Here is a 72,089-nt window from a genome sequence, read left to right as displayed (position 1 = left end):
GAGCAAGGGAATAGTGTCCTGGACTAAAGGAGGCAGATTAAAAGATGCAGGTGGGTATACAGACACAAGATTGTTTAGTTTGCATATCAAAGGTATGCTTGTGCTCCCAAGCAGGCTGTTTGCTATCTCTAAGAATTAACTACCCCTTAGAGGGACAGTCCCTCATTGAATCTGCAAGGTCCCAAGATGTCAAAATATCATGAAATATAAAAAATGAAAAACATGATTAATACACGTCTTAGGTTGGTTTGCTTACTTTCCCATAGTATATCAGATACATTCCTGACGTGATCTTTTTTTTTTATCAATTCTGTTAATCCCTATATTTATTTTACTCATTTGTACTCTTCTCATCCACCAAGACTGAGCTCAAAAGTCCTCTCTCTTTCAAAGTCTTCCCTAATAATTCCGTATTTAATCAATCATACATTCCTTTGCAATGCCACTTGTTGTCCTATGTTGTTTTTTTAACTTTTAATGGGTATAAGCTAAATCTCTTCAACTAGATTGTCAATTTCTTGAGATCAGCAACCTCATTTTGTACCATTTAATATTGTTTATATCCTCCAGAGCGTCTACCTTTAGTCTCTGCATATAAACCTGCAGCCATCACACAGGAATGAGCCTCTAGCATCCTTGCTCTGCCCTGTTACATACTAGCTTGCCAGCATCTCATCTCCTCGGCTCCTGACTTCTTGTCCGGTCTCCCTTCTATGGTCCTTACCTTTGGACCAGATGAATGTCTATTATTGCTCCTTTGGTCTCCCTTGCCTCTACTTCTCAGCTAGGTCTGCACTTGTTTCTCAGATCACATTTGCTTCTGGTCATTCTGGCTCTACATCTCCTCGACTTTGAGTTTTAGTGTGAAACAGACACAAGGCCTTGTGAAGATGTGTGTGGAACTATGGCTTTAAGCCTTCGAGTCACATTGTTTCCAGTGATTTGAAATCTTTTATACATAATTTGTGTCAACAAAACAATCAACATTTTAAAGAGACTCTTTTGTATTCTCTCCTGGTTTTTTAAGAACTTTAAGACAATTTGTGAAAAGCATCTAAACACTTTTTCATTGTCTTGTATGTCATGTAAATCTTGGCTTAAAGTAACTGGAAAGCCATCCCAACCTTCTTTGATTTAGCTAAATGAGTCCTATTTGAAAGATTATTATGAAACAAATATTAACACCTTATAAATGTCATATAACCAAGAACAATGTAAACCACAAGATCATGGCAGAGTATTTAAGAACTGTATTTTCCTTTTTTTTAGCTTTGACTCACTATCACAGCTTTATTTGTACTATCACAGCTTTATTTGTATTAGACCAGATGTAGTCAATAAACAAAAAAATTGATAGGTATTTGGAGACTAGCTAAAGAAAGAGATGTATTTTTCATGTCTTTGTTTAAAACTCCAGATCTCTTCATGGATACAAAGAGCATGAATATTTTATTTTCTAGAGGGAGTAAGAATAGAGAACACATGTATTGGGTGTAGAAATACTAAAAATCATTCATTAGTTACACTTAGGGTTTCATTTTGCCATTTCTGTAATATCTGCTACTCCTGGATTCTGCTAGTGTGCTAATGAATTTGGAAAGCAAAGATTATTTCATTTTAAGTGGAATGTGGAAGATGTTAACCTTAGACTAAAGGTTAGTCCTAAAATCGTAATTTGGTAGTGAATTAAGACTCCAATACAGGGTATTTAGAAGAATACAGCAATTTATTTGATTTCATTTGATATTTGTTTTCAGCATCTAAGAATTGACTCTTAGACTATGGGGATATTATGCAGAATATTTTCTATTTTCTACTAACAACTCATTTGGATATATCATCTATAATTTGATCTTAATCTTCTTTGAAACCACTTAATTTTGAGGACTTTACTAGACAGAATTTTTTTTAAAAAGTGTCTCAAGTTTATTGTCCACCGTATAACATTTAATTGTCAAGTTATGCTCATTATCTTAAATGTACCTCTTACAAACTACAAAGAAATCTCCCCCACTGATAATGCATTTAGTTAAGAAGTACATTATCATTTTATCAATTCCTTTCAAGGTTTTACAAGCTATTTCTTTTTAAAATGAAGATAATCATGATTTTTACTAAATTTTTATATGCAAATGAAATAATGCATGATAGTGTTTTTAAAAAGAGTGCTACATATGTGTGAGCTACAGCTTATAAACTGATATTCTTTCTTAGCATCTACCTTTCTTAAGTTATAGGCTCAATCATTTGGCTGATTTTTAGATAGTAGGTCTCAATATAGTTTATCACTCTGATGATGACTTTCTGTATTTTTTCATGAGTAATTATAGCCTTCTTGAGGTACCATGTAACTATAACCATAAAAAATATTTCCATTGCTTTTAGAGTATGATTTTATAGAAAAGTAAGTTAATATTTTCTGCATTATTTCTGAATGTCTTCTCTATTTAAAAAAATCTTAAATTCTTTAAAGTGTGGAGAATGATCCACCTCAATATTTGCTTGTCCTGTATTTCAACAATGTCATTTCTATTCATGGTACTTCTACTTTAGTATACAATCATGTTTAAATTTATTTATTCTTCAACTTATTGAATAAAGCAATTTAACCTGGTATGGTGATCAATAGAATAGATATATAGTAAAATATCTCCCTCCCTCCTTAACAAACTACTTGTAATTTTTGCCCCTGATCTTTTCCTATAGTGACTGAACTGTTACCTCTAGTAGGGAGACCAACAGTAAGCTTGGATGTGCCCTCCTTTATTATATTGACTCTATGATAATTCTAACTCTTCTCTTATATTTTCTTTTTTTAAAAATTGGACCCATCATCTTTACAGATTTCCCTTTTTAATTCTAGTCAAATTACTTCAGCTACTGAAGTCATTAATAATCTACATTGTTTACAATATACTAGTTCATTCTCACATTTACACATTTTCTTTGAAGTTCCCTGAATTCTCCAAGTGAGAGCTTACTGAGCCAGGGCTGGGTTAATGTGTGAAGGTAACAGAATTTGATGTCCAAGAAGATATGAAACATAGACCTGACAGCAAAGATGGAAAAAGCCTGGCGGAGAGTCAAATTGGTATAAATGTTGAATTTGTTTTTTTGCTAACCAAAGCAGCAGTTAGAAGAGGCACAACAGAGAGGAGGATGCTAGGAATGAGGCGCAGTCTGGGAATCAGAGACACTGAATGGAACAAGTACATTAATAAGAGAAAGCAGGAGGGAGACACTTAGAAAGACTCCTCATGGGGCTTGAGGATAGCCTTGGGCTTCCAATAAGGCACCTGAAGCCCTGACTATGGGAATTGGAGTGGTTCAGGACATGGACACTGTTCAGGTGCATCTGTTCAACCAACAGTTGTTTGCTCATCCACTGAGCCAGGTGCAGGCAACACAGGAATACTGTCATAATTTCAAACAAAACTTAAAGTTTTTTTTAGGATATCTTGTCTTCATGTTTACTCTGAGACCTATAAAATATCTTATTAAAAATGTGAATACACTTGTGGGAAATATGGTGAATCCCTACAACAAATGTGGTTTCTTGTTCTTTATATAACTCTTTGAAATGTTTCTTAAGTTGATACGTGCCCTTAACTAGAAAAAAAAGATAAACTTCTGCTAAAGTAAGAATACAGTAAGACATTTGGGAAAAACCAACCTGAGCTGTATGGATGCTAAGTTAGAAGGCTTGTATTAATTATACCCAAGAAGAGGATCTTAGAATTTTTAAGTTAGTTTCCTAAAGGTATTCGTTCATGTTCAGTATCCTCAAGAAATTATTGGAAACCAAAAGTGGAAAAATAATACTACCTGATATAAAACCACATTACATCTCTACTTGAAATGTTTCCCTTCAAGTAAGACTGCACTGACTATAAAAGGATCAAAAAAGGGAATGCAAACTGGACAAGAAGTAAAGATAGTTATTTTTTAATTTTTTATTTAATTTTTATTTATTTATTTTTATTTTTTGTTTTTATTTATTTTTTTGATTTTTAAAAGTTTATTGGGGTAACATTGGTTAATTCAATTATATAATTTTCAGGTGTACATTATAATTTGACATCTATAGACAGTAATTTTTTAAAAAAATAAATCTTCTGAAGTTTAGAAAAAAATTTTAACAGATAAGATCTTAGGAGGATATAATATAAATATTGAATAAATTCTAAATAATCAAATTAGACTGTACCCTTTAGAGCTAAATAAGGTAAATTTTAGAATAACTAAAAATGACTACTTGATAGCATATGTAAATCTGGTTATGTATTGCCTTAAAGTGATGTTTTAAAACTCAAATGCGTATTCAGATTTTACCTGTCTTTAGTGCCCTGCCCAGATAACTGATCCTCTGACCGTACTTTTGCAGAGATTCATGGAGTTCCGATCATTGTGGACATAATAAACATTGTTGATGACCAACACACATGAAATTAATCTCAAATACTATCTCTACATTAAAACTAAAAAGGAGACAATTTGTTAAATTCTCATAATAAAGATTAAGTGAATTTTAATTTTAAAAATAGCACATCTTGGTTTATTGACATTCATTGGCAAAATGAATTAGTCAACAAATACTTTTTCTTAAACTCTTAATGTAGGATATATAAAAATGTGCTATATTATAATCATGACTTTCTAAGATAGATAGAAAGGACAATGTTTTTAACTTGGCCAAATGAGGTCCCTGAAATTTGTTTCAAAAGTTTGCCTCTGTAAAACTGGACCACCTCTTACACTATATGCAAGAATAAACTCAAAATGAACTAAAGACTTAAATGTAAGACCCCAAACCATAAAAATCCTAGAAGAAAACATAGGCAGTAAACTCTCTGACGTTGCTTAGTAATTTTTTTTCTGATATATCTCCTTGGGCAAGGGAAACGAAAGGAAAAAATAAACACATGGGACTACATCAAACTAAAAAGGTTTGCCCAGAAAAGGAAATCATCAACAAAAGGGAAAGACAACATACTGAATGGGAGAAGATATTCGCATATAATACATCTGATAAGGGGTTGATATCCAAAATTTATAAAGAACTCATACAACTCAACATCAAAAAACAAACAATCCAATTAAAAAATGGGCAGAAGACCGGAAAAGGTATTTCTCCAAAGAGGAAATACAGATGGCCAATAGACAAATGAAAAGATGCTCAAGGTCACTAATCGTCAGAGAAATGCAAATTAAAGCCACAATGTCATATCACTTCATACCTGCCAGAATGGCTATCATCAATAAATCAAAAAACAAATGTTGGCGAGGATGTGGAGAAAAGGGAACCTTCATATACTGTTGGTGGCATTGCAAATTGGTAGGGCCACTATGGAAAACAGTTTAGGGGTTTCTCAAAAAATTAAAAATAGAACTACCAGGGTGGCTCCATAGTGTAGTGGTTAGCACGTCTGCTTTACATGCAGAAGGTCCTGTGTTTGTGACCCAGGTGGAGCCATGGACCATACTCTGGGTGTGCCAGGCCTGCGAGTGCACCGGAGGTGCCAGGCCCCGGTGCATGCCGCTAACATGTGGGAGGAGATGCCGCGCCTTCAGAAATCCAGTTCTTAAGGAAAAATGGCAACATCTGTAGGTTGGGGGTGGAAGTGTGTGTGTGGGGGGAATTAAAGAAGGGGGAAAAAAATAAAATAAAAAATAAAAATAGAACTACTTTCAGACCCAGCAATTACACTTCTTGCTATTTATCCCAAGGAAACTAAAATAGTAATTTGTAAAGATTTATGCTCTCCTATGTTCACTGCAGCGTTATTTACAATAGCCTAGATACAAAGCAACCTAAGTGTCCATCGACAGACGATTGGATAAAGAAGTTATGGTACATATATATAATGTAATACTACTCGGCCGTAAAAAAAAAACTTTACCATTTGTAATGACATGGATGAACTCAGAGGGTACTATGCTGAATGAAATAAGTCAGACAGAGAAGACAAATGTCATATGATTTCACTTATATGCGGAATCTAAGGAACAAAGGAAGCAAACAAACAAAATGAAAACAGACTCACAGATACAGAGAACAAACCAGTGATCGCTGGGAGGGGAAGGGAATTGGGGAGCTGGGTGAAAAAGGTGAAGGGATTAAGAAGTACAATCTGGTAGTTACAAAACAGTCACTGGGATGTGGAGCACAGCATAAGGAATATAGTCAATAATATTGTAATGGCTATGTATAATGCCAGATGAGTACTAGAGTAATTGGAGGAATCACTTCATAAATTATATAAATGTCTAATCATTGTGCTGTATATCTGAAACTAATATAGAATTTAAAAAAGTTCGCCTCTATGTTTCAGGGAAGGCCTGTCCAATTGATTCCAGGAGTGAAACAATGTCGCCACCTACTGTAAGGAGCGTGGTAATGATGATGATAAAGGGAAAGATGAATAATTCTAGTTTTAAATAAATTATAAAAATTAAGCTAATTTTTAGCATAATTACATAATACCACTTTTCATTTGTATTGGTAGTAAATAAAGTTACTAAATAGAATCAGCCAATTCTGCTTGGAGTCCTGTGAAACTAGACCTCTGTGGCCATGGGCTTTTAAAATAACCTTCATCTCAGTATTTTTCTTTAAAACACATACGTGTGCACACACAAAACTTCCTGAATTTGTACATCTTTTTTCTTCTCCAAATCTCCTAATATTGACCTTTCAATGTTATTAGCACTTATGTTTACCCTTTACTCTCCGTTATCTTTTTCAAAAGCTGATTTCCAAAATGATTTTTTTTCTAGACTATCCAGTTTCTTGTTTCATTTTGCTAAGGATTCAATCTATCCAATTTGTCAGAGTTTAGTTCAAGACAAGATTTCTCAATGACAATCAGCATTCCCAACACCAAATCTGTTAGGCTAACTACCCTCAGCTAGGCAACTAAAATATTTTAAATGAGTATATATCAAAATACCATTGGTCTATATTCAGCCAGAACTTAGTATTTCCCCTTCTTCCTAATCATCCAGTAAGCAAATATTTTCTTAAATTACTCCCCCAATCTGAATATGACTCATTTGAGGTCAGCTATTACATCATTTTCATGACCCTCATCATCAACCCTAGCCCCCACCACTAATATTCGGCAAATAGCAGGCACCCAATGTTTCCCAAATGAAATGTGAAAAGTGTAATGTATCTGAACAATGCTTTCATTCATTGTGTAGGAGTGGGGAAGATAAAGTAACACAAAAGCAGAAAAGAAAGAAAGGTAATAGGTATTTTATTTGTTATTTGGTCACTTTGTTATTTTTAGCCAACATCTGGAGAATGGTGATGGAGATTGGAAGGCAAGAGGAATGAATCAGAGAGGTAAGGGACAAGTAATCAAACAAAAATAGGGATGTTCGGGGTGACTTAGTTTGCACTGCAATAACCAAGATAGGATTGAGACCAACTGAGGAATGTTTCTGGTAAAGAGAGGTGTAGAGTTGGATCTTAAATTTCCAGAAGTAAAAATAAAAAGAGGTAAAAGATAAAGATAGGTGGAAAAAGAAAGCATGCATGTTTGGAAAGTGAAATATCATAAAGGCACAAGTAATACAAACAAGACACTTCTATTTCTCCTTCAGCTGACTTTTATAATGTTATCTAGTACTGCTCTAATTTGCTAGCCGCTAACCACATGTGGCTATTTAAATTTAATTAAAATAAAATTAAAAATTCAGTTCTTCAGTTTTACTAGCCACATTTCAAGTGATCAATAGCCACAGGTGGCTAGTGACTACTGTATTGAACAGTGCAAATATAAAACGCATCTGTCATCACGAGTTCTTTTGTAAGTGCTGTAAGCGCTACTAAGCACTTACTATATGAAAAGCTCTCATGATCCCGTTTAATCTTCATAATGAACTTATGAAGTATATACTTACAGACAAGAAAACTGAGGTTCCAAGAACTTAAGTGTTTTCCAGAGGTCATATAGTCAGTGGCAGGGCTGTGATTTGGAATTTCATATGACATCAAAACCAATGCTTTAAGCCATGGAAAATAAGGTTACTGGGTAGGGAAAAATGAGTTATTTTCTAGAGGCAGTGACATTGCAAATTGAACTTTTGGGGGGCAGGCAAAAGCCAATAGGTTCTTGAGTAAGGCAACAAAACCATAAAGGTGGTGTTTCAGAATCATTAAGTTAGTTTTAAGTGTAGGGCTAGACTAGCCCATACCATGTCTTTAGAAGAAAAAGATTCCTTCTCTGGGACAGACGCAGCCTTATAAACTCATGAGTCAGTCAACAGAGCACGAAGTAGGTCCAAGCCCTTTTTATCTCCTACACTGAGTACTCCTTCTCAAAGGAAAGAATTGGAAGTCGGAGAAGAAATGAGTCTGGGATATAATGGAGATAATGCCAAGGGGAAGGGAGGAGGACTGAACAGCAAAAAGACTTTGAAGGAAGAAGTGAAAAAATTAGGTTTAAAAAAATTAGAAAAATAGGAGCAGAGTTAGAGGTCATTCTCAGGTTTCTAGTACATTGGTCCAAAATATGGTACCTGCGATAGAAAAGAGAGAGAGCCAACTTCCGGTTTCTGGTCCAGCATCTAAGGAGCTTAGAAGTTGTTACACCCATTCACACAAGAAATGAAAAGCTGAACTGCAAATTAACAACTCTTCTAAGATCCATCAAAGAACTGAGGTCACAGGGCAAACAGTGGCCCATAAAATTAAAAAGACCGAGAAGCAGACATTGAAAATCACAACTTACTGGAGCAGGAATCCTCACAAGAACCAGTGCTGGGGTAGGAAAACCTAAACAGTAATTGATGAATTACTGGAGGCTCAGTGAAGACAAACCTGAGAGTTAAAAACTTCAGGGGTACCCAGTAATAGGGAGGCCCCCACATCTTTGTAAGCTTAATCCTCAGGAGCCCTATCCGGTTCCTCACAGTGAAGATCAAAGAAATCCTCTTGTGCTTCTGGCAGGGAGGGGGTGGGGGAAAGTAGCCATTTTGAAATGAGCCCAGAGCATCTGTTCTTAATGAGGCCTGATCTCAAGAGAAATTACTTTACCAGAGCCTAACCAACTAGGGTTGTGCCTGAGCCTTACTAACCTGGGGAAAGGAAAATACCCAACTCTAGCCCCCTCTAGCCTTCCTGTCTCACCTAAGAGGGGAAGGGGTAAATCTGGGAAACACTTGTGGAGGATGACAAATTTTGAGAACTACTTCTGTAGCATTGCAATTATTAACACCATGATAAATTGGCGTTGGGTACAGGTAGAAAGGCATGGACTAGTATTGATAGTTCTAGTATTTGAGAGAGATAAAGACAATTGTAAGGATTGTGGAATCAGTTAGTTCTTGTTAATTACTATTAATGTACTGCAGGAAAGAAATGAAAATATCAGATTAGCCAACTATTTACTCAAGGTACATCATGAAAGTTAGAAATCTTCTATGGCAGCCTTTAAAAAGACCTTCAGAATCAGGGTTCTTTCGATTCTAAGACTGGGACAGAGAATATACAAGATGAGAGTGGAGCATCTTGTAGTAACGGAAAGTAAAGAAATGTTCAAAAAAAGGGCGCGGGGATAGGGACACATCAAAGGGACACAGAACTCAACCAAAAGAGCTGACTTTTGGTCCCAGTGGCCCAAACTGAAACAATTTGAACATAAACAAACAACAAATGTATAAAAGTATAAAATAAATATGCACGAATTCATACTGATATAAATAAACAATTTAATAAATATGTAAATAGGAGAGATGGGACAAATTTTCCTTGTAGAAGAATTCCAATAATATATTTAGATATCCCCTACCCCATAGAAGGTGAAGCTTAATTCTCTCTCTTCTCCTTGAGGGTAGGCTAGACTCGATGACCTGCCTTATACGAATAGAGTAGGAAAAGGGAAAAATATTAACTTTAAAGTGGAGGAACTTGCTACATTTGCCAAGTGCTGAAAGTTACCCTCATCAGATATAATGTGGATATCATGTACCCTGCCATGATGTGATGAGTACACTTCACCTCTGGTATTCTTTCCAAAATCCCATAACCCCATCTAAGCATGAAAAAACCATCAGACAAACTTAGATTCAGGAACAGTCTACGGGAAATCTGCTCAGTACTCCTCAAGATGTCAAGGTCATGAAAAACAAGGAAAGACTAAGAAGCTGACACAAATCAGAGGAGATTAGGGAGACATGACAACTAAATGAAATATGGTACCCTGGTATGCAGAAAAGATTCAACATAGCAGGCCTGAGGCTGCTATCTTTGTAAAAGCCTTGCAAGTTTGGCCCTTGACTGGCATCTGGGAATCTAGATTTTAAGAGTTCTCACAATTCCCCAATAAGAATGGCTCATGGTACCTAAGCTGTATAAGGTATGTAGTTTATGCTAAACACCTGTTTCTTTCTGAGAGTCTGCAAATTTGGGTGCATGTTAGGTAGAGGTGCCTGTATGACCAGCACCCAATAAAAAACCTTAGACATTGAATCTGCAATAAGCTTACCTGGTAGATATTTCACACGTGTTGTCACAACTCATTGCTGGAGGAATTAAGCACGTCCTATGTGACTCCACTGAGAGAACTCTTGGAAGCATGCGCCTCCAGATTTCACCCCATGTGCCATTTCCCTTTGCTGATTTTTTTTTGTTTCCTTTCATATAATAAATCATAGTCATGAGGATGACTATATGCTGAATTCTGATTCCTAGTAAATCATTGAATCTGAGAGTGGTCTTGAGGATTCCCGACACACCTAGATTGGTTCCTGGAAAAAAAGAGAACATTAATATAAACATTGGTAAAATTAAAATAAAGTCTTGAGTTTAGTTAATAATATTGAATTTATGTTTGTTTCTTAGTTTAGACAAATGTACCATGGAAATGCAAGATGTTAACAATGGGAGAAACAGGGCGAGGGGTAAATAAGAACTCTATATACTATCTTTGTAACTTTTTTGTAAATCTAAATTCCAAAATAAAACATTAAAAAAAAAAACACTCAAACCAAATGCTTTAGAAATTCATGAAAAATAACATAACTTATTCTAAGAGAAATTATCCAAAGTGAAAGACAAAGAGAAAAATGAAGGGGGGTGGGGAGGAACACACTTTATTTACTGTAGCCAGAGGGAGATTGTGGTTTTAAACAAAAATTAGACTCAGGACCTGACTGTGAGAAGCAGAATTTAATATAAGGTTGAATTCATAACCCATAATATGTCTCCTATACTAAACTCGGGGCCCTGAAAAGGAAAGAATGAGTCCCTGAGACTTAGGATGGGGATATCTGGGTGGATCCTCTCGAGAGCTCTGAGTTGATAGATTGATCTCAATCCTCTTGCTCTTGCTAGAGGATAGCGACCTCCCCTTGCCTGAAGACCATGCAGAAGTCTCACTGGAGGAAGATGCCTTCCCAGGTGCTTCTTTCTCAAGATTTGCCACAACCACCTTCAATATTTTCAGACCAATAACTAGGGTCGTTTCATCATGGCCTGACTAGGGAAGCACTGTCCCTGTTTTGGAATAAAAAGGATTGTTCACCAAATATGTACAGGCGGAATTGAAAGAACAATTCTTGGAGTATGTTTGGGGAAAGTGGTCTGAGGTAAGTATATCATAGATTTGTTGAATGTAAACCCAAAATAACCAAGAAAATCCCAAAGAAACTGAATTTAACTAAATTTGAGATTATTTTCTGTTATCAGGTAGACAGAAGCTCAGAAGAGGTTGTATTACAGAAAAATGAAAAATTTGCATTTCTTTGCACACTAGAATTTGTGGGCTGCCACTGACATATCTTTTAATTTTTAAAATCTCATTAGGTGAAGTAACAATGAGCAATCCTTGTATCTTGTTTCTAACACACGATTTGGTTCTTACTATTAAAAATTTTGTTAATGGGAAGAACTCACCAAGAGACTGAGCACACACACAGAAAGCAAAATACCTATAGATTCTTGAGTGTTTGCCATTAAAGATGAGGAGGAGCTAAAGGAGTCTCTTTAAAATGTAAGTGATTTCCAAAGGCTAATCCTCAACTCTTTGCTCTAATCTCAATACAAGCTCTTATTGCTCTTATCTCAATACAAGCTCCTTACACGATATCTTTTCTTATGGCTTTCAAGTGCGATAGCCTCCTAAACTGTTCTGCCTGGATCAGATTGATATCCGGAAACCCTTTTTAGCAAACTGTTCTGCTGCTCGAAATCTTTAAACGATTAGTGTCTTATATGCTAAAATTTTTTTTAAAAACTTAGCTTGCTCTTAGGGCTCTTGCCATTGTTTCCTCTTATCTCTAGCTGGCCTTGTTTTCCATTCCAACGCTAAGCTTTAAGCCTAGACAAATCCATCTTGAAAGTCTCCAAACATATTTTGAACATCCCAGGTTCAATGTTTTCTTTTTTTTGAAAACCAGCTCCTTTCATCTGCAAATGTTTGTCTTATTTGTGCACCTATCATTCTAGCATAAAATGAAACCATTTTCCTGAATTATTCATCGTGTAAGGACTCTCTCTTCTATGTAGCATGTCTACCAGTGGCTGTAAAATGTTTTTGTTTGGCCCACTGTTAGTTGAAGTAATTCTTAACATTTAAAAATCATTTTAAAATTGGAAGCTCTAGTAGGGCCCACACTTCGATAAATGGCTAAAGTTTACTAGTAGCTATAATCCTTAGAGACACACCCTCCAGTTAGGCTACATTTGAAAAGTATTTTTTTGAGCACCTACTACTTGCTGGACACAGTTTTGGGTGCTGGGGCTACAGCAGTGAACGAAACTGATCATGAAATCTATATTTGAAAGAGGACAGAAAACATAATAAGTACGTTATACATTAGGAAGTAATAAATGCTATGGAAAAATAAAGCAGGGCTATGAGGGATAGGGAGTGTGTGGGTAGGTAGTGTCCTTGCCCTTTTACATTCAGATACTTGGCTGGATCCAATGGAATTCGAGTTGTGACTCCTGGCTATACAGTAGTCCGCCCTTATTTGTGGTTTCACTTTCTGTGGTTTCAATAATACTGGGTTAATCATGGTCCAAAAATATTAAATAGAAAATTCCAGAAATAAACAACTCATAAGTTTTAAATTCCTAGCCATTCTGAGTCAAGTCACCCTGCTCCAAGAAGCTGAAATTTGAATTATCCCTTTCTCCAGCACACCCAATCTGTATGAACTAACTTCCACTCCGACTCCTCTGCCCGGTTAGGCACTTTGTAGCCCTGGGTTATTAGACAGACTTGTGCTACCACAGTGCTTGTGTTCAAGTGACCCTTATTTTACTTAATGGCCCAAATCAATTCACTTAACTTTTATTTCAGTATATTATAATAATTGTTCAATTTTATTATTCTCTTACTATTCTAAGTTAAACTTTATCATAGGTGTGTATATAGTTAAAAACATAAATACTAGCCAAGGTTTCAGGTATTGGGGGGCAGTCTTAGAACACATCCCCCCCCTGGGATAAGGATAAGGGGTGTGTGTGTCATGAATATGCTATACGCTGCCCCTATAAAACTGTCAGCGACATCAAGGCAGGAAGTGTGTCTAATTCCTCTTCCCGCTCCGAGAGTCCAGCAGTGTTTTCAGGTCCACCACAGGATAGGAAGCAAAGTTACTCCCCATAGAGCCAAAGTTACTGTGGTTATTTTTGTGGTGTTTAGGCACCAGGGGCAATGCAACACCATAAGCGCTCAAGAAAAGAGCTAAACCCTCTACACACTCTCAAAGCCACCTCTGGGCGGAGGTTCCATCTGTATCCAGGGCAACAGAACTGTGACGTGACCACAGTCGCGGATCCACGGCCACCTCAAAGGACCAGCCTGCAGATTAGAAACCAATTAAATGAGCAAAAACTTAGCCGCCTGCACCGGCAGCCCCATGCAGAAATCCCAGAAGACCAAGGCCCTTCAATGCTACCACCGGCCTTGTTTCCGGGGTTCTGGCGTCGCCCAGTTCTGGGCGCGACAACTTCCGGCCCGGAAGGTCCCCGTTCCGACTTGCTGGGGTCCTATCGATGGAAAGGTGGCAGCGGCAGTCGCCTGACCCATAGGGGTCCTGGGACCAGGGCTGCCGCCTCCTCCCCACGAACAGCGGCGACAGGGGCGCTGACAGGATGCCTACGGCTGGTAGGACCTCAGCCTTGGAGGTGAATCGCCCGCGGAGCGCGGGGGCGGAGCGCGAGCCCGGAGCTGGCCCGTCAGGCAGGAATCGGGCAAGTGCGGTGGCGGAAGTGCCAGGACGCGGTCGGAGCCGAGCCGTCTAGGAAGCCGCGGCCGCGGGTCACCAAACCCAGAGCAGCCGCCCATCCTCAGCCAGACCGCAGCGACTAGGGCTCGGGCGTCGGTAAGATGCCTCTGTTCACCGCCAACCCCTTCGAGCAAGACGTGGGTAAGTGCTGGTTCCCGGGCCCAAGTTGCTGTTCGTCGTGCTAGAAAGTGGGCGGTGGCGACTCCGGGGACTGGAAAGCCGAAGAGAGAGAAAGGGGGCGGCGCCGCTGCCTCTCCAGCGGGTGGGTAACCTAGGCTCATCGCTAGCGGCCTGGAGAATGCTCCCTGCCCACCTGAGGTTGAGGACTCCGAAAGAAAGCCATTCCACTCGCTAAGCGCAGGAATGGGGTAGAAGAACCTGGGGCTTGCTGGAGACTGGACTAATTAAGCAATTGCGGGGTTGATGATACAAACTTCCTGCTCCCTCTGGAGCTGGTTAAGCACCCCTTACCCCTTTGGTAAATGTAGCGGTAGAGACCCTGCTGTCTAGGGCAGCCCAACACTAGAGACCTTGACTTGCCTCATTCAATAGGAGGAACCTATTTCACTGTTATCCAAGCCCTGATAGCAGAGCTTCAGGTTGGAAGTTTTACTCTCTATCCGCGAATGGTGCAAGTGCTACAAGATGTTCTGGCTTAGAGTGTAAAAAGGAAAACCCTAAGATCTCAAAACAGTTCAGAACAATTAATATTTTATTTGTTGGGGTTGTAAGGGCGCCAGTGTCTCAGACTATGGAGTGGGAAAAACGTGGATAGGATGAGAGAACTTAGTTTGGGCATTTGAATAACAGTAAACCTAAATGACTAAGTACATATTTTTGTAGTAGTAGTTAACAGAACCCTAGACAGAGTTTTAGGACTTAGTGGAATGAAAAAATGAATGGCTGAAAATTACCAGAGTCACACACGGTACGCATATCATAGTAGTGAGCCATCTGTTTCATAGTTACAATATTCTAATTATGAGAAGATTCTAGAAAGTGCCCTATTTTGACATGTGATCCCAAAAGCATGTTTAAAAGTTAAATATGATATGATACCTTCTATTCCTAGAGAGCTAAAAATTTTTATAATTATATCTTGACCCTAGATAGCCTTCAAATATGTATTGTCATAATTTTATTCAACTTTTTTCCTTGATAGTTTAACACAGGTGACTGTCATAAATCTAGGAAGCTTCACATTGAGGCCCACAGCCTCTGTTTTTGGAATACCTTATAGTGTCTTGTTTTGTGGCAATGAGACCTGTACTTTTTATTGCTAGTATGAAGACTTTAATTTTGTCTTAGTGAAATAAAACAGGGCAACATAGAATAAGACATTATTTCCAAACTTAAAAAACTATGGAACTCTTTCTTCAAGGGAAAGGTTTTCCCAGAAGCCCATTGTTTTCTCATTGAAAACTTCTAGAAGTAGGCGGAGTTGCTCTGCCTGTTTTGCCTTTCTAGATTTTCAGTGACTCCTGAGGTCCCTGCTTGATTTAGTGGATCACAATTTGGTATCACTGTAGTAAAAGACAAAAAATATTACTGTGTGTAGGTTACTTCATGGCCATTGCCATTCACCAAAGCTTCAAGTACTTATTTAATTCAAGTATGAGTGAAGTCAGTATTCAAAAGGCAGTTTAATGGTAAAAGAGCAAGTTTGATTGAAGCCTATCTGTAAAGTTTTTTAGACAAGTGAATGGAATTAATAGAAAAAGGAGAATGAAATACTAAGGAGTTCAAATTGGCCTTAAACCTTTACCATAGAAGAAAAATTATATATTGCATTTTTCAGAACTCAAAGCTCCTTTTAATTTGAAATAGTCAAGTAATGCAAGCAAGTCATTTAACTTGAGATGTCTGCAGTAATGTTCCTTTGCCGTGTCATTGTCTTTTTCACCTACTCTCTTTGCCGCAGTCAGATTTTTACCGTTGTTTCTTTTTTGTCACACCTTGGTTCACCTCTCATTCAACAAACATGCATTGAATGTGTCTCAGACATTGCGTTAAGTTGTGGGGACCCAAAATTTTAATAAGTATACTAAATTCCTGCCCTTAAGGAACTCATTCTAATGGAGGATACATACACATATAAAAAGATGGTTGTCCTATAGTGAGATAAATATAGTACTAGAAATACACGAGATGTTTTATATTTTTCCTTTATTTAAAATGGTCTTCTTCCCTCAAGAGAAGACAGAGACCTTCAGGCAGAAACTTTCTTGTAAAGGTGTTGACACTGTTCTATCTCTCTCTTTCCTGCTTTTTGACATCCCTTCTATCTGCAGGAAAGAACCTTATCTATTACTATATGTGTGCAATGATCATTTTATAATTAAGAGCCTTTAAAGATGAAACTACCTCTTTTTTTGGTGAGTGCAGTCTCACCAGAGTCTGAGAAATCTTCCTGACATCATTCATGTGGAGGAGAAACCCTTTTCTCAAGCTTGAGAAAAAGCTGTAGTGGGTCAAGGTGTCTAGAAAGGCACTTATAAGTTGATAGTATACAACTCGTCAAATGGAAGCAAGCCAAAAGCTAGGAGTTAAGAAACTCTGACAAGTACCTATTTTTTTCAGAAGTGGAACCCACAAACCCTGATTGATATGCTAGGTATGGTAACATCAGAGCTCTTTAAATATTGGATTCCTTAAAATCTGGATTTATTTTTTGTTCAATAAATTTTTTTTTGAAGCTGTCCTGAGAGAAAGAGAGAAAATACACATACACACCGCTCCCCCTAGCCTCAGCCCCATGTCTTAAAGGAGGACTCTGGGGTTCCTGATGTGGGGTCTGGTTGGTGCAGCCTCTTAGGTGATTCCAAGGCAAAAGTGAAACATGAGGGCAGAGCCTAGTAGGAAGATTAAGTGGTTATTGTTAAAATGAATATAATTTCCTTATATTCTATACCACTTTTTCCAGTCTTATTACATTGGCTCCTGACTCATGACTGACTGTTCTGCTCCCTAGCTCCAGTTCTTATTTGCATATCTTTTTTCTCTTTACTCAGTTGAGACAGTCTTTCTTGCCAGGTTCTGCTTCTACCAATTACTATTCACTGATAGACTGTTGCTTTTATCAACAACCTTGATATTTCTTTCCATAAAAATACACTTACTTATGCCCACAAAGCTGAGCTCAAATTATACCTCTATGAAACTGACAGTGGATTGAAGTGTGAACTTTTTCTTAAAAAGACTTTCCAAGTGAAATTAGGCCTGTATTGGTGTGTCTTTGGCTTGTGTTGTGTTCAAAGAACTTAACAATAAGGTAGCTTAGGGCTTTTATTTTAGTTTACAAGAAACCTTAGTATAAAAATAGATATTGATATTGCTTTGATAATATAAGTTTACTTTTTATGTTCATATATATAATGTTCGCATACTTATTAGGTCAGTTGTTAGACACAACGAGGTTCTTATAACCTTTATAAAAAATTAAAATGAAAAAAATTTTTGGTTGTAGATGAGAATGTTAGCCTTAAGAGCCATTTTTTCCTTATATTTTGCTTACATGGTACCAAAAATCCTAATATATTTGGATAGATACAAATTTTAATTAATGTATTTTTTATTTTTTTAAACTATGAAATATTTTTAACATATGGTTTATAACATCCTATTCCTTTCAGCCAACTCTGTCAAGTTCTAAAATTTTGCCACGCTTCTTTTTTTTCTTTTTTTTAAGAAAACATTCAAGATACAGTTGAAATTATCTGGTATATTTAGTAGCTATCTGATCTTATCTTTTTTCTCCCTTCTCAGAGTTAAACACTCTCCAAAAAGTTGTAAACTGTTTTATAATATACAGTTGATCCTTGATCCATGTGAGGTTGGGGACACTGACCCACCGCACAGTCAGAAATCCTCATATAACTCCCCCAGAACTTTACTACTGATAGCCTACTGATAACGTAAACAGTCGATTAACACATGTTGTGTATATGATGTGTATTACATACTGTATTCTTACAGTAAAGTAAGCTAGAGAAAAGAAATTGTTATAAAAATCATGAGGAAGAGAAAATACATTTATAGTACTATGTTATGTTTATCGGTACCATAAATTTATGTCGTCTGTTTTAGGCTATATGGTTCGCTCCAAGTTTTTTCAAATTGTTGGTGGGAAAAAAATTTGCATTTAAGTGGACCCATATAGTTCAAATCCATTTTGTTCAAGAGTCAACTGTGTATACTATATATATGGGTATACTATACGTATTGCTTGTTTTTAAACTTCATAAAAGTAGTGTCATTCTTTGCATGTTGTTTGTTACTGGTTGTTCATCATCTTTTTGGTATTTGTAGCTCTAGTTCCTGAATTTTAAGAGCTATGTGGTATTCCACTGTATGAATATACCACATTTTTTTATCCATGCTCCCATTAATGGACATAAAGTTTTTTCCAGTTTTTTGCCATTACAGACAACACTGAGGTGAAAGTTCTCATCCATATTTTCTTCACAAGTGATTCTCCAGGGATCATATATATTGAAGAGGAATTCGTTATTAAAACTGTAGATAGTGCAGAGTTGCCCTTCTGTTTGTGGGAGATTTTACTCCCACCAGCAGAGGAAGTGAAGACCCTGTTCCACATTTTCAGCAACACTAGGTATTTTCAGGTTTTTAAATTTATACCAGTTTGATGGGTGTGAAATAGGGCATTGTTTTCATTTAATTTCAATTTCATTGCTAATGAAGTTGAGCATTTTTTCATATATTTCTTGGTCATTCCATTTTCTGTAAGTTGCATGCTCATTACTTTTACTTATTCTATTGGATTATTTTTTCTTATTGATTTTTAGAGTTTCATATACATTTTCTACTAATTTAGTTGGTTATGAGAATTGCAAATATGTATCACAGTTTGTTGTTTCTTTTTACTTGTTTCTGATGTCTTTTATTGTTAAGAAAATTTTAATTTACTGATACCATCTTTCTCCCATGATTTTATTTTTCTTGTTTAAGAAAGCTTTCTCTACCCTGAGTTAATACAGATTTTGTCATATTTTCTTCTGAAAGTTTTATGAAAATTTTGATTTTCACAGTTCTTTAATCCACCTGGACTTGATCTTTGTGTAGGGTCTAAGGGAGGATTTGATTGGATAGGCAATTGACAGTTTCTACTCAATTTGTATAATCACTATGTGTTGAATCGTCTATCCCTTCCCTACTGTTTTGGAAAACTCTCTAAATGGTACATTTCCTTTTATGAGGCCTGTATCTATGCTTTCTGTTCTTCCACACTCTTCACTTTAGCCGTCCTGCACCAATACCACATTCTAATCTCAGTGACCTTTATAGATAGTAGGACAATTCCCCCATCTTGTTTTTCTTCATTTTGACAATCTTAGCTGTTTTTGACCTTTATTCTTTCATGTGGGTTTATGATAAGATTGATAAAATCATAAAAAGGAATTTTGTTTAGGCTCTTTTAGGATTTAAGAGAAAAGACATTGTAATTTATATTTGTGTTTCATATGAACTGTTGATGTTGATATTTAAAAATATACATTTTTATTCCTTGATAATAATATTTAGCTCTAAGCTTATTTAGAGTATAGTTTGAAAGTAAGGCGAGAGGGCGAAAGGATGATTTTTCTACAGGTGAATATACAACATAGTACTATAGTAGTTTACGTAGGTGGATTTGCTTTTGCTGCTTATTTTTGTTTAAATGAAAGGACCTCACAGGTGTTTTTCATGTTAAAAGAGTAGACCTTTTAACATGAACTGAGCGTTCCAATCGTATAACTAACACCCAGGTATCAAAACAGAACTTAAGAATATATCATTTCTTTATCTCCTGTTATTTTTTTCCTCTTTGGTTGCCTCGTATCCCCAGATCTCACCTTCTCCCTCCCCCCACCTTGGCTTTTCACTTTAAGTTACAAATTTTTAAAAATGTTTTGCTTACAGTCTTTTTCCTGTTTCAAACAACCAGTCAGCAATATTTATCAAACTCCCGTAGTAAGAGTATTGTTTTTGGAAACCTGCGACATTTGGGTATTGTCTAAACTTCTTTTTCACTTATCCTTTCCTTTTTAGAACTGAGTTTAACACTGGCTTATTGGCATCTTCAGATCATCTTTTGGAGTGATAAATATTGCTCCCATCTTCTAGACAACCCTTAATATTATTTTCTTACTGGACCTATAACTGCCTATGCTTGAGGTCTTCACTGTTTAATGGGTGACGTGTGTACTCTACATGTGTGTACAGTGTACATAATGATTTCCTCAAGTCTGCAGAGGTCATGTGATCACCTTCCTAGGCTAATTGCTTTTGATTCTCTATCCGTGACATTTTGGCATGATAGTTGCTGTTTTGGAGACTCATTTTTCTTTTCCACACCATCTGTAAATGTCTTGTACGTGAAGCTTCCTGATATATCTATTATGTAAAAATTATAAACTGCATTTATGCTTCTGCCTTGTTTCCTAATAGTGCTATGGAAATGAACATCCCATTTTTTGGAATTGGAAGGAGGCACGGCTCTGGCATCTTGGAAGTATTAGACAAGAAGGAAGTGAACGTGCAGGAATATAAAGCTGGATCTAGACCTTTTGCCTTTTTAATAGATGCTTTATAGTATTAAAAGGAAGTAAAAGATGATTTCGATGTGTTTTTTTCCTTCCTTCCTATCTGCCCTATGCACCCACGGTGCCCTATGTACCCAACTCTCCCAACTCTTCCTAGTTCCCCGCAAAATGTTGATGGTGACATGTGAAATGAAAAGAGTGGCAGTCAGTCTTCTGTGTTCAACCAGAGCAAGAGGCTCCTAAATATATGTATTATTAGATGATGTAGTAAATGGAGTTAATCATGGTATTCTGGCTGATCCTTTCCTTATAAATAAGAGTTGAACTTGCATTTGTCCCATTCAGTATGTTTAAAATATTCATTCATACGGAAATGGAAAACTAACTTGTTGGGGACAGTTAATTTAGCAGTTTTGAAAAAAATTGCCCTCAAAAGGATGTTTAATATAGTATTTAAACTTAGAAGACATACATTGAGGTAGACTGCTCATATCGAAATACCTGTTTATGACTTAACTAGCTGTATGACTGCGTTAGTTACTGTTAGTGTCTCAGTTTCCTTGTATTGAAGTGTAAGTGGTTTAGCATATGTAAAATCCTTTGAAGCTATTACTTTTTATTGTTGTTTTAATTAAGTTGTTACCTATCATTCAGTATTCAGAGCTGTAAGTAGGTTTTCATTTTAGGAGATAATGAATAGTGTGTTTTAAAGTAGAATTTATATTACTGCTTTCACTAGAGTAAACTGAAGATTTGCATCAATAACAATTTACCCAAACAAATCAAAACATTAAATGAGGAGGAAGATTAAATGAGAAAATGTATGTTAAACCCAAGTACTCTAGAATGTTAAGTATGGATGTTGTCATTGGAGTCAGAGAAGCAGGTCAGATATTTATAATCCATCAGGTTGAGGTATTGGGTATTTAAATATTTTTAATCTCAGTTTAACTACACAAGATTTGTATGGTCTAGGAATTTAATAACAAGTGTATATCATTGTTTTAATAGTGTAAAAATGTATGAATTATTTATAAACTAGAAAAAATAGGCTCTCCTACATCTTCAGATAATTATTTAGCTTATAATGAATTAGTCCAAAGAAAGAACATTTTTACATCTTTAGTAAAAGCTGTCAGCTGTAGTTTCCTGTTAGATACCAAAATCAATTCTACTCATTTACTTACTTTCTATTTTCTAGTTTATGTCTTCTCTTGAAAAAAATTTTTTTTGCCAGTTTTTCCTGTTCTTCTAGTATAATTTTAAGGTATAAAAATAATTGTTTTTTTTCTCATTAGTACATAAAAAGCAATTTTTTCCTTTAAAATCTAAGCATTGCTTTAGTCACATCCCAAGATAATAATATGTAGTATCTTAATTGTAATGTTTTTATATTGCTTTCTATTATAGTCTTAATTTCTATATGTCCCGATTGTTAATTTTCCATGTGATTGAGTTTATATTTGGTCTAATAAAAATACATCGTATTCAGAGAATACACTGTGTATATCATCTTAGATTGTTTCTAGTTTTTGGTAGTTCCATGCACATTTGAAGAAAGATTTAAACTCTGCTTTAATGTACAGGAATTCTTTACTTTACATAATTCCAATATACATGAATATACTTACCATGTTTTAGTTAAATAATGCCAATCCTCCAACAACAAGCCTTGTAGTACCTTGAGCATAGAATCCTGGCAAGCCTGCTTAGATTTTGAACTACAGAAATGTGAGCTAATAACAGGTGGTATTTTAAACCACTTAATTCACAGTAATTTGTTACAGAGTAAGTTTAAAAAACTAATAGACTGAGACCGTGTTCGGTTTTTAAATCTTTTTTCTCTGTTCTTCAAATTTGATTACTTTTATTGACTTTTCTTCATTTCATTGTTTCTGTAATCTTCTATATGCTTTTAGGCTCATCCAGTGAATATTTTTAATTAAGATGTACTTTTCAGTTCTATAAATTCTATTTTTATAGTTTCCATTTCTCTGCTGAACACTCACCATCTGCTCACTTATTATGACCATCTTTTGCTTTAAGTTCTTGAAAAAGTATATAATACCTGCTTTAAAGTACTTTTTTTTGCTAATTCTAACATTTGGGTTATGCAGTTAATTGTTTTTATCAATTTTATCTTGATCGTGGGGCATTTTTTGCATACCTAGTAATTCTTTATGTTATATTGGTCATTGTAGTTATTCTTTGTAAGAAGGCTAGATTATGTTGTCTTCCTTTAAAGAGTGTTGAGTTTTTTTCTGTCATGTAGGAGGATCTTATTGGAGGATCTTTTAGGTTTTTGCCAGGCTTTTTTTTTTTCCCCCCTGAGGGAGGCCTACTTGATATTGATCTGAATTCTAGGGGGCCTCTACTCCTAAGGTGTGGTCACTTTGGAGTTTCAACTGAATGCCTGAAATGTTCTCTTTACTCTAGTTGGATGGAGTATTATTCCCCTTGGCTAGCCATAACTAAATACTGTAGAATAGATGTCTTAAACAACAGAAATTTATTTTCTCATAGTTCAGGAGACTGGAAGTCCAAGATCAAGTTCCCAGCAGGGTTGGTATCTGGTGAGGACTCTTCCTTTGGGTTGTAGATGGCTGCCTTCTCACTGTGTGCTCAAATGACCTCTTTGTGCATATGAGGAGAGAGAGAGCCTTTTGGTGTCTCTTCTAATGACAGTTAATCCTGTTGGATCAAGGCCCCATCCTTATGCTCTCAGTTTAACTTAATTACTCCTGTGGAGGCCCAGTCTTTAGAGACGACCACACTGCAGGTTAGGACTTCAACTAATGAATTTTGTGGGGATGCAGATATTCAGTTCATAACAGGCAGGAATTCCAAAGACTCCCAGCACTGCACAGCCTTTCAGCCCTCTAGTAGGTGATTTATGCTAGACCTCATAGAGCCTCACCCTGTGCGTGTTTGTATGTAGCCCAGCCCTTGCCCAGCAAGGACCTTGAGCACAGAAATCTAGTCTCTTATCTCCCACCTGTTCTACCTGGGCTGGTCCTTCTTGTGTTGGGATAGGAAAGTGTTCCCAGCAATAAAGCTGAGGCCATCGTGAGGCTGACTTCATATTTCTCTTCCCTTAAAGATTTCAGACCTGCACTGCCTATTGTTCATTTCTTGAACAGAGTTGCCTCATATATTTTTGGCCTGTTTTATATTTGGTTTTAGTAGAATAGCAAATCTGGTACCAGATACTCTGTCATGGTTGGAAGCAGATCAGTCATGAGTTTTTATTTCCAAACATGGTAGGAGGAGGTTTAAAGGTCTCTTGTGGGCATTCTTGTTTTATATAATTTTTTTTATTACTTATAGAGCTTTTTTTATTAAAAGTTTTATGGGTAGACTTGAATTCTTTTTAAAGCTGTATGTTGAACTTAATGGACTATTTGGAGGAGGTGTCTTTTTGTTTCTTATCGGTATTGATGGACTGTATCTTTATGATATTGTTTGAATCTTTCTGAAGTATTTCATTGGGTATTTAAGGCTCTCTGTATGCAGTAATCAAAACCTGGCGGTGAAATGTTATGACTTAACACCCACTAAACCTTGGAAATTTAGCATGTGGGCCCCAGGAGGGCTCTTTTAACTCTCTCATTCTCTATACATTTGATACAGTATAATGTGAGATATGGTTCCAACACTGGGCAATGTGACATGCTATAAAAGAATGGTTCCTTAATTATAATATTTAAAATTTTTTCAGGAGTTTAAAATACTCCAACATACATAATTTAACTGTTACTTAGTTCACTTGAAAAATGAAATCTTTTTTGGCAGGCCATTATAAAGTCTTCAGATTTTATACTTTTTAAAAAGAGTAATTGGGAGCCTTATAGTTGTAGAGAGTAAACTCTGCAGGATAGAGTATTCATATCAGGATTTTTCCATTTTCTATCAAATTAAATCAAGTAAAAATAATCTGTTTAGATATTTTTGAAATTATTGGGAGGGCTTCGGGGGGTATTGAATAGACTTCACATTTAGTTGTATATCACATGGCCAAAATTGTGTGCATGTGTGTATATTTGTACTCATACAACATGTGTACTGACAAAATTTGGTAATTGACGATTCTGGCTTCTTAGATCAAAGAGGAAATGATAGATTCTTAGGTGTCGGAACTACTGCAAATAATAAAAAATTTTTTTTCTATCCCTTCCTTACTCCTTGTGCTAAATTAATTCCAGAGATGACTAAAGATTTACCCATAAAAAAGAAATAATATATATTCAAAGAGGAAGATGGGTAAATATTTAATCTTCAGGTAGTTCTAAACACCATGCCAAATGATCTGAACAACAAAAACTAAACTCCATCATGAGGAAAGAGAGAAGATGAACATGAAGCTGGCAAGTCATATGAAATATATATGATTTGCTCTTCAGACTCAAGATATAAAGTTAGTTACCTGGATATCCCTGTACAAGAAGCCCTTGCCTCCCCCGCAACCCCCGCCACCTTTTTTTTAATCAACAAATTTATTTCTCACAGTCTGGAGACAGAATTCCAAGATAAGGTGCTGGCAGATTTGATGTCTGGTGAGAGCCAGCTTTCCAATTCATAGATGGTCATCTTCTTCCTGTGTTCTCTCATGGCTGAAGTGGCTCTGAGGTAGCTCTCTGGAGTTTCTCTCTTTTTTTTTTAAATTAAGTTTATTGGGGGTAGCATTTGTTAATAACATTATGTCAGTTTCAGGTTTTACAACTTTATAATACAACATCTATATACTCTATTGTGCTCTCACCACCCACAGTCTAGTCTCCTTCTATCACCTTGTATTTGACTTCCTTTAACCTTTTGTCCTCCCCTCACCACCCTTCCCCTCTGGTAACCATCATTCGTCTGTGAGTTTGTTTGTTCGTTCATTTGTTGCTTTTTGTTTTATCTCCCACATATGAGTGAAATCATGCAGTTCTTATCCTTTTCCATCTGACTTATTTCACTTAGCATAATACTCTTTAGATCATGCATGTTGTCCCAAATGGCAATATTTTATCTTTTTATGGCTGAGTAGTATTCTGTTGTACATATATACTACATCTTATTTGTCCATTCATCCACCAGAGGACACTTGGGTTGTTTCTATGTCTTGCTTTGCCTCCCTTTTGAGACATTTCCTTCCCCCTTGTTGAGACTCCCAAAGGTATTGCCATTCCTCTTTAGTAAACAAGCAGAGAATTGGAACCTTGTAAGCCCACTAGTGCTGCTGCCTTTTGTCGTCACGTGGTATTGCTATTGAAGCTTGATCCTGTGCTGCCCCTTGGATGTTTGCTCAGTGATGAAGCTGTTGCTGGTCCAGAACTTCTCATAGACTTCACCGGGGCCACATTGGGCATCACAAACACTATATAGTTCATATACTCGGAAGCTCTGCTGTTGTTTCTCACCTTTGTGCCAGGGTGATTGGACATGGAGGAGCAGCCAGCATCATTCATTCATTCATTGAACAAATCCTCAGTACCTACTGTGTGCCCAAATACTGTTTTATCCAATTGAAATCATAATAGTGAACAAAACAAAACGAATTTTCTACTATTACTAGAGCCTACATTCATTCTGAGGGTTGGGAGGAGTGAAGGAAGTGGAGGCAGAGATAGATGATAGACAAGATAAGTATTTATGCTATGAAACATCTATAGAAAGGCTTATGTGTGAATCCTGACATCTTTTAATTTTTTGTATTTGTTCTATGTGGAACATCAATATGAATGATACCAGTGAATGTAACAAAGAGGGGAAGCTGGGTACTTGATGGATTTAAAACCACAGTTGGCTGATAACGTCTCACTAGCTTGGATAAGCACTTTGTGGCCACTGTATATAATTGTACATCATGCAGCTATTAAAAATATTGGTATTGATGTATATTTATGAACATGGATAGTTGTTCATAAGTGGAAATGCAGGTTAAGAAATGATACATTTAATATTAATGAGAAATACTTTTTCTCTGCCCCTGAGGTTTCCTTCCTGAGTAGAGAGTTCTATTAGTATCACTCTGAGTCTGCTCCTGCTCCTTTATTCACTCTATCTATGGTGTAATGACTTATCTGATTGGTAAATTTGCAGATAACTGGCCCTATTGCTGCCCTTTGTCCATGCAGGACCCAGCCAGTCTTTCCACAGCCATTGAGTGATTTCTCATCTTCTTGATGGAATAAGTTGTGTGGGGGCTCCCCCTATGTAGGGACAGGTCTGCCCCAACGTAGTGCTGAGGCATGCCCACCTTTGGAGTTCACTATTAGCATGCCCATTTGTCTAGTATACGTAGAGCTTCTACTAGTAATAAGTCATATTTTATTCTTTGTTTTGTTTCTGTACTATTGATAACTTCGGCAGGGAAGGGATTATCAGTCTTTGGACACTTCATACCTCTGATCCTATTTTATTTAGTTTTATACATATTTTTATTAATTTTCCATATTCATGTATAAAAGAAAGTATGGAAAAAATATGCATCATAGTTTTAAAAGATATTGGTAGAACTAGAGGATTTTTTTCCTTTTTTTTGTCTGTTACTTTTGAATTCACTGAATTTACTAGATAAATTATTAAGAAATAGTTAAAAACTTTTAAATTTCTGAAAAAATACATTAGGTCTTACTTCCCATGTAGAAGAATTAGTCATCTTTGTACAAGGGAAGAAGCTGGACCTGAGTAGATATGCTTCCACCTACATAGCTTGGTGCTTGAGTCTAGAACTTATTCGAGGCAAAAATATATTACTTTCCTAAAACTTCTGGCTTGTCATTTCATCATGTATGTCAAAATGTTGCTATCTATCCATAGTGTTGGGCAATTTGCATGGCTTTTAAAAGTGAGTTCCAGCATTTAACTGAGGTTAATTGGATTCTGTGTTTCTCTTTCCTGCTTGCAAAGTATAGCTGTCTGCTAAGCCTGTTTATTTTTTGGCTTCTTTAATTATACATTGCCATTAAAAAAAAGAGCTACTTTAGATTCTTACCATCCTTCCTGCTTATCACTGTGATAAGTTTATATGTATAGGATATCCAGGTTCGGCTATATTTAAAGTTATAGGATATAAAGGGGAAAAGAAAAGTTTTCTAAAGTAGTAATTTTTATATCTTTACCCCCTATACTAGCAGAAAAAATTTTATATCTCTTGATATTGAAATTTCGTAAAAGAGTGAAAATGCTGCATAATTCGGTCATTATATTTTGATCATGCTTTTAAAAAATTATTTTAAATTTTAAATTTTGATCATAAATTATTTCAGATCACGAAAAGATACTGCAAATAAAATAATTTCTGGATACTTTAGAAATTAATAAACAAAACTTTATAAGTACAATTAAGCACCTGTGTACCCATTTTGATCCTCCACCAACCTCCAGCTTTGATGTTTATCATTCTCATGCATATATTAATATTTTTACTACCTGTGTGTATATCAAAAAAATAGTGTATTTTTGAATGTTTTAAAACTTTATGTGAAATAGTCGTATATTGCTAGTGAGAATGTAAAATGATACAGATGCTTTGGAAAACAGCCAGATCCTAAAAATATTAAATAGAGTTACTGGGAGACTCAGCAATTCTCCTAGGTGGATATGCTAAAGAGATAAGAGAACACATGTCCACACAAAAATTTATACACAGATGTTCATATCACTATTGCATTATTCGTATTACCCAAAAGTTGCAAAAGACCTCCAAATGTTCATCAACTGGTGAATGGATAAATTAAAATGAGGTATAACTATATAATGGAATAACATTCAGCAATAAAAAGCAGTGAAGTACTGGTACATGCTTTAACGTGGATGAACTTTGAAAACAGTATACTAAATTAAAGAAGCCAGTCACAAGAGGCTATATGTTGCATGATTCTCTTTATATGACATGTCCAGATGGGAACCTAGAGGGACAGAAAGTAAATTAGTGGTTGTCTGGGGTCGAGAGTATGGGAAAAGAATGAGTTGTGATTGCCAGTGGATATGCATTTCTTTTTAGGGTGATGAAAATGTTCTGAAGTTAGATAGCAGTGATAGTTGCACAACTCTGTAATTATACTAAAGACGGATTGTACACCTTAAATGAGTGAATTGTATTGCGATGTAAATTATATTTCAATAAAGCTGTTTAAAAAGTTCGTGAATTTTATATATTCTACTATTAGCTTTTTAAACTCCCCATAAGCCAAAACAAATTATTATATTTTGAGATGTACACATTTTTGTACATTTAGTTCTTTATAACTCATATTCACATTCCGTTGTATGAATTTACTGTATTTTATTAATCCAGTTTTTTTGTTCTAGAAACGATTCAGCTAACAGTTTAATTTATATTTTTTTATATGATGATACATTTTAACACTTTCTTCCACATTAGAATTTGATAGGATTATCGATAATTTGTAATTTATTTAGTATTATTTAACTATATTTAGAAGACATTTTATTGGTGTACCTTAGAACACTTAATTATACAATATAAAATTGATTTTAAAAAGTATTCTATCTGCTGAAGTTTTTTTAGTTTTATAGTTCTTTTATAGTTCTTTTATATTTGGCAAAAGAAAAGGCAGGGCTTCTTAACTACTGTGCCTTTCTTGGTATTTTAGTGTTACATAAGACATGTCTTAATTTCTGCATATGTTAATTTCTTATAGAAAAAGCCACAAATGAGTATAACACTACAGAAGATTGGAGTCTTATTATGGACATATGTGACAAAGTTGGAAGCACACCTAATGGGTAAGATGCTCAGTCATGCCCAGTGACTGTCTAGGGGCTTTGGAGCCTGTGTCTGTTTTCTTGATGTAGCTTTGAAAGGAAAATGGGATTTTACTGTTAAGTTTTGGGGGAATAAAAATAAAGAGATTATGGTGGCAGGATTTATGGGATTAACCATACCCTGAACAAATGGAAAATAATTTAAAGCTTTGACAAAATAGAACCACATGTTAACAGTGAATAGACTAATTGTTTAGGGAATTCCCTTGTGACTTAGAAATGTATGGGAGCCATTTAATAATGAAATAGATAATAATAATACAATAGGTAATATACTGAAGAAGCCTTTCTATAATGTATGGGTAAATATAATAACATCATAATGAAAAAAGGTGAATATAAAAAAGGATGCTTTGCGGGGAGAATGTAGCAATTAAACTGAACTGATTAGAAGTTTAGAAGACTGATGAAAGCATTTGTTTTAAAGTCATAGCTTTTAAAAGTAAATTCGTGTTTGGTACTTAAAACCTTTTAAGACTGTATCTTGCTTTTTTTTTAAGATAAGAATTTGTTTGAACAAAAAAAATGATGATATAGTTCTCTTATATTGACTAACATTTTTAAAAATGACTTGGCTCTTGGTTTTGGAATATACAACCTTTGCAACAAGCTTTTTTTTAAGTTCTACAACTATATGAGCAAAAGATTGTGTAACGTTATTTCTTTAATGAAGTGAAGTTTACAGGATTTTAGTTTTAAATTTAAAGTTATTTGGTAGAATACCTTATATTTTTAATGTTTGATTTGAAATTCTGAATACTAACTTTCTTCATTTTTTTCTTAGAGCAAAAGATTGCCTAAAAGCCATAATGAAAAGGGTAAATCATAAGGTTCCTCATGTTGCTCTGCAGGCATTAACCGTGAGTAAAAGTCATGTTATTATTTGACCCAGATTTTAAATGTATATTTATTTTAGTAAATTAAGTAAGATAATATCTCAACATTTGTATATTGATTTTTATTTTGATTTAATAGCTTCTTGGGGCTTGTGTGGCAAACTGTGGAAAGATATTTCATTTAGAAATATGTTCCCGTGATTTTGCAACGGAAGTACGTGCTGTGATAAAAAATAAGGTAAATTTTTAAAAGAAATTTATGTCATTAAAAGATACATGTATTCTATGTCATTTTAACTATATACCATTAATAAAGTTGTATTATAAATGAAATCATTTTGAGGTAAATTTGAAATAAAATAAACTTCCTGTTCTAAAATGTGATGTTTTCATTTGTAGCACCAAAACCTGTTTTCTCCCTAAAAAAGCATATATGCTAGTGATAATAGCTAATCTTTATTGAGGGTTAGTTAGCAGTCACTGCTTTAAGCATTTTACATATGCTATCTTTTTTCATGCTCTTAATAACACTTAGAAGTTAGATTCTCTTGTCATTATTTCATAGATGCAGAAACTGAGGCTTAGAAGTTAAGTAGCTTGTCCAAGGTCATGCAGCTAGTAAGTGGCATAGCCAAGGTTCAGATCCAGGTTTCTCTGACTCCAGAGTCCAAACTAACCAAGATTCTGTACTGATTCCTATTAGAGATGGCAAGTAAAGGGGGCTTTTATTTTGGAGGAGAGTTGAGGGGAGAGTCTTCACTTTAGAGTTGTTGTTTGGAATGGAAACTTTGAAGCATCATTCCCATGCTAGTAATGGCAAAAATCCCAGAATGTTAGTTTAGTTAACATACAAAGCTTAATTTACTGAGAATATTAAGAAAACATAGAATAACCTCTGACTATAAAAGATTTGTCATTAAAGTAAGATTTAGAAATTAATGTTCAAAAAGGATAATTTTGTAAGAAACACCTATATCTTAAAATGTAAATAGGCATTTATCAAGTACTCATCTAGTCTAAGGATTGCTGTACTTTTTTTGTTGATGTTCATGTGATTAAAGAAAATTTTGGTGGCAATTAATTGTTAAATAATTCAAGTACTTACTTTAACTAGTTTTTTTTTTTTTCTTTGTCTTTTCTTTAAAAGGCTCATCCTAAAGTATGTGATAAACTGAAATCTTTAATGGTGGAGTGGTCAGAAGAATTTCAAAAGGACCCTCAGTTTAGTCTAATATCTGCAACTATTAAATCTATGAAAGAAGAAGGAATTACTTTTCCTCCAGCAGGTTCTCAGGTAAGAGATTCGTTCAAACCCATGGTTGACCCTATGCTATTTTGAAGGTATGTATCTTATGTAAAAGTTGGGCAAGGTCTGTTTTAATCATCACCCACTACCGCTCTCCAAGCGACTATCTAGCATTATATCTTATATTTAGAGGATATTCTAATTGTTGAGTGAATTTCTTCTACATATCAAAACTTTGAGAAGTGACTTAGCCATAAATAATCTGTTTAATGCTTCTCTAGAGTCATGCGAAGGCATAAAAGTATGAGAGGGCCTTATGTTCAAGAAATTTATAGTAAATTTGAATGGTATATATATGTGAAAAATAACAAAATTATAAGTGACAAATATGGACGGGTACAGAGAGTAGATGCCAGGAGAGAGAGGTAACTATAGATGGGATGATGAGGAAGGTGAAGAGGTAGAATTTTTGGACTGGAATGTATTTCAATAGGTAGTGAGGAGTGAAGAGATCATATTGGGGGAGGAATGGCATGAGCAAATTGATGGAACTGAGAAAGCTCAAGACCTGTTGAAGAGTGAACATGCTTGGAGTGAATGGTTTGCATGTAAGATGGGTGAAACTATAAGACTAGAAATTTATTTAGGGAGCTGGGGGATAGATGTAGTAGGCAGGGGCGGAAGTAGGGATCATAAGTCACGGGAGAGGACTGTTTATTTAGTTCTGTGGGAAAAAACATATCTTGGGTTTCAGTACCTTTTACCATTCATACCTTGGCTTTCATACCTCTGACCCTTCACTTAATATTAGGATATGGGCTAGGGAAAAAGACTAAGAAGAGTACTACATATTTTTAAATTGTAGACTGTAGACTAAAAAGAGAAAAAAAATCTTTATAGCTGAATAGGCCTAACGGTTCAAGGTTGAATTTTGGGACAAAATTCTTATAACTAATAAAAAGCAAGCATTTTCCTGCTCTATTCTTTCTGTATGTAATTCGCAAAAATCTGTGTTAAAGAACTGGTTTGATGGTTCAGAATCCTGAACATCTCTGTCATCCATGCTTTTAAATTTAAATGTGACCTTCCTTAGTCCTCTGCTATGACTAAAGAGCCAATCCACCATTCATACACAATGAGTAATAAAAGAGGGCTTAACATGTATTCCTAGAACTGTACTTGTTGTCTTTGTCCTCCCTCTTCTTCTCTTTGTTAGTTATCATGGCTTCTTGCTGCTACTTCTCTTGTAGCTGCTTGTAGCAATATAGGACCACTTACTGAATAAGAGACCTTGGATAGTTGAGATCAAGAAGTGCAATCAGGAAAGATTCATATTTAAGTACTTTCTGTATGCCAGGTTGTGTGTCAGATACAAGATTTATGCAAAACATAAGCCAGTTCATGTCCTTTTTGAGTTTATAATGTTTTCTTGAAAATTCTGATGTTTTATTTTAGTATTTGAAAACAGCTACTTAAAATTATCATAAAGAACTTCACTTTTAAACGAAACTTAGTTATATCAGTTTTATATTAAATTAGCATGTATGATTAATTATAGAGCTTGTATTTTCTTTAAAAGGGTAATTGTGTTTATTTTACTTGTACATTTACAGACTGTTGCAGCTGCTGCCAAGAATGGTACGTCATCGAACAAAAACAAAGAAGATGAAGACATAGCTAAAGGTAAATGGTTAAACACGTGCAATTTAGTGTAGCATAAAACTTCCTTGCCGGAACAATTTATTGAAATAAAAAATATAATAAAACTGGATATACTTTTAGTATTTTACCACAAATCTGAAAACTAGTAGAATCTAAAAGTAAGGCAAACAGTTGATATAACATTAATTTAATTTATTATCTTTGTCAATAACATGTATTTAATGTCCTACCTTTGAAGAGATTACATTTCACCTTTTCTTTAATGCCAAAGTTATGAGTCAAGTGCAGAAATATGTTCACGGCTTGTCCTATATGGAAAGCTACCCATATTATAATGTCACAATCTGTTTGCTATAAAAATAATAGCTGCTGTATATGACAGACTGTTATAATCAGGAATGAGCAAAACTTTATTTTAAAAAATGTCATGATTCTCTGCCCCTCAAAAAGTTAACTGCTTAGCATTTAATTGTACAAATAAAATATTCACTTGATTTCTTCTTATTAAATATTATTTTATCTAATATTTCTTTTTAAACTTTTAAAAAATCAGAATTAATTCTGGGTATCTTGTTTTTGCATTTAAACTTTTTAAACTAGCTATCGAATTATCGTTGCAAGAGCAGAAGCAGCAGCACACAGAAACAAAATCCTTATATCCACCTGCAGAAGTTCCATTAAATAATAAAGTTGCAAGGAAAGTGAGAGCTTTATATGATTTTGAAGCTGTCGAGGACAATGAACTCACCTTTAAACATGGTGAAATTATTATTGTTTTGGATGACAGGTATGTTTTAAATCTTTATTTCTGGAATATTTTGAAGTTAATTTAGAATAGCTTTAATTTAGAATCCTGACTATTTAGCTCTTTAACTTTCATGTATTTAAATCATCATAGAACCTCTTTATTCCTTAATTATTTTTTTCTAAAATAAAAGACAGGTAATAGGTAATGTGAGTTTCTTATTTTTTTGTTAAATTTATTTTTACTTTATATCTTGGTTAAAAGATTATTAAATGATATTGTTCATGTTCATAATTGGGAAATTTAAATGTTCGGTCATCTGAATGCATTTTATTTATATTGGGAACTGTGTATCCCAAAATTACTGGCAAATAAACTTTAGGAAGAAATATAACTATATTACCTTAATCTATGCTTGGCTCCTCCCATGTTCTTAATCTGCTACTCCACTCTCCCTCACAACTTCTGTTATTTAAAGTTGTAATAAAGAATAGATCTTATCTATATTGGGCCTAATTCTAGTCTTTGCTTTTAAAAGTAGTTGATGAAATATAACAATAGTGAGACTTAACAGCTTGTTGCTATGAACAGAGATTGCAAATTTATTTGATATCCATTATCAATAGCTTAGTAAGGGTACATTAGTATAGAGTATTTTTAAATGGGTAAATACACAAAAATGGTTTTACTTTGCTGCAGTAAATATTTATTGAGAAAATGTTATGTGATAGGCTCTGTTTGTAATAAAAAATGAATGAGGACACAGTTTTGTCTTCCTAAAACCTAGAATAAAATAAGGGAGTTAAAATTAGTGTACAAGTAATTGTATGGAATGAAGAATATGACCGTAAGAGAGGTACTGTCGGGGTCCAGAAGAGAGCAGATTCACATGTGGTATCAGAAGGCTTAATCATGGTCTATTTCAGGTGAACTTTGGTTGATTTTGGCAGGGCAGGAAAAATTTTGCAATAATTGAGAACAGGAAAAGAAAGATTTCTTAGACAGTCAAGACATACTATGTTCATGAAAGTGTTTTACTTTTTAAAAAATGGTCATTTGGATTGGATCACATGATCACTGAAGAAGAGTAAATAGATATGAAGGTGAAAAGGTAGTGCGAGCTCTGAACATTGACAGTCTGGAATGTCAGGCTTCTGAGTGTAGTTTTAGTTAGAATATTTATAAAAGAACTTGAGTTTATACTTCTGATACTGTAAAACTAAAGACATTTCTAAAATAGAAACAGAACTAAAAAGGAGTAGGTTTTGCTCTGAGATTCAAATTTTGAGCATTATTTTTATGTAATAAGAAAATTTTCTAAAATAAATGGCTGCTCACAAGTTAAATATACTACTGATCAGTGGCACAGGTACTTCCTCACTTATCTCCAGCAGGTCTGTACTACCCCGTGCTGCGATAACTCAGTTCTCTGAGTTTCTTTTATAACTTTGTGAACCCTTCATACATACCTACATACTTAGATGTCATTCGGTGTTGGCGTGGCATTTATATACCTGTTATAGTCTGTAGGTTTGCAATAAGTAAAGGTCATATTATTGTGCTGCGTGTGTTATTTTCAGTGATGGCTAATTAAAGCACAATTCTTTAAATAACAGACTCATACAAAACTACTTGCATTTGAGACTTTTCACTGCAAAAGATAACTTTTTTCTTTGTAACTGCTAAGAATTCAATATGAATACTGAATATGATGGAATATGTAGGTTGATTGCTGTTATTTTGAAGATAGGATATCCCAATCTTAAAATTGGCATAGACATGCTCATCAACATGTATAGGTTAAATGTTGTCATTCTGGGTGACTGGTTATCATTAGAAAGATTTTAAACAAAAATGTAAATTTGGGTACTAAGGTTAAGTAACAATCTTAGGTTAAAAGGAGGTCATCTAGATAACCCAGAATATGACTGTATTCATTGTATTTAAATTGCTGTGGCAATGAAAGCACAAAATTAAAAATTTCACGTGCAGACCTTGAAGTCCCTTGAAAATACATCATTCTTGGATTTCAATTTAAGAAACACTGAGCCGATAGAAAAGGCGCACCTTTCTTATTAACAGTATACCAAAAAAGTTTTTTACTTTTCCCATCTTTAGCTTTATCTCACCACTCCATATTTGTTCTGTATGTACCATTTCAAATAATCAAGTGGAATTCTTGCAGTTCCAAAAATGCCATGTTGTGAATAGACTTCTGTGGCATTGTACATCGGTTCTTTTTGCCTGGAAAGCCCAGTCAAAAGAAGCAAACACATTTAGAAAAGGAGTTTTACTTGCAAGGAAGGTTTGCAAGGGAGTCCAGGATTTAGAATGTTTGGCTCCCCCACATTAAGAAATAAAACAGGTACTTTAAGGCAATGACCCCCACGGGATACCAAGGATTCCAGGTTTACTATTTATGTATTTGTGGTAGAAATAGCAGTATTCTCACATAATATCTCATCCATAAAGGGCATCACTTATCTTCAGCCATTGTTCAGCCATTGTCATTTAAAAGACAGCAAGTAAGATGTTTTAGTTAAGAAGTCAGTAGGTTAAAGGAGAGGTTAGGTTTTCATTTATTTTGAGAGCTAAAACGAGACAAGATAGCTTTGTTTTTTGTTTATCTCAGTGTACAAGGTATTTGGTTTCTTGTACTTTTATTTTCTTGCTTCTCCATAATGGCAACAAAACATTTTTATTTTCACAGCCCTAATGTCCTTTTTTTTCCTGGTGAGTGCCTACTTAACCTTCAAAACTCATGTCAGATTTTATATGGTCTGAGAAGCCTTTAAACCCTTCTCTGCCTCTAGTTCGCAGTGGAGTTAGGAGTTCCATCTTGGTTTTGCCATAGCCTCCTGAATGGAAGTGATAGCATTCCTTATATGGGTTTCTCGTTTTGTATTGCAATTACTTCTTTACATATTGTCTTTTCTGCTAAATGAGTTGATTCTGAAAAGGGTCAGCACTTCCAGGGATGGGAGAAAGAGGAAGGAGAAAAACTCCAGAAGGTAAAGTTAACATGTTCTTAGTTGGAAATGGAGGGTTGAGAATATTGCGCTGGGTTTTAAATTTCTTAAAGACAGAAACTGTTTCTTAATTATCTTTGTAACATTAGCGCTTAGCCCAATGTCACTATCCCTTCCCTGGTGGGCTTTCATAAATGTTAGATAAATAATGAATGTGTTGAAGGTAAAGTTTATGTCTCTTAACTTACATCATTTCTGACTCAGCTGTGACTTACTCTTTCTTAACATATAAAGTTGTAAATATAAATGGCTGCAATAAAATTTTCCTTAATTAGCAAATGGTTTATGTAAAACTGCAGTGCCAAATTACCTTAATTTAGGAATTTAGAATTGAACAATAACTTTCCATGGAATCAACTAGTTGCCAATGGAGAGAATATAGAGCTGAATTAGGGCTAGGAAGGAGTCATCGTACTTTGACATGACATTTGGTCATTTTGCCTACTTTTATTCTTCATCAAGGTCTTTGCAGTTGTAGTTGAAAGTGAAATTATATCTTTACATTAGTAGAACCATTAAGGAAGGCTATACAAAATTGTTGATAGTTCAGGTAAAATCCATGCTTGCACTTCACATGTTTGTGTTCTCTGGTTTTATGTCAAAATTCCTCTAAGTTCAGTTTTCCTTTTTAATGGAAAGTTCAACTTAAGAGAATATGTGTGTGAGAGAAAGGATTTCTCATCCTATGTAGAAATCAACAGATACGATACCTGAGGACTGTTAGTATATCAGTTATTTTCTGGTTTTAAGAATTTGGATGATATACAGCTCTTTTATATCTTTCTGGTACTTTTTAAATAAAACAATGTGTCAGAATCATAGAAGTTGATTTATCCTTAAGTTCCATCTTTAAGAATGCCTGCTCAATAAGTCAAATTTTTGGAAAGGAGTAGATTAACTGTTATTTCTGGATTCTGTAATTGTCCCTATCAAGAGAATCAATGGACCAACTGTCCAACAAGCTTGGTAAGAGTTCATCAAGCTTGTTGGATACAAGCTCAACATACAGTCAGTGGTATGCATTACTCTAATCATACCTATTTAGCAAATGTAATAGGAAAAAAATGCCATTCCTAATAGTAACAAAAATTATAAGTGATCTAATAATAAATCTAACAAAGATGTGTAAGGCCTTTATGGAGAAAATTATATAAGTTCTTTGAAAAATATCAAGAAATATAAATATATAAAATACATTTATTTATATAAATGTGAATGAAGAGGGATACCATGTTATGGTAAAGAAACTTTAAAATTATAAAGATTTAATTTTTCCTATCAGAATGCATAAATTAGTACATTTCCAATTAAAATCCCAACAGGACTTTTCTCAGAGAACCTGAAAAATTTTAATATTAGTAGAGAAATGCAAAGATATACAGTAACATAGAGGGTCTTTTCTCTGCCAAGTATCAAGGCATATTAATAAGCTGTAGTAAATAAATATATAGACTATTGCAACAGAATGGAATCCAGAAATAGGCTCATGAACAGATAGCAGCTTGCTGTTTGAAAGATAGGATATCATAAATCAGTAGGAAAAAGTGTGTTAGTAAATTTTGGTGGGGCGAATGGCTCTTTATACAATACAAATAAAATAAAATTTGATTCGGCTTCACATAGCACACAGAATTTCATTTCAGATGAATTAAGGACCTAAACATGAGAGAAAGATAAAAAAGAAACCTAAAACTTAAATATAAGTATATAGGAGAAGAGGTTTAGGAGTTCAGGGTTAGAGAAAGATTTCTTAAAAAAAAAAAAAAAATGCATAAGACATAAAAGAAAACATTGCCAAATTTGATCACATGGGGAAAAAAACCACTGTGAAATAAAAGAAATCATAAACATGTTAAAAGACAAGAGACTCTTTGGGAGAAGGTATTTTCATAGTTCAGACAAACAGTTGCTCTCCACAATACATAAAGAATGCCTACAGATCCACGAAAAAAGACAAAGGACCCAGTGGATAAAGAAAAATAGGCTGAAGATACAAACTAGCAGTTTACAGAAGAAGTAATCTGAAAGGCCAGCAAACACGTGGATGCTCGAGAATTGCAAACGAGCACAGCAGTGAGATAGAATTTCTTTACTGTCTGATACCAAGTGCTGCTTGGACGATTAATGAGGGGAAGTGGCATTGTCACGTGCTGCTGAGGGAAGGAAGATAGTGAATTGTCACAACCATTTAGGGAACATTTAGCAGTACTTAATAGAATGGAAAATGCTTATATCCTGTGGCCCAGCAAGTCTGTTTGTGCATGTTTAATTGTTGTATATGTGCCCCCAGAATCTAGAATGATCATTATTCCAGTCTTTATAATGGTAAAAGACTGAAAATTACTAAATGTCCATCTGTATAGGAATGGCTAAGTCATGTATATATGCCGTATTCATGTGATGGAACTTTAATTTTAAAAGGATAAACATCTGAATAAAAATATCTGAGAGTATTAACAGATAAAATTAAAAAGATTGATAATAACACCTATATAGAGTTGGCTATAGATATTTTTAAACAAATAAAAAATACGATGGCAGGAAGACTACCTACCAGCTTTATGGTGCTGGTGTGGTAGAATGGATATGGGATTGTTGATAAACGGGACTTCAGTATTATCTGTAATATTTTACTATTTTAAAAGCCCAGAATCAAATATTACTGGTTGCTAATTGGCTCAAAATTTAAGTATGGGAATATGAATATTTGTTTTATTTGTGCTTTTGTATATCTTTTACTAAATTTAAGAACTATTAAATATAGTCGGATGTGAACTAATATTTTTCATAGTAGGCTAAATTTAATTTTTATTTTAATCCCTCTTGAATCTAATGCACTAAAATGTAGAGGAACAAATGACGTTTTTACACTGTATTTTCAGTGATGCCAATTGGTGGAAAGGAGAAAATCACAGAGGAATAGGACTCTTCCCATCTAATTTTGTAACAACTAATTTAAACATAGAGTCTGAGGCAGGTAAGTTAAATCTTAGAGAAGGTTCAATCTGTTGAAGTTTTTTACACTTGAATTTAATGGTTCAGTTTGAACATAAAGTAGATTGGCATTTAATTCTTGTATTTTTCTGTGTGGTTTTTAAAAAATTTTTTTATGAGTTTATTGAGCTAAACTGATGACAAATGCCAGGGAGCAAGATCGCACATGCTCTCTAACTCTTGTTTGAAAACGTTATTTTTAGGCAATAGAATTTGACCTACTTCTTAACAAACTAGGGGGTTAGTTTAACCCAGGTCAATTCCAAGAATTATTTTCTTGTCATTATATTTTAAATCTTTTGAGAGTTAACATAGTTACATATAAGGCATAAAATAATCTATGACCATGCAAATATTTAAACCAACCTAATTGGTTTAAGAGGCAATTTGTGTCTCTTCAGTACAAAGAATATAAAATAATGTAATTAAGATAGTAGGTTCCTAGTTCAGATCTTCTGAACTTTACTAAGTCTTTTAGCCACAGACAATACCCTTCAGCTGCTGTCAGTCATGCAGAGAAAGCTTCCATTTGCTTTGCAGGCCAGGAGATGAGGGGAGCTGAGTGTAAAGAACAGCTAGTAATACCAATGTTGGTGATGACCAGAAATAAAATAGTTCAGTGGTGTTTCAGCACTCATATATCAGGCATTGTGCTAAGTCCTTTGCTTGCACTATTTCATTTAATCTGTACAAGTCTGTGAGATAGGTACTTTTGTTACCCCATTTTACAGATAAGGAAACTGAAGCTGAAGGCTGAAGGGTTCTGTGGCTAGTAGGCGATAGAGTCGAGATTCTAAGTTAGCCAGTCTGCCCTTAGATGGTACTTATGGTAACTCCCTGCAGGACATGTGGATGCTAATCCCTTACCAGTTCTAGAGAAAGAACTTCAATTGAAAGCCCTATGTATTGTGTGTAACATCCTCCTTGTATGGTGGAGTGACGCATTTGGTTAAAATAAAGTTGAGGGAGATGAATACTCATTTGAATACTAACTACTTTGCCACTATTTATACTTTTTATTTCTCTGGGCTAACTCTCTAAGTTGATATGAAAATTGGAGACACCATTTTTAATACCTTTATAGACACTGCTCAAGGGATCCAATATCATAATTTCTCCTTGGCATAGGCTGGAGATATTAAGCTGAAGTTTTAAAAGTAAAAAATATTTTGGGTTTTCAGTATATCTTCATGTTATGCTGAGCTCTGCTGCTTAGGACGTATTTAAAAATTAGCCAGATATTTGAAATACGTGGCTAACTGTTGGGACTTAAAGATCCTTTCATGGTATAGATTATTATAATTTTATTTTTACCAGAATTTACTTTATTAAAGTATAGTACACTATAGCAATATTCCAGTGAAAATTTAAATAGTTTGGGGGCATGTATATTCGTAAATTATTTTTCAACCTTCTCTTTATGATTTTTTGTTTCGTTTTGCTTTAAGTATTATCAAAGATGATTGCAATTAAGTTTTTTTAATATATAGGAAATACTCTTTATGGTAAGGAAAGAATTCATAGAACTCTGAAATTAGCTAACTGGATAACACTAGATAATATCCTACTCTTCTGTTTATTTATTCACCCTCGTGGTAACACTCAGTTTTCCAGAAAATGCCTGTAATAACAGTTCCCATTATATTGCTTGCTTGTTCCACTAGAATGTAAGTTACGTCATGGTAGGGATTGTCTGTTTTACTCATCGGTGTGTTTCTAGTGCCTAGAACAATGCCTGGAACATAGGGCAAAATAAATATTTGTGGCATGAATAAATGAACATATGTAATAACATTTTGATTATGAAATGTGATGACTGTACTGTGTAAGGAGTTTCTTTTTTTTTTGTGGATAATCACTTACTTATAAATTAATGACTCAGTTGCCAAAGTAAATGCTGAAGAACTTAAAATTTGCTGTGTTTCTGTAGCAGCTGTGGACAAATTGAATGTAATTGATGATGAGGAGGAGGAAATTAAGAAATCGGAGCCTGAGCCTGTTTATATAGATGAGGTAGAGTCCTTCTTTTGTTTAATAGTTAAGCTATCAAGACTTTTAAAATGTATTATACTTGAAAATGCTTGGAAAGAGTAATTTCTATATTCATTGAAATTAAGACTAGTGAGTTTTTAAAGTATCCTATTACTTTTTTAGGATAAGATGGATAGAGCCCTGCAGGTACTCCAGAGTATAGATCCAACTGATGCAAAACCAGACTCCCAAGACCTCTTGGACTTAGAAGGTACTTAGTGAATATTAGGAATTACTTTAATGTCATTTAATATTTTAGCTATTTATAATATCTTAAATTTCTTCTGCCTCGTGTTTGCTTGTAGAGATTAGAAATCTCTGATGGGAAACAAATTAGTATAGTTATATAGTAAACATATTACTTGGAAGGTATGATTATAAACCTACCTATCTTGTTCAAAAAAGAAGTCTTTGTATTTCTGTAAGCCCACTAATGAAATTGGCTGAAGAGATTTGCAGTCCAAAAAAGGACAGAATTAGAAATAACGCTATTAAATTAAATGAGTCAAAATGTTAGAAATCCTTATTCCTGTTTTAATTCTCTTTAATTCTCTTGTATCATGATTTTAAAGGTCAAAATTATACATGATCCATGTTAACTTTGTAATGCAGTCATTTGATGCATGCCGATGTGTCTGTCTTTTTTAATTTCCAAGAAATGTAAAACAATTAAATGTTTTTATTGAAAAATAAAAATAAAACCTAAAAAACAAACAACAACAACAACAAAAAACCCAAATGCTTTTATGCCTTTTTAAAAAAAATCCTTTGCGAGAAAAATCTCTGATAAATGATAAGTCTTCTTGAATCTTTTAGTATAAGAAAGTCTGGTTATGCATATGGAATATTGTGGTCATTGTATTGATGTTTACATTTGGAAATATACAACATGTTTAATTTTGAAATTACTTAAATAACTGAAAAATGTTCATAACTCATCTGTACATAATTACATATCTTACATACTGACTCAAGTTTATTTTACTTAGCTAATACTAGTTTTCTAGATATTCTTAAGATTTTGAGATAACTCCAAATTTCACAGTCTATAAACTTAGTACTTTCAGAGAACACAGTGGGATTTGTTTTTATTTTGACTTTGCCTGTGGTCATGTGATATTAATATTGGTTGGTGCTGAATAGTATTAAAATTAGGTCTTTTATAATCCTTTCTTGAGCATAAACTTAATTCTCTTTGTATAATGCGTGATGTGCCCTGTTGTTAAAAATTGTCAAAATTGACCTAACCTGGTTTAAATTTAAAGATTTTAAAATATTTTTGTATTTACAGATATCTGCCAACAGATGGGTCCAATGATAGATGAAAAACTTGAAGAGATTGATAGGTAAGATTCTTAATGCAGGGAATAACAAGTATAGTTTTCTTACATGGTTACTTGTTTTGGGCAGAACTTTTAACTAGGGAGTTTTTATGAAACTTCAGTCTTTTGAAACTTTCTCAGTTTCCCAAGTATGCAAAGTGGTACTTTTTATTTTGGTAGCAAATTTTTTTCATGACAAGAGTATACATAAAACCGTGGACCCTTGCTCTTGCAGCGCCATTCTTCGTTTTCTTACTTGGGCTAGAACTGAAGGATAATGAGTAATGAAGAATAAGGTTGATTAGAGTGTGCAATGAGAACAGGGATCGTAGGCAAGCATTGTCTTGTTATGTGATGAGAAATAGTATTGGTAAAACTTTCAAGTGAAATTTTCCTTTTATTTTTATTTGTGAAACTAAATCCAATGCACACACCCTCTCTTCTTGTTTTTTTTTTTTTCTTTTATTCCTGGGTTTCTGCTGTCCTTTGAATTTCATTATTCCACTAATCGTACTCATCCTTAGAAATAGCAGCAGCACTGAAGTATAGACTATCAGGTTTTGAGCTTTTAACTTAGTTTCTCTCCCTCTCTTCTTCCTCAGCACTTTCTATCTGAAGTCAGAGGGAGAAGCCATGGAGGATAGAAGACGAGGAATAAGGCTTTAGCAGCATTCCATTGTCATACCTTTCTAGATTCTATCGAACTGTTGTATAAAACAGCACAAGAACAGAAACTGCTTTACTTCTTATCTGCCTTTGCCAGAGAAGGGTAGTAGCAGCAAGATATTTTCTAGTCAATGAAGATTATAATCTTTGTCCCATGGGTAGTTTTAATAAATACTTTGTATTTTCTGCAGAAATGAAAAAAATAATCCCTGTTGCACTTAATGAAATGATGGTAGTCTCATCACATTCTTTTATTCTTATTTTGGAGAATGCATTTACTATCCACTTACACATCTACTACTTTGGTTTCAGTGCAGGGATGTTAATAGTCAAGTGAATAATCAAACTGGAAAAGAAGCTTATGGTTAATTCTTAATCACACTTTAGTTATCATGGACACTAATTTCTGCAGCTTCTTGTGTGGTTTACAACTTAATTTCTGAAAATAGAGTTTGATCTGCTTTATATAGTCACAAGTGCAAGAGAGGAAACAACACAATTTTGTTTGTTTGTTTGTTTCACACATGATATTTTAATAGAGGAAAGGTGACAAGTCCTGATAGGTTGCTCCAGGTCTCTAACTTGACAGCCCCATGTTTGGTTGCTTGCCTTAGCTTCTTGTCTTTTGAGCCTCTTGTATATATATATACATTCAGTAAACAGGCTTGTGGGTGGCTTATGCCAAATAAAGTAGCCATTTATCTTTTATGAACTTGGCAGTTGTAAAGGGAGTTCTTTATTACTCCCAGGAGAACAAACAAAATTGTACCAAGTCAGAAGGATGTGTCTGGAGTTCCTTGGGCAGATTTGAAAATGTTGTTCTTCAGATTTTTTTGCCCCATAGGGTATCTGATTTCACTCACTTTCTCAAGGGAAATCAACAAATGAGCAATAGAGACTAGTTTATATATACATTATTTTCATTTGCATTTTCAAGGATAATTATTAAATTCTTTTTCAGTTGATCCTTTTATGAATATAAGCAAATCAAAATGTGTGTGATTTTGTTTGTGAACGTGTTTTTATTTTAGTCATATTGTGCTCAATAGCATGCTCTGGGCCTTTCCTGCGTACTTCATTCTTATAGGATTTTAATTAAGGCCTGGACTCTTCCTAAATTGAGAACTTTTTCTAATTTGTAGTTGAATTTTCAGCAGAAGCCTATAACTTATGGAACAGAATTTTCCTAGCACTAAAATTATGAATTGGTTGTATTTTATGAGGTATGGGAAGGACTTTCCCTAATTTTATGAAGTCGTATTAGCTAGTTATAATAAGAATTGAATAATTCTTCCTCCCATTTTCCCTTTGTGAATATTCTTTCATCGTATATAAAGAACCATTTAAAATATGAATAGAAAATGTGCTAAATTTAAAAAATAATTTATGTTGCTAAATGCATGCTTAAAAACTTTGAAGAATATGAAAGCTCTTTTCTTCTATATCAGGAAGCATTCAGAATTGTCTGAATTGAACGTAAAAGTCTTGGAAGCTCTGGAACTATATAACAGATTGGTGAACGAAGCACCAGTGTATTCAGTCTATTCAAAGCTCCATCCTCCAGCTCATTACCCACCTTCAGCTGCGGTTCCAATGCAGGTGAGCATGTTTTTTGAGAACATTCTTCAAAATTAAAAAAAGAAAATTATTTTAATTAGAAAAAAGGTTTTAAAGCATAGTATTAAAATTTATATGGGTCATGAGTAAAATTATAAAACTCATCTTCGATAGTCAAAAATTATTTGCTAAACAATTAGTGCTCACCAGGGTAGATTAGATACTGATATTTCACAAATACATTTTAGTTCATTTTTAACATGAATGAAGAGATCATTAAATATATGAGGGGACTTCTGGTTCTTCATATGCTTTTGTAAATATGGAGCATAAATCCTTTAAGTAAGTATAAATTCTTTCTGTAAATATAGAATATAAATTCTTTGATTTAGGACATTGATATATCGAAGTCCTCCAGATGAGGTGCTGATGCTGTTCTTGTTGCTCAACAAGCAAGATTTGACATTTTTGTCAAGATTTCTTTCATTTACATGGATTATTAAAAGGCTTCATTAATGAACCTCTTTTGTTCTCAGATTATGCTTTATAATTTCTTATCTTAGATTCATGACTTAAATTGTTAAAAATTCATGCGTCATGAGGATATGATGTAGGCCTATTGATGCAGGTTCTAAAAGATCATCTTTTCCTAGGACTTTACACCTTATCTGTGCTTCCCAGCTGAAGTGAATACTTACATTTATCAGTTTCCAGTATTCTGAATCCTTTTTCAAATTTCAGCCAATTAGCAGTCGAATTTAGAATGAGCTCAGATGAACAGAATTCATGTTAATTTATGAAAACTGGTATGTCAAGGAGCATGTGAAGGAGATACCAAGGAGAGAAGATCAAATGTGGGTGCATAACCTAGATGACTTGACATAATTGTTAAGTAGAAAAAGAATAGTTACTATGGTAACTGTCACATCAGACAAGATGCATTTATCAAATATGCCATGCTCTGAACTTTTGAAAGTGGTGAAAGTCATTACAAATGAGGGTAGAAAGGATTTCTGGGTGCAGAAGACAGCTAGAGTTTATTCAGTGTTGCTTCCGTTTTCAAAGAGTTATTTGATGCTGCTGTGAAAATGGAACAAAAAAGAAATGCTTGTACCATTATATCATAGAATTATATGTTATATTTGCTTCTTTGCATGTCTATAAATGGTTGTCATTCTTATGATAGGTTTGTGTGTTAAGTTGCATGCTATTTACAATATGTATTTTTCTAAGCACAACTCATTTAAAAAGTTAGCTTTCTATCAGTTTGATTCCTCACGTAACTTCTATCTACACTATTCATTCATAACAGCATTTGAACTATTCTAAGTTTCTATTCTAATTCTAAAAAAAATACCTGTACTAGAAAAAGTTGGAATAACACACCATCAGTTGTATCTGTGAAGGAACCCTAAGCTGCAGAAGAGGTCCATTCCCACAGCTTCAGCCTGTTGTCAGTGGGTTGTTACTTGTTTGCTTAAGGAAGTGATATGATTGCACTTAATTATTTGCTAAACAATTAGTGCTCACCAGGGTAGATTAGATACTGATATTTCACAAATACATTTTAGTTCATTTTTAACATGAATGAAGAGATCATTAAATATATGAGGGGACTTCTGGTTCTTCATATGCTTTGATTTGGCAATGTAGCATTCTAAATTTTCATGTCAATGGTTTTTGCTTTAGAAATAGCTTAGTTTAAAATTGGAGTGATGATAGTTACTATATGATATATATTTAACTTGTGCATTGTTTTGAATGCTATATTTGGTAGGCAGATGGTAGATCCTATCCTTAAGGAGATGTTACCTGAAAATTAGGGCACATATAAATATCAGGGATTTAGACTCTTTTGCTATTTCTTGAGAATACATCTTCTCCTTTACCCACAAAATTCTTTATTTTTATCTGCCCTAAAGGCAGGAAATAAAGGAGACATGGCCAGAGAGGCCTGCATCCTGCCCTGGTACCATTTATTCTTCAACTTATTCTCCTAAGTTCCATTCTTAGGAAGGAGTTGAAAAATCATCCTGGGGTGAGGGTAAAGAAGGTTATCATTCTGGTGGTAATTTGAAGTGATGATGGGTTGCCCTTCAAGGGAGTATTTAGTTTTCTGTGGCTCTACAGCAAGACAGGTTACTGAGTAATAGGCAACCTGGATGAATTTCAGCGTGCTACTTAAAAGTACACCACCTCCCTTCCTATCAACCCCCAGCAAAATAAAAGACCAACCAAGTAAATCATAGATTGTCATAGATTTGGAAGCTCTTTACTTTTTATACTAGAGTAGATAGATTGGTGAAACAAGATGGCTCCCCAAAGAACTATAACATTTTATTTCATTTAAATCTTTAAAAATTTTAAATTGTTAGGCGGATGTTTGGGAAATCAGTGGGTCAGCTTTTTCTCTTTGGTTAATAGACATACCCAATTCAGGCGCATGGTGGAAATTACATGGGTCAAGGCATTCACCAAGTCGCTGTTGCCCAAAGCTACAGTTTAGGACCAGATCAGATTGGTTCACTGAGATCTCTGCCTCCAAATGTGAATTCCTCAGTGACAGCACAACCTGCTCAAGCTCCATATTTAAGGTAAGTTTTTGGGAGCTGTGGTTCATTTTGTAATTATATATGTTAAAATTTCACAGACTTTCAGAATGAGAATAAATTGAGCCTTCTCTTTATAATAATGCTATCTTTACAACTGAGATGAAACTGTAGAACTGCCCATTCATAATCCCCCGAAGTCTTAATGATGCTGCTCTTAGCTTTGCCACCCATAGTGAGAAATGGTTGCACATAGCATATAGTCTGGGTCCCTGGGACAAAATAAAGCTAACTGTCCTTTACAGGGACCAAGCCCATAATAATATATTTAGCATGGTGCTGTAATCAGCCTAACAAAAGTAATCCCAGACATATTTATCTGCATATACTTTTAAAAATCAGAAAACTGTTATTTTGACTCTAAAAAAAAGTGTGTTTGAATTGTGGAATTTGTAGTCTGATTTTTTTTATACCAACACTTTTATTCTGAAAATCACGTTTAAATCTTGCCTTCTATTATCTTGACTTAGCCACACAGAATGATCGTTTAATATAGTCATGCGTATATGATCTCTAATGTCTCTCCCCAATCTTAAATTACTTGAGTATAAATCTTAAATATTATCTGAAAAATAAACCTGTTCATATTGATGTTCATATTTAATTCTATTAAAATGTAAAATTTTGTTATCCTGGGTGACACTTAAGTACAGAGAAAAAACTGGAGTAGTATAGATGTTAATCCTCCTATATTGTAAGCAGTGTATTTGGTGTAATTTAAAATTATATATCTTTTAAAATAAATGTATGCTATACTAATTACAGGAACAAACAGAAGTCCTGCAATTTGGTGTGATTTTCAACTTAGTTTTTTTTTTTTTTTTTAAATAGTGTTAATAAGTAAACTATTGGTCAGAACTACCTTCACAGTAGATTCAGGGTCCTGCGTAGATTACACCATTCTCCTTACCTTCTTGAATTTTATGTAGGGATTCACGTTGGGGACTATCAGGGGCAGCTTTGAAAGTGTAAAGAATGTGTGAGGAAAAGAGGGGTCTCCTCTGTGCTGGATCGAAAGATGGGGGAAGGGAGAATATGGCTGAAGGTGTACTTGAGGTGGGATTTCATTTTCATTGAAGCTGGCCAAGGGTACCACTGTAAGAAATAGTCTGCATTGCAAAAGATTTTTAAATGATTTGGGTGAGAGATTTTGGAGAAAACGGAATTAAATAGGCCTTATAATTTATATTTTCTCTTTGCGTAATTTCTTCTTACCAGATAGAAAAATTACATTAACAGTGTTGGATAGGTGGAGTGATTAAGTTATAATTAAAATAAAAGAGCTAGTAAATTTAAAAAGATGGAAAAGGTGTTTTTATTTTCTCATGATGATTGATCTTTGATCATAACCTAGATAATGCAAAGTAAACATGTTTTTTTTTTTTTTCTAAATTTTGTTTGTAGCCCTGGACAAGACACTGTTTCCAATCCTACTTATATGAACCAGAACTCTAATCTTCAATCAGCTACTGGTGCAGCTGCTTACACACATCAGATGGGGATGTCTGTGGATATGTCCTCTTACCAGAACACTACTTCCAATTTGCCGCAATTGGCAGGCTTTCCAGTGGCAGTTCCAGCTCATTCAGTTGCACAGCAGCAAACAAATTACCATCAGCAGCCTCTCCTTTAGAAACAAACCAAGCTTTTTTCTTGAAAGCCTTCATAAGTGTATTACTCAACCTTTATGATTCTAATCTGAAGCTATTAAAAGAAAAATTTTTTTTTCTGACCTCAAAAAGACCATGAATAAATAAAGCACAAAAACTTCTCTTACTATACTAGGCCATAAAAGGGTTTTTTAAATCCAGTTTGTTTGAAGTCAAACTTTTGAAGAGGGGCAGCTTTAAGTTGCTTCTAGTTAGTTTTGTGTTTGTTTCAAATTTCTCTACACAAATCTGGACACCCAATAAGTAGCCTTATGACACTAAGCAGCATGAGATGGGAGTGTTAACATTTTACTGTAAAGAAACGGCTCTTTACCTTTAAAATGCCACGTTTATTGAGAGAGCACTGAAACCTTTAAATATTTTTTATCTGCATATTTTTTCAGTTTCCCACACCATTATTTTAAAAGGTAAACATCTTTTGCGCAGGCATTTAGCTTGCCAACATATTTCCTTTTGGCTCTTCAAATTGCAGTTGTGTTTGCAGTGCTGTCAGTTTTGCTCTCAGTGTTATGTTGAGTAATAATTAGCATATAATTGTCTACAGAAGCAAGAACAATCGGAGGGAACAAAAATGTCTTCTGTTATTAATAGTGAAGACCATGTCAGTGCCGATGTGTGATAAAGCATTAGCTAGTCCCCCAGTCTTGCCAGCAGTAGGCTAAGGAAAGCCCTACAAAACATTTCCATTCCCTGGAGAACAACATTTCTTTTCTTACAAGGGTCCCTGGGATTTAGAATTGCCACTATACTGACCTTTTCAAATGACATTGCCATTCCGGAATGAAGGTACGGTCCATTTGTTTTCCTTCCTGCAGTGCAGTGTGCAGAGATGCTGCATTTCCTTTTTACAGATCACATAGGAACTTGAGACATGAGGCATTCCTAATAATTTGATGCAGTGTATGCCAAGAATGGATGATAATGTGTTTTTACTGGTACGTTGTTTTTTTTAAAGAGGTGCTTCTAGTACCATTGCTATACCAGACTGTTGAAAAATTTGGCCATTCCTTTCAGAAGTAATTCTGAGCCTGTGGGATAACAGCAGGCAGTGGACTGATAGCAAAGCTATCAAGACAGGTTTTTGGAAGCCTACATTTTAAAATAGTTTATAGTGCTCATCGATTGCACATACTGTAAGAGTTAGGTAGTAAACCAATAGGGATTGTTTTCTCACCTAAAAATTTGCGTACTATTACATCATCTACCAATTTTTTAGATAACACAAAATAGAAAATGCAAATACATATGCTTACAGATACATGATATTTAGACTGGGAAAAAATAATGGGCAGAGTTTAGTTTATAAAAAGTTAATTGTATGGAAGCAAGATTTCTATATTGTTTTTTAAAGAAAGCCCTTAATCTTTCTACTAATAATCCATATGAAGCCAGTGCCCTGGAAATTTTTGTCATTTACTGTTTAAAGAAATTTGATTCCAAGTGTTCCTTTTTCAAAGGAACTATCCTAGAACAAAATAGCCTATATATTACTTGGTCTACATTTAAAGGGGAAAACAAGCAATATTTGAAAGCCCAGTTTTTGTCTTTATCTTATTTTAGATACAAGTAACTGGAAAGAAAGTTTTAACCTTTAATATTTCATGTTCTGTTTTTCACCCAGTATTTTCCTTCCTTGTTAATTATATACTTACAAAGTCAACTTACTTTTTGGAAATGAATCTTCTTTAAAGAAAACAAAACAAAATTTACAATGCTGCTCTTGATAGTTAATGTTTGCATATACATGGAAAGCCTTTTTTTCTTCCAAACAATATTTAATAAACATTTTAATGTTTGTGTAAATATCTCATGCATGGTTGGATTGGAATTGTAAAAGACTTAATCCTGCCTAAGTCTTTGAACTAAATACTACACACCCACTAAATTAGGATTGGCCAATTAAATTTACCTTATGTAGTTTTGGAATAATATAACATTCGACATGTATATAAATAGTGTATATTGGCATTTGTGAAATTTTATACATCCAGAAGTTTCTTCTTCCCTTTAAATTAAAAATAATTTTATTTTTGCCATACTATAATTTTATGTTGCAGGCTGTTGATAGTATAAAAATGTTATTAAATCTGTGTACTGAGATATTTTGGTGTTAATAAGAAATACAGGGTTGTAATTTTGCTTTCTTCTCCATGATCTTATGGATTGTATTTATTTTAAGACCTGTTTATAATTAAATGTTTTCTGCCAAAGAAATTGTCTAACATCAGATTTCTACACTGGGTTCATACTTACTGTTTTATATTAAAAATAAAAATAACTTCTGCTTTTTCATATGAAATCTTGGTACATGAGAAAGAATTCCTGAAAATTTATAGTAACATTTTCATTAATATAGAAAAATTTCTCATGGGTGTTAAAATATATGAAGTAGGATATGTTCTTATAGTTTGGAAAATGTACATTCTACTAAACATTGTCTTGTAATTTGGTGATTTATTTATAAAATTACCTGAAAATGAAATAATTGTAGTATTTATCAATTAGGATTTGAAATTATTTGCAGATACATTGTCATCATATACTGTTTCAAGTAGGTGATTCTTGGCTACGTAACAAATTTCACTATGCATTTTGAATCTGGTTATAAACTTTCACCTTTCAGATTTTTAAAAAATTGATTTTAAATGTTTCACAAATTATGGCTTAGGGAGTCTAAAAAAAGTTTTTCATAGTAAAAATTGTAAGTGTCAAGATTCCTGGCTTCTAATAGAGGATTTATTGAATTGTTTTGATGGCAAAGCTGAAGTTATTTTTGTAAGTAAGAAATTATAAAGAAGATAGCACCAATCTATCATGCTTTGTTTCTGTCAAAAGACATTTTTCTTATATAATATACTTAACAACAGTTTTAGTCAATAAAGAAAGGGAGGACTCAATTTTGGGATTTGATATTTTTCACTAGTTTGATTTAGTTTCTTTTGAAGATTAGAGATTTATTTTGAAAGTTTTCCCAGAAGAATTATTCTAATTTTACCAAGTTAAATTCAACTACTGATGTGCTTGTAAGAGAAGACAGACACACAGTAAGGCATGTGAAGATGGAGGCAGAGATTGGAGTAACTGCCACAAATCAAGGACTGCCTGGGGCCACCAGAAGTTGGAGGAAGCAAGAAGAATTCTTCCTTAGAGGCTTTAGAGGGAACATAGCCCATGTGATACCTTCATTTCAAATTTCTAGCCTCTAGAACTGAGAGAAGCAATTTATGTTTTTAAGCCACTGAGTTTGAGGTGCTTTGTTACAGCAGCCCTAAGTAACTAACATACGTAGACAAAACTATACAGCAAAATCTGAGTACCAGGCATTCCAAACTTTTACATGATTGGTTAAAATTGTCACATGACTTCTGAGACAAATGTCTGTAGTACAGGGGCAGCCTTTTATTATCTTTTCTCAACAATAATGAAGTTGTGTGGATGAAACTAAAACGCCAGTTATTCCCATTTTTATTGATTTTACTATCACATCTACATTTCGATAATTGATTTCTTTATGCCAGAGGTGTTCACAAGATTATAACAATACATTTGCTATCCACTCTTCTGACCATCTTGAGTGTGGGTATTGAAGGGATATGTTAAAGGCAAGCAGAGGAACAAGAGAAACAAAAAAACTAGATGGATATTCCTCACAAAACCTATTGAAGAGTGGAGTTTCATGTTCTTTTTAATTTACACTAATATCCTAAAGAGAAAAATAAAAGTTTTCCAATGTGTTTACAGCAAGTTAGTGACCTCTACTGATTACATTTGAGTCAAGGGAGCCCGCTATCTTTTTTAAAAAATTGAGGTGAAATCATATAAAACTTTCTGTTTTAAAGTGAACATGATTCAGTGGCATTTAGTGCATTCAAAATGTGCAACCACCACCTCTAGTTCCAAAATTAGACCTTTGTGTCTGTCTTCTTTCACTTAGGATAATGTTTTTGAGGTTCATCTCCACATACACTACAGTATATGAGGTTCCTGTTCCACAGTTTGTTTATCCATTCAACTATTGATGGGTACTTGGGTTGTTTCCACCTTTTGGCTATTGTAAATAGTGCTGCTATGAATGTGTGTGTATTTGTATTTGAGTACCAATTTTCAATTCTTTTGGATATATATACCTAGGAGTGGAATTACTGGGCCATATGGTAATTCTATGTTTAACTTTTTTGAGGAAATGCCAAACTTGCACAGCTGAACCATTTTACATCCCCACCAGCAATGATGAGGGTTTTGGTTTCTCTACATCCTCACCAACACTTGTCACTTCCTATTTTTAAAAATTACAGCCATCCTAGTAGATGGGAAGTGGTATGTCATTGTGTTTTTTTTATTTGCATTTCCCTAATGACTAATTATGTTGAGCATCTCTTCACATGCTTGTTGGCCATTCGTATATATATCTTCTTTGGAGAAATGTCTATGTAAGCCTTTTGCCCATTTTTTAATTGGGTTGTCTTTTTATTGTTGAATTGTAAGAGTTCTTTATATATTCTGGATACTAGACCCTTAGTAGATTCATGATTTGCAAATATTTTCTCCTGTAGGTTTTCTTTGTCTTGATATTCTTTGATACACAAAATTTTTTAAATTTTGATGAAGTTCAGTTTATTTTTTCTTTTGCTGCTCATGCTTTTGATACCATATCTAAGAGTCCGTTGCCAAATTCAAGATCATGAAGATTTTCTCTGTTTTCTTATGAGTTTTATGGTTTTAGCTCTTATAACTAGGTTGTGATCCATTTTGAATTAATTTTTGTACATGGTGCGAGGTAGGACTCCAACTTTATTCTTTCGCATGAGGTAGTTTATCTCAACACCATTTGTTGAAGAGACTGTTTTTTCACCAGCCACTTTTTGACACTGTGATAACATACCTTAATGGTAGTCAGTTCTCAGACCTAAGTTGCACAACAGTGATGCATCAACCCCTTATCTGTATAGTTGGTCATTCGAAGAGGAGACAGCCTTGTTTTCCCTCATCACTTCTATCATGCGCCGAAAGGGGAGTCAGTGCTATCTATAGCTCCCAGCGGTGAATAGATACCCCATGAACAGATGTGTTAAGTGTCAACATAGAGATGGTTTTTATCTGCCACAGATTTTTTACTTTCCAAGTAACTTCAGACAAGTGTTGTGAAAAGTGCAGTTTAAAAAGAAAAATGGGACTTAAAAACCCCAGCCAAAAATAATTATCATATTTCTTCCTGAGAAACCCACTAGAGATTTTCACCTACATGTCATTAGTCAAAACTGTGTCAAAAGGCTATCCTTAGCGGCAAGCGAATCTGGGAAAATGAGTATTTTGCTTTTCAGCCTCTAAATATAGAGAAGGCAGGGGAGAAGATGATTGGGAATGGATGTAGAGTGTGCCATTCTATAGTAAGTGCCACAGAGACAAACCTGTCCAAGTGTGCTTTTAACCGTGGTAAATAAATTCAAAGTCAAATTAGTCTATTGCTATTCCATGGTCAAATAAGCAAGCTCTTGTTCAGATTCTCTAATATAAGCATACTATAGTTTCTAGTCAATAAAGGCTAGAATGAAAATATTTACATCTGACCTGATTGTTAAAACTGGGACATTTTTTTAAAGCCACTTCAGGAGGGACAGAAAAGGCCCTGCAAGTAGAGATGGGGATAAAAGCTTCAAACTGCTCTTGTCTCGTCTGACTTTTGAGACAGATGAAAAAAATACTTATTTGCATTCATTAATTGATTCATCATTTGCATTCATCAATTTGACTTGATTGAAAACCATTTTCATATACATTATCATTGAATTTTCTTAACATTTGTTAGGGAGAGAGGTAGAGGAAGAGATTAAGTTATCTTCACAAGCTAGTAAGTGGCGAAGCTGGGATTCGAAACCAGGCTCTGTCTGAAGCCCAAGTATGTGCTTTTCCCTCCTATACTAGTACAATATTACCTAGAAATACTTGTGTATTAAGGTTATCAGGTAATATCCTGTAACTGCTTCCTTTCCCACAAAACGCTGAGATTGACGAGGTCTCCACGGGCTCATCTGGATATAAAATGCCTTCCGATGTGAGAATACTCATGTAGGAAGAGTGTAAGAGTCACTGGATATATTTAATGTGTATGTTGTAGTACAATTAGCTCTGTCACACAGTTGGGCTGATGAGACCAGAGCTTACTGTAAACAGACTGGCTCTTCTAAGAATCTGTGAGGAGGAGGGGTCAAACATCAAAGAAAGCAGAAGCTTAAGGAAGCTCACAGAGTTCTGTGTTTTGTGAATAGAAAAGAGCAAAATTCAAGGAGCTGTTCTGAGGAGAAATGGCAGGTGACAACTAGTTGAGGCTGATTTGAACTAGGAGGGTAGTTCTGAATTGAAGCTTAGGGACCCAGGGCCTATACACATGTAGCCTGGCTTCTCCAAGAATCAAAGATGCTGAGAAAAATCTAACTGGAACTCAGGGTTCTGTTACGTTCTGGATAAGGGCCAAACTTTAGAATCACATATTAGGTAGTCTTCATTTCATCTCACCCTTGGCAGCCCTCCTAACCTCTTCCACTTTCCTGCATACACGCTTGATTCCAACCCCACCCCCCCCAACTCAAAATTCCTCAGATTCCAATTTTGCTTTTTCACACCTGTGTTTGGCCTTGTTACTTTTCTCTGCCTGAAATTCTTTTGTTTATCTAACAGTCTTTTCAAGTGTCAGCCCAAATTTCACTGATTCTGGCCCCCAGACCACTGATTTCTGTAGCATCTTGTGACTGTTACAGTGGTTGCCATGTTGCATTGGAATGATCTGCCTCTGTGTCAGATACTATAATGCGCATACTATCTGTACACATGACATGTTTTGGTCAATGAGATATAGGTCAAAGTTCTTGAGGAGGGCTTCCTAGGATGAAAGAAAAAACTTTGAAGGGAAAGGCTTTTGGCTCTTTTCCGTCTTCCTGGCTTAGCAGGCAGATGCAGTGTCAGGAGATAAAAATTGTGACCATGAGGAAGAAAGTTATGATGGCTCAGGAAGATTAAAGGTACCTGGCTCCTTGATGATACTTGCAAATGCCTATACCAACTCTAAACTATCTTCCTCTGGACTTATTCACATGTAAAAAAATTAAATAAACCCCTTTATCTGTCACCCCTATTTGTCTGGACTACTGTTGGTAGGATTTTGCTATTTGTATCTAAAATCATTCCTATCCCCTAGGTCTATAAACTCCTTCAGAATTCGGAGCTGTGTTTTATTCATTGATGTATCCCCAAGGCCCAGCATAGGCACATGAAATGTTTTTGGAAGAATAAAAACATTTAGCAGAGAGTTGCACAGCCTAGCATTCAAAAAATATGAATTTCTTTGACTCTTTCTTATCCTTGGGATTGTTACTTATCATTATCATTCCATTTTAACACGTGTGAAATCAGGATGTATTACAGTTGATGAGCATGTATTGTAGGATTTCATTTTATTCCTTTAAAGCTATTCAGTCAATGATGCATCTTAAATTCTAAGTTGTTTTAGAATCTAGGGAATATAGCATTATATTAACTATCGAGAGAGAAGGGGGCTAAGGTTCCATCTAAGTGTCAAGATCAGTGACTCTTTTTAAAATAAATATCTTAGTGTCTTCAGTGCTCGTCAAATAATACTTATGGATGCTTTCCAGAACAGGATGCTCATTTTTCTGCTCTGAGCCCTGAGATTGCAGCAAAGGCAGAAGCACAGTGAACATTTCTTTCTGATTTGTGGTGGGAAACTATACATCACAGACCCTTGCTATGGGCTGGAGGAGGGGGCATGTCCCATTGTTATTTATGAAAAACAATAAATAACCTAGAAGGTTGAAAAGTCATAGTCAGATACTCGGGCAGGTGACATTAGCAAGAGGATACGGAGATTAAGAAAAAATCAAATTCGATGTAATGGTCCTGACAATACTGGATATCACAACTTCCATGTTCCACACTTACATGTTTATACTGGTTGTCAATCAGTACAGATTCATTCAAGTTCCAACTTTGAATCTCTATAAGCTTACGTTCTTCACTGGGGACAGAAATGCAGAAAAACAAATTTGAATATATTTGGAATTTAAGTGACATAATTCAGCACCTTAATTTGAACTTTTAGAATACTTCCTTTCATGTTATAGAAAGAATTAGCATAATTTATGACGACCACGACAAATGGCAGAATGACGATGATGAAAGATAGAGGTGACCAGAATTTATAATTGTGTAGTTTAGTTAGTCTTCATGTGGAGGGTTGTATTGTTTGTAGTTTTTTACCCTTTTCCTTTTCTCTAAGAGGATCATATATGTCTGCCCATGCCCTTTACTCCAGGAGTAGTGTTGCATGTCATGTGTTGGCCAACGGGATATGAGAAGATGCAACCGATGTTCAAGTCTAAACAGAAGCTTAAAGAGACATGAAATTCCTGCAGCTCTCTGGTTTCCGTTCTCTTTAGAGCTAGTTAAGTCCCATATCAGGGCTGCTTCTTCAGCCTAGAGCTGGGAATGGGAAGATAAGGAGAACTGAGTAACAGTCTGGACCAAAACCATGGGCTACATAGCGCTGTAATACATTAAGATTTTAGGGGGTCTACGGCCATGCTACCCTGAACAAGCCCAATCCCGTCTGATCTCAGAAGCTAAACAGGGTCAGGCCTGGTTAGTACTTGGGAGATGTGTTTGCTGCCACCCAGGAAGACCAGGTGCTGTAGGCGTAAAAAATAAAAAAATAAGGGATTGTAAGCTGACAAGGTCCTTGCAATCTGGGAGGGCAATCAAGGGTTGCCTTGCCTAAAAAAAAAAAAAAAAAAGATTTTTACGGTTATTTATTTCCAAAGCAAAGATGACAAATATGCCCAGTGAAAGAATAAACAATTTAAATTAGCTAATAGGTAGCATCTCAATATAATTCCCCTTTTATAATATGTATGTGAGTCATCTTCATAGTAATTATACTTAAAATTTCGATTTTAAAAAATTAGTTCCATTATTATCTGATTCATTTGTACCCTTTAAAATTGTACCCAGAGAAAAGCATTTTCACTGGGTTTTATAGCGTTTAAGTTTTTTAGGGTTAAAAAAGTGAACATTTTTTTTGGATCTGAGTTCTGAAAATATAATAGTCTTTAACATCCTGAAGGTCCGTGGCTTATATGCCTTTTGAACAGATTTTCAATGTTTGAATCAGAGCATTGGGGGATAGGGGAAGGGAGAAAGCTAATTCTGGAGAAATTCTTTAGGGCAAGAGAAAGTAGATCCTCCAGGACAAAAACCCAGAAAATTTACATTGGGGTTGTTTGGACATAAATGTAGACAGTTAATTCCACAAACCCATAATATGTAATTAAGCACATGTGCCACTATTGTGATGTGTGTACACTCTTAGCTTAAAAATACAAATAATATTCTCCTAGATGCATGGACTCTAGCCAAAATGTATTATGATTTAATTAATTAATTAATTAATTAATTTATTATTATTTATGCCTACAGCACCTGGTCTTTCTAGGTGGTCTCCCTAACAAAGTACTAACCAGGCCTGACCCTGCTTAGCTTCCAAGATCAGACTTCAGGCTTGTTCAGGGTGGCATGGCTGTAGACCATGGCTCCCCTGGGGTGTGAACCCAGGACCTTCTGTGTGTAAAGCAGACGTGCTAACTGCTACAGTATGGAACCACATCCTATGATTTAATTTTTAAATATGAAACACACCGTCTAATGATTCTGAACTCTGTGAGTTCTGCAAATCGTATCTTTTTTTTTTTTTAACAGCACCTTAGACAGGACTTCAACTGTAAGAAGCACGTAACAAAATACTTTTTAAATGGCAGAATGAAGTTTATGAAGAGAGTATTTGCAGCTAACAAAGTGATTCAGCAGTGTTTAATGTTTTAGGAAAGAAAGAGTACAATAGTGATTACTTGCTCTTGGGCAATTCATTCTGTTCCAGGACCCCATCCAGGCTACCACATGACATTTAGTCGTCATGACCCATTAGGCTTCTTTTGGCTGTAACAGTTTCTCAGACTTTACTTGTTTTTGATGATTTTGACAGTTATGAGGATTACCAGTCACCACTGTTTCTAGACTGTCCCTCAAGTGGGAATTGTTTGACATTTCCCTTATGATTGAAGTTACGGGTTTCAAGGAAGAAGGCCACATGGGTAAAGTGCCCTCCTCACGTAACATTAAGAGTAAGTTACCACCCTGACGTCACTGTTGATATTGATCTTGATTACCTGGCTGAGGTAGCTTTTGTCAAGTTTTTCCACTTCACTTTTTCTACATTGCACTCTTTGGAAGGAAGTCACTAATGTACAGCCCATACTTAAGGAGGGAAAGTATCTACATAAATTATTTGGAATTCCACATAGGAGTTTTGTTTCTTCTCTTCCATTTCTTATTTAATCACTTATTTTTATCACTATGGACTCATGGACACTTATTTTATATTTTGGGATATATTCCAATATTATTTTATGTTATTGCTTGAATAGTTTCAATTTTGGCCACTGGGAGCTCTTTCCATTTGCTCCTGTGTCCTTTTGACATATCACTGATCATTGTTCTTTTATTTTTATTTTTTTTTAAAGCACTTCCTTACTTTCTGACACTATAAGATGCTCCAGGCTCATCTCATTTATTTCCTGGACCAGTCCTAGAATCAACCATTTCTTCAGGAAGCTCGGGTTTCTTTTATTAGAGGGCAGTTTTTAGAAACCAAGACTTGGGTACCAGATGTGTCTGCTGCCACCGAATGTTATTTCTAGGCCCTCAGTTGAGAGTAAGAAAATATGTAGACTAACTTGTGTATATATACATATCTATAAATATTTCTCTATATAGCTATCTATATCTATATTGGATTCATACCGATGTCTCTGACTTGAATCCATTACTATGGAATCATCCTCGTCTTCTCTGTAACCTTCTACTCCAACAGTAGAAAACCTGGCTCCCATCATCTGCCATCCATATACTTAATTGTTCAGTTCCAGTATCTATGTATAGTGGTTTCAGAATTGTTGACCCATATCTCTCCGGGAACAACTTGATGAACAGTTGCTTATTCACAGTTCCTTTTGCCTTTAGTTTACAGACTCCGCTCATTTCCAAAGTTACTTAGGCCAGCACCCTTTGCCTCTATGCCCTTCGGTGAAGTTGTTTTTAATATTTGTAATACAGTTATATTCTTTTGTCACCTTCTATCCTGAAATCTCCCAACTTCCTAAATTATTTTTTAAAAATTTGTACACATTAAGGTTCTCTTTTGTGCTGTAAATTTCTATAGGTTTTGACAGATGCGGAGCGTCATGTAGCCACTATTACAGTATCAAACAGAATGGTTTGCTTTAGGATTTGACCACCCTAAAAAAATCCCCCGTGGTTCACATATTCAGCTATCCTCCTCCCAAACCACCGACTTATTTACTGTCTTTATAACTTTGCCTTTTCTAGAATCTTATATAAATGTAACCATGCAGAATATAGCCTCAGACTGGCTTCCTTCACTTGGCAACATGCATTTAAGGTTTATCCATGGCTTGTTAGCTCATTCCTTTTTATCACTGAATAGTATTCCATTGTATGATTTTACCACGGTTTATTTATCCATTCACCTATTGAAGACCATCTTGGTTGCTTCCAATTTGGGGCAATTATGGATAAAACTGCTATAAACATTTGTGTGCTGGTTCTTGTGTAGACATAAGTATTCGAACCAATCGTGTAAATACCTAGGAGTGTGACTGCTGGACTGTATGGTAAGACTATGTTTAACTTATTAAGAAACTAACCAACTCTCTCTCAAAGTGGCTGTATTTAGCATTTCCATCACTAATGAATAATAATTCTTGTTGTTCCTAATCTTCACTAACAATTGGTAGTGTCAGTAATAAAAAATTTTTAGCCATTCTGATAGGTTTATAATGGTATCGTGTTTTAATTTGCATCTCCCTAATGACAAATGATGTTGAGCATCTTTTCATATGCTAATTTGCTATCTATATATCTTCTTTGGTAAGGTGTCTATTCAAATCTTTTGTTCATTTTTAAAAATTTCATTGTTTGTTTTCTTATTGTTGTGTTTTGAGACTTATTTATACATTTCATTTACAAGTTCTTTATCAGATTTGTGTCTCGCAAATATTATCCCCAGTTTATTACTTCTCTTTTCATTCACTTAATGTTCTTTCATAGAGCAGAAGATTTTAATTTTAATAAAGCCCAACATATTAATTTTTACTTTCTTGGAACAGGCTTGGTGGTGGTATTTATCTAAAACCTCATCAACAAACCCAAAGTCCTTTGGATTTCCTCCTATTTTTCTCCTAGAAGTTTTATAGTTTTGCATTTTACACTATGATCTATAATCCATTTTGAGTTAATTTTTATTAGGTCTGAAGATTTTAAAAAAATGACAGTTCTATTGAGATAATTCACATACCATACAGTTTACCCATTTAAAGTATACAATTTAGCAGTTTTTACTATGTTCACAGGTATGTACAACCATCACTGCAATCAATTTTAGAACATTTCTTCACCTCAAAAAGAAGCCCTGTACCTCTAGCTACCACACCACCTCAACACCCCATCCTCCCCAGCAATAAGCAACCACTAATCTATTTTTAGTCTCTATAAATTTCTCTATGCTGAACATTTCATGCAAATGGAATCATATAATATGTGACTTTTTGTGATTGCTTTTTTCACTTAACATATTTTCAAGGCTCATCCGTGCTGTAGCATGTGTCAGTACCTCAGTCATTTTTAATGCAGAAGGATATTCCATTTTATAGATATACCACATTGTACTTACCCATTCTTCAGTTAGTGGACATTTGCGTTGCTTCCACTTTTGGCTACTAGGAATATTGCTATGAGCATTCTTGTACAAGGTTTTGCGTGGACGTATGCTTTCATTTATCTTGGCATATACCTAGGAGTGGAATTTCTGGGTTATATTGTAACTCTATGTTTAACTTTTTGAGGAACTGCCAAAATGTTTTTCATTGTACTGTTGTACAGTGGTTGTACCGTTTACAATCCCCTCAGCAGTGTATTATGGTTCCAAGTTTTCCATATCCTCATCAGCACTTATTATCTGACTTTTTGATTATAGCTATCCTGGTAGATGTAAAGTGCTTTTGATTTGCATTTCCCCAGATGACTAATGATGTCAAGCTTCTTCTTCATGTGCTTATCGGCCATTTGTGTAACTTTTTTTGGAAAAACGTCTATTCAGATTCTTTGCCCAATTTAAAAATTGCATTGTCTTCTTATTAATGAGTTCTAAGATTTCTTTATATATATTGCAGCTAGGAGTCCCTTATCAGATATATGCTTTGCAAATATTTTCTCCCATTCTGTGCATCGTTTTTACTTTCTTGAAAGTGCCCGTTGAAGTACGAAAGTTTTTAATTTTGATAAAATCCAATTTATTTAATTTTTCTTTTGTTGCTCGTGCTTTTGGTGTCACATTTAAGAATTCATTGCTATTTCTGTTGTGAAGATTTACCCTAATGTTTTCTTCTAATAGTTTTATATTTTTAGCTTGTTCATTTAGGTCTGTGGTCCATTTTGAGTTTATTTTTGTATGTGGTATGGGAAAGGGCCTAACTTCATTCTTTGAGTTCTGGTGCTAGAGGCAGGGACAGCCTTGTACCTTTCTCTCTGAGTGACACCCCCACTTTAGGAGCTGAGTGCTTGGTAGGAAGGGGCAGCAATCTCAGGTCTTCTGGCTTTCCCCAATATTCTCAGGAGTGCTGTGCCCATGGTAGAGCTTCCATCTCATAGTTGGGGGCTGGGCCAAGGAAGGGAGCCTCTGCCTCTCTCTGTATTTGACGAGACCTTAATCTCAACAATAGGGATCTGAGGTCAGGATGATAAATGCTGATATACCTCTCACTGGGAAGAGGGACGAGGGAGGGGAGAGGGAGCCCTGTGTTCTAGGCTGCACCAGTGTGGAGGGGAGTTCCCCTCTTGTTGAGCTAACCGGAAGCAAGGAGGGAGGGACTGGGGTCTTGGTTCAAATACCATAGACTCACTTTTCTTACTGAGCTTTAGTGAATTTTCTTGCTGTGTGCCCATAAGACCATTTCCAGAGATTTAAAAAAATAATAATTTTCACCAGTTTTGCTGTGGGATGGGTGCACAGAGCTCCTCATTGTCATGCTGCTATAGATTCTTTTTTGATAACTCAGTGAGACTATGGGGAGCGGAAAACCAGAAAACTCAAATTCTGGTGCCCACATAATAATTCATTCTGTATTGATTAAGTATCAACTAAGAAAATGGCTCAGAACTAAAAATGGATTGAGTCGATGATGGTAACCAAAGCAGGGAGTTCTGTACTGGCAGACACACCATTACCCATAAACTTTATTGAATATCTATTGTATGTGAGGTACAAGAATAAAGGCTAAAAAGCTAAAAATCTATTTTAGAAATTAGGAGATTTTCATAAAGAGAGAACTAATAAACTAAGGCAGCCTATACTAAATGCCCAGAGAATAAATGCTCCCGTTTTTCAGGGGTATGAGAAACTATCCAGAACTGGAGTGGTCAGGGAAGATTTCTGTGGGAGAGAAGTGAGCTCAGCTAGGTTTGGAGGAAGAGTAAGATCAAACTGTGTGTGTGCGTGTGCATGTGTGCGTGTGTGTGTGCGTGTGCACACGCGTGTGTGTGTGTTTGTGTGTTGGGGGAGGGCATTCCAAGGCAGAGCTGCCGAAGTGAGATTGCATTTGGTATGCTGAAGCAATAATGTGCAGACCTGCCTGCTTGCTGGTAGGTCTGTATGGAGAAAAGAGGAGATGACCAGAAAAGTGTCTGTGAGGGTGAGTGTGAGTGTGAGTGTGTGAATGTGTGTGTGTGAATGTGAGTGTGAGTGTGTGAGTGTGTATGTGTGTAAGTGTGTGAATGTGAGTGTGTGTGAGTGTGTGTGAATGAAATGTGTGTGTGTGTGAATGTGTGTGTGTGTGTGTGTGTGTGTGTGCACACGTGCATACAGTAGGGAGCCTGGGTGCAAGGAGACCAGTTATTAGACTGTTAAAAAGAAATGAAGGTCTGGATTAAGTGAAGGGGATAGGAATGGCAGTAAGTGTCTGGTGACTAGTAAGATATAATGAGGCCTTCAATAAGGCCAACCAGTTTATGAAAGAAACATGGCAGTTTCCATTAAAAAAAAAAATCTTAAAATGCAAGGTGACATGGTCTGATTTAGTGATTTAAGACACTACGCATGTTTTAAAGATAGATTTCTCATACAGTAACTATAACTAAACGGGGTCTTTTTGTTTTTGAATTCGCATGTATTTTTCTTTCCTTTTATTACTTCGAATTGCTCCTCTCCACAATTCGCTTGATTTGATCTCAAATTAATCCCTTGTCTGTATCTGCAGGAGGAAGCCCAGGGTTGCAACAATGGCAAAGATTGTATATGGTTTCATGGATGGCTTTCCTCCTTTGAAAATAGCTAACCGCATAGAAATAGGAGGCACGTGGCCAAACTCTTGCTTTTTAGCAGGTCTCACATGACCTTCAAAACTCCTTAGGACAAGCTGCTCTTCTGTGGGGCTGCATTGCCTGTCAGACTCAGGCTGGCAGAGTGTCCGGGGCTGCCTGGATGTCTATGGCTCGCGATTGTGAGGCGAGAGTTGGCAAAACAATTAAAAACACGGATAAAAAACAAACCACAAAACCCTATGCCTTATCACAGTGGGCTGATAAGTGAAGTCGCGGAAGGTTCAGCTCTTGCCCTTTTAAAATTCCAGTGCAGCACACACACGCGCGCGCGCGCGCGCACACACACACACACACACACACACACGCACCCCTTCCCATCGGCTCTTCCCATTCTGCCATACTGTACCAGCGTCCCTCCCCAAGCCCTGATTCATGAACCGTGCCACCTTTGTCTCATTTTAAACTGTGCAGACTATTTTAATCCTCCCACCCCCACCGCCGATTTCCCCCTCCCTTCATCCTCTGGAGAGCTCTGATGTAAGGCGCTCGCGAGGTGGGAGAGCGCTTCTCCCCATCCACTCCGGTGGGCGAGATCCCGAGAAGCCCCTGGGCGGGAACTTCCCCTGCGGGGGCCGCTGCCCGGGACCCCGCTGCGGGCGCGGGGGAAGCGCTCTCAGAAGTGCGGGAGGGGAGCCTGGAGCTGGCGCGGTCTGGTAGCCGGGTGGGGAAGTCCTGCCGCCTTCCCCTCCCCTTCCCCGCTTCCGAGACCCCGGGGGCCCGTCCGCCCTCCGCCCACCGCTCTCGGGCGGGCCATGCGGCCGTGAACCATGTCCTCCTCCTACGCCAAGAACGGGACTGCGGACGGGCCGCACTCGCCCACCTCGCAGGTACCGCCCCCTCCTCCGCCTCCCCCCTCCCCAGGGCCCGAGAGCGCCCCGCCTTCTTGCCCAGCGTGCGGGGCCCCCAGTCCCGAGAGTCGGCGGCCTCTCTCCCCTACCCCTCCTCCGCGTCCGTCTCTCCTCCCGCTGCTCCTCCTTCTCCGCCTCCTCCTCACCTCGTCGGGTCTCTGCGCTCCCGCTCCGGAGCCCGCAGCCTTCCCCAGCGGATGCCGGGGACTCGGACCCCGCGCCCTGAGAGTCTTTGTTAATGGATGTGGTGGGTGCTCGCGCGCTGCTCTTCTCGGGCATCTTTTCAGCTGTCGAGGCTAGCGGTGGGTGGGTGGGGGTGGGGGCTGGATTTGGGGACCGCGGAGGAGACTTGGGTGCGGGCTCTGGGAGACCCTGGGGAGCTGGTCTGGAGGCGGACTCTAGCCGGGGGTGGTCGCCCGGCTCTACGCTGCGGTCCTCACCCGCTTTTCTCTGGCCCTGTGTGTCGAGTCCAGGTGGCCCGAGGCACCACGACCCGGAGAAGCAGGTTGAAAAGATCCGATGGCAGCACCACTTCGACCAGCTTCATCCTCAGACAGGTAGGAGGTTGGCGCGGGGCGGAGGAGCGGGAGCAGGTTGGGCAGGAGGCCGAGCGCCCGGCGCGGGGGTCTGGGGACCGAGCGCAGACCCCGCCCGCCAGAGCGGCGCGTCTGGTCTCCGCGCGCGCCTCTTTCCCGCGCGGGACAGGCGCTCCGACTGCGTCCTTCTGCCTCTGCCCCCTGCTTGCGAAGTCTTCGGGTCCAGGCGTCTCCGCACCGCCCTGGGAAGTTAGTAGTGCGTGTGGACGCACGTCGGCAGAGACCTGGTTTAGGGCAGGGACATTGAATTTAAGACTGGAATATTTCTGGTTGCATCTTCGGTGCGTGGGGAAACGTCTTTAAGATGCGTAACTTGGCTTCTGAGTAACCAAAGCCCCTGGGGCCGCGCACCTGATTTGATTCGGCTGAAAGTTAGGGATCTCCTCTATTTAGCCCTATTTTGAATACTCTTTTCTGTTTGGGTCGTGGGGAAGATCTCCGGGTTCCGGTCAAAAGAAAGACACTTTGTGCAGAAAGTTTGGTCTCAGTTCCGCAGTTCCTTTGGGATCAGTTCCTTGGTTCTCTTAATTAGGGAGACGCCGAATCTGGTTAAATCGAAATAAGGGAAGGCCAGCATTCAGTTCCCAGGGTCTGGGTGGTACTACGCTTAGTGTTTGCTTCTTAGTGATTTTCTTTTGCGTGATTCTCCTATGCGTTGTGTGGGGGAAAGATCTCAGGTTATGCTGAATGCTTAGGTGCTTTTCATCTTGATCCAGGAAATTGGTTAATTTTCGTCCTGTCCATGTGTTGTAAATGAATCCATATCTACATAGCTTCTGGGTGGTAGAGAGATCACGCAAAAATGAGTCACCTTGATCTTTCTCTCTCTCTCTCTCTCTCTCTCTCTCTCTCTTTCTCTCTTTTTTTTTGGAATAGGAACTGTCTAGGTATGTGCGTTTGGGGGGACCTGGGAGGACTTTGGTCCTCTCACCAAGACGCTCTTATTCCAGGCTCCACTGTGGGCCGCTGGAGTGACCTTGGGAAGTTCTTTTCCCTGCTAGGTCACTTAGAGCATTGTGTAATGTGTTTTTAACCCATGATGGCAGCTTTGCTATGTTCCTTTAGAGATTATCTCATCAGTTTAAACAGGTTATCCATGACAAATGGGCATTAGACTAAAAAATTGGACTCAAACTTCTCCTAAATAGAGTCCATAAAGCATATGTATACGATATTTATTATGCAGATTTATTTTCTACAGAAACGTTATTACTATTTTTCTTTAATCAGTGAGTACTAAGCATGTGCATTATTAAAATAAATACATTTTGGATTCTGAATTCATTCCTAAAGTGCATTCTGTTCTCTTTGCAGTGCTTAGATTATTTACGTGTTTGATAAGGCAGAGACATTCTTCATCTTTAAAAAATTTTGAGTTATATGACTGAAAAATAGGTGACTATTTTGGGTAGTGTTTTATTGTTGCAAAATTCTTAGAAATACTAATTATACAGTAGTGTATTCCATGAACTGTTTGACTAAAACTTTTGAATTCATCTACACCACCACTTCACTAATGCTTTACTTTTCCAACACAAAACAATCAATATTCTTTCTGATGTTCTTTCTTCAATTTGTTCCAATAAATTATTGAGTGAGGTAACATGTATAATACATCCTAGTTAAGTGCTTCTATATGTTGCCTTAAAAATGTAAAAAGCATTGCTTGCTAAATAATTTTGGGAGTAAGTTAAACCAATGCAGATTTTTAGAACAAATATATTTTATTAGTCTTTCTGGAACTGGTATTTGTTAGTTTAATAAAAATGGTCTAATTTAAATTCAGGAGTTAGTTGTGAAAAAAAAAAAAAAAACAACTTAGTTTTTATGAGCACTTACAGTTCAGGAAGTACCCTACACATGGTCTAGTTTAAATGACATAATACAGACTTTTATAATGGCTACAGGAAAAATAACCAAGGGATATTTTTTTAATTCTGTGAAAGATGAAAAATGATTGCAAATGGAATTTAACAGTATATTTTTTGAAATAAAATTGAACAGTTAAAAAAAACAACTTAGTTTTTATGAGCACTTACAGTTCAGGAAGTACCCTACACATGGTCTAGTTTAAATGACATAATACAGACTTTTATAATGGCTACAGGAAAAATAACCAAGGGATATTTTTTTAATTCTGTGAAAGATGAAAAATGATTGCAAATGGAATTTAACAGTATATTTTTTGAAATAAAATTGAACAGTTTTCACCCAAATGTGGAAAATTTTTTTTTTAAAAAAAGCACAACATCTGTTTATGTTATCAGAGCCTCATTGTTTGTTGGATGACCGGTGATTTATTGTTTTTGAGTTCTTGGTACACTGGAGTGATGGAATGTCTTGGTTGATATTTCCCAGTCTGTGTAATGCTTTTGCACATAAAGATGGTAGGAAATACCAATAAAAATAGTACTGCTTATTACTTTGTCCTATTATTTAAAATATGTAGGAAGAAAGTTTTCACTAAAAGAAAAATTGATGTGTCAAATCAGATGGGTAACACTGAGCTGGTGGTGAAGAATAGAGGACAGTTGGCAAACTCACCTAATAAAACAATGTTTATTCTTTGTGCTGATAAATTTCAGTGTTTTGTGTGCACATGCGTGCATGTGCACACATACACATGCACGCATGTGAGTTGGCCTGAAAACAAGTGGACTGAGAAAGAGAACCTGCTTCTACTCTGAGGGCTGTGCACAAAGTCCCTCAGGCATCCTTGACCTTGTTTCCTGGTTTACTAGATTGCTGGCCTCCACAATTTAGGAGGGATGGAGGTTTTGGAATGAATCCAGGGAGCAACTTAATGGTTTTTTTGAGGAAAGGTGAGAAGATGAAGTCTTTTGCCACTGAAAGGAGAGAGAGCTAGGGGTGACCTAGTAATGATCTTCAAAGTGTACGCAAAGACAGTCTTTGGAAATATGGACTGTTGTCAGTGTTTTTTTTTTGAGTATGAAATTCAAAAATTGATAACAATTAGAAAGGAATGCTTTTTTACAGCAAGACTTTCCTAAGAGTGTTGCTATCATTGGAATGGCTGACCAGCTATTTATGAATAGATTATTTTATTCATGTTTTAAAGTTTTAGGAAACACTTATTAAACATTCGCTATGTGCCCAGTACTCTGCTAGATGCTATGAAGGAGGAATGAAAAGATGAATGAGACACAGCCCCTGTACTAAAAGGATTTTATAATCTAGTGATGGAGACACAGACCCATAGAAAGGAACAATCTATGCATAGCATAGATGTGTGGCAGTACACCAAGGAATGGGGGTGTGGGCAAAACACTCATGTGCGTTGAGTACTGACATACCAGTGGATATCACTGCATATGCAGTTTGTATGGTACAGTACTCCAGGTTATTCTCACTGGGGTTACTCCCAGTTTTCTCCCACTGGGGTTCCAAGAGAAAATATTATCAGGGTGGGATTAATTGACCTCTCCTTGTTAAGTCTGCCCTTATGAGGACTACAAAATCTTAGAAGGGCTAGTAGCCCTTACCAGTTTCAAGCATCATCTTGAGCCCAGATCTCTTAGTTCTGGACACATGTATTGAACACACCACCTTCCCTTCTGCCATAAGCCCTTTGTACATGCTAAGCCTCTCTAGAGGGCTATTACTTTCCCCTTTGCCCAGTTAACTTTTAATCTTCCTTCTAAGTCATCATTTCTTTTTCTAACCTCCTAACTTTAGTCATCATTTCTTTTTCTAACCTCCCTGATGAGGTCAGCTCCTTAACTGTACACCTCATCCCAGAGTGCTCTGTGCCAATTCTCAGTATCATCACTATTATAATTTAACATGTAATTAGATTTCTCTGTTACTGTCTTTCTCCTCATCCAGATAATAAGTTTCACTAGGGCAGGGACATGTCTGCATTTGGTCTCCTTTGCATCCTCAGCATTAAGCATAGTAAATGTTCAATAAATATTAATTTGAATGAATGAAAGAATGGAAGGTTAGAGGACCAGCTTGATATATTTTTGTCATGGAGTTCCATTTCAACATTAAAATTTTTGTTTAATGGGGAGAAATTGTTTCCTAACAAACCTCCACAAAATTTAGTGGCTTAAAGCAACAACACCCTTTTTTTTTCCCTCTATGTGCTGACCAGACAGTTCTGTTTTGTGTGATGTTATTTGGGCTCTGGCTTGGCTGAAAGGTCTAAAATAACCTCACACGTGGTTGGCATTTGGTGCTGGTTGCTGGCTGAGAACTGAACTAGAGCTTTTGGCAGGGGGCTTAGTTTTCCTCTACCTGGGCCTCTCAGTGTGGTTTCTTGAACTTCCTCACAACGTGGTGGCTGAGTTCCAAAAAGGAGCATCCCCAGAAGTAGAGACTGAAGCTGCAGATTTGGTAAGACCATTTTCAAAAGCTACCTGACACTAATTCTGTTCCAGCCTCTATGTCAAAACAGACCAAAAGACCAGCCCAGTTTCAAAGGGAGGGGAAACAGACTCTGTCTTTTGATGGGATGTGTCAAGGTCACCTAACAAAAAGCATGTGGAACAGAATACATTGTTGCAGCTGTCTCAAACCATCTACTTTAGCACAAGGAACTCTGTGTATTTTTAGGTATGCTAATCAAATGATCATTATACTAATGCAATGAACACATACTATATTTAGAGACCAAAACGTATTGAGATACTAAGTTGATACTATAATAAAACGAGTTGGCAAAAAAAATTTCTTTGGGTTATAATTTGAGCACTGATTATAGACATGTTTTTCTGATGAAATGCAAATTTTTCTCCAATGAAATGCAAATTCATCAACAGAAGGTGTATATGCTTTGTGCTTAGCTCTAAGAATAATCATATGCCTAGAGGCCTATATATATGCAAAATTTATCCATAAACTTAGAATCATAGAATTTTAGAAGAAGAGATTGTAGAGGGAAAGTACTTCAATTCCCCATTTTCAGATGAATAAAACAGAGAGTACTTCAATTCCCCATTTTCAGATGAATAAGGACATAAAGGCCTTACCAAGGTCACATCAATTGTTGGTAGAGCTGAGATAGTCGCGGATGCTACAGTTTTTCCACCACACCACTTTTCATCCCTGAATAATCAAGACAGACGTACAAACACACATAGATGTTGATACATGAAAGGACATATGAAGCTTATTCTTAGATCCTAGAAATACTCTTAGTCTATATGATTACTCTGAAGAACAAAGCAACAACT

At 35.9% G+C, this 72,089-nt stretch overlaps 2 protein-coding genes across 8 annotated transcripts in view; both read left to right on the top strand.

The window, feature by feature from the left end:
* The first annotated feature begins 14,005 nt into the window (after window positions 1-14,005).
* Window positions 14,006-52,410, top strand: STAM2 (signal transducing adaptor molecule 2). Of its 3 annotated transcripts, XM_025039431.1 has the most exons (15): window positions 14,008-14,385; window positions 25,293-25,412; window positions 29,438-29,522; window positions 30,346-30,421; window positions 30,537-30,635; window positions 31,545-31,691; window positions 33,257-33,326; window positions 33,906-34,092; window positions 39,962-40,056; window positions 42,004-42,086; window positions 42,228-42,315; window positions 43,396-43,450; window positions 45,541-45,691; window positions 48,074-48,243; window positions 49,663-52,410. In XM_025039431.1, exons 3-15 carry the CDS (start codon window positions 29,485-29,487, stop codon window positions 49,889-49,891), a joined length of 1,488 nt encoding a protein of 495 aa, XP_024895199.1. In that variant the 5' UTR covers window positions 14,008-14,385; window positions 25,293-25,412; window positions 29,438-29,484; the 3' UTR covers window positions 49,892-52,410. The 3 variants fall into 3 exon arrangements, with proteins under 3 accessions (XP_006921136.1, XP_024895199.1, XP_006921135.1); XM_006921074.3 differs by lacking the exon at window positions 25,293-25,412 and having other exon boundaries at window positions 14,006-14,385; window positions 42,007-42,086; XM_006921073.3 differs by lacking the exon at window positions 25,293-25,412.
* A 13,744-nt stretch (window positions 52,411-66,154) lies between these two features.
* The window catches only part of CACNB4 (calcium voltage-gated channel auxiliary subunit beta 4), a 210,910-nt gene continuing 204,975 nt past the window's right edge, over window positions 66,155-72,089 (top strand). The window contains exons 1-2 of one of the 5 annotated variants that reach the window (XM_006921068.1): window positions 66,155-66,274; window positions 66,769-66,852. In XM_006921068.1, coding sequence (XP_006921130.1) covers window positions 66,215-66,274; window positions 66,769-66,852 — 144 coding nt within the window. In that variant the 5' untranslated portion in view covers window positions 66,155-66,214. Of the gene's footprint in view, window positions 66,275-66,470; window positions 66,543-66,768; window positions 66,860-72,089 lie in introns of those variants that run through there. The other 4 variants (XM_006921072.2, XM_006921069.2, XM_006921070.2 and 1 more) reach the window with 4 other exon arrangements.

This window comes from Pteropus alecto, unplaced genomic scaffold, assembly GCF_000325575.1.
Source record: "Pteropus alecto unplaced genomic scaffold, ASM32557v1 scaffold3, whole genome shotgun sequence".
Lineage (NCBI taxonomy): Eukaryota > Metazoa > Chordata > Mammalia > Chiroptera > Pteropodidae > Pteropus > Pteropus alecto.
Note: the sequence above shows the minus strand (reverse complement) of the source record. Positions and strands in the feature narration are given on the sequence as shown.

What these genes read in the sequence shown, in the direction of transcription:
- STAM2 (XM_006921073.3), top strand. Translation starts at nt 14,346, where the DNA reads ATGCCTCTGTTCACCGCCAACCCCTTCGAGCAAGACGTGG. An exon ending in TTGCTCTGCAGGCATTAACC is followed by an intron (nt 30,422 to 30,536) that starts GTGAGTAAAAGT and finishes TTGATTTAATAG; the next exon opens with CTTCTTGGGGCTTGTGTGGC. An exon ending in GTGCTGTGATAAAAAATAAG is followed by an intron (nt 30,636 to 31,544) that starts GTAAATTTTTAA and finishes TTTCTTTAAAAG; the next exon opens with GCTCATCCTAAAGTATGTGA.